Source organism: Hevea brasiliensis, chromosome 5 (assembly GCF_030052815.1).
Source record: "Hevea brasiliensis isolate MT/VB/25A 57/8 chromosome 5, ASM3005281v1, whole genome shotgun sequence".
In the NCBI taxonomy this organism is placed as follows: Eukaryota; Viridiplantae; Streptophyta; class Magnoliopsida; order Malpighiales; family Euphorbiaceae; genus Hevea; species Hevea brasiliensis.
Window position 1 is genome coordinate 11,815,953 of NC_079497.1, and position 72,089 is coordinate 11,888,041.

At 33.0% G+C, this 72,089-nt stretch overlaps 2 protein-coding genes and 1 non-coding gene across 3 annotated transcripts in view; 2 read left to right on the forward strand and 1 right to left on the reverse strand.

Moving 5' to 3' along the window:
• The first annotated feature begins 42,858 nt into the window (after nucleotides 1-42,858).
• On the forward strand, nucleotides 42,859-42,965 carry LOC131180459 (small nucleolar RNA R71). Its single transcript, XR_009149230.1, has one exon. It is a non-coding gene; the product is annotated as a small nucleolar RNA R71 (small nucleolar RNA).
• A 26,147-nt stretch (nucleotides 42,966-69,112) lies between these two features.
• On the forward strand, nucleotides 69,113-69,986 carry LOC131180209 (BES1/BZR1 homolog protein 1-like). The gene is made up of 2 exons (XM_058147848.1): nucleotides 69,113-69,507; nucleotides 69,659-69,986. The coding sequence occupies exons 1-2, from the start codon at nucleotides 69,202-69,204 to the stop codon at nucleotides 69,710-69,712; spliced, it is 360 nt and encodes a 119-aa protein (XP_058003831.1). The 5' UTR covers nucleotides 69,113-69,201; the 3' UTR covers nucleotides 69,713-69,986.
• A 568-nt stretch (nucleotides 69,987-70,554) lies between these two features.
• The window catches only part of LOC110656727 (protein trichome birefringence-like 35), a 3,431-nt gene continuing 1,896 nt past the window's right edge, over nucleotides 70,555-72,089 (reverse strand). Inside the window, exon 6 of the mRNA XM_021813637.2 lies at nucleotides 70,555-71,234. Within this exon, the coding sequence (XP_021669329.2) occupies nucleotides 70,904-71,234 (331 nt within the window). The 3' untranslated portion in view covers nucleotides 70,555-70,903. The remainder of the gene's footprint in view (nucleotides 71,235-72,089) is intronic.

Sequence of the window (72,089 nt, forward strand, 5' to 3'; positions counted from 1 at the left end):
ATAAAATACAACATCATCATAATTTTCATACAATTCACATCATAACAGTAAAAAGGCAATTTGGAGCACTCACACACCCAACATTGTCAAGTAATATATATATGGGAGATGATCCCCCATACAGCCCTCTTAATCCAACCTCTGTCAGCAAGTGTCTCTCAAGTCAAACTTTCGTTTAATAAACCAAGTGCGGGGTCCTAGCGAGTGTCTTCCAAGCCGTGTCTACCCGTTCTGTCCATATCCAATACCATAACACACACACGCCAATGCACACACACTGATCCAAATTACCACAAACAACACCCATAGCACTTCATCAATTATGAATGCAACATAAAACGTGCCTTGTGTTTAACTACATAGATACATATTTATAAGTGATGCATGGGCATGCTTGAATATATAATAATATCAAAATTATAATTAAAATTAATATTTTACTCATTGTACACCGAGGATTATTGTGACTGCTGGATGGGAAAAATAGCTGATATCGATTACCTAAATAATTAAATTATAAATTTATTAGTACTAAGTCAAAATAAAACTCTAAAGAGACAATAAATAGCCTAATTCATGCCGGAAATACGGCAGAGTTTCTCCTATACCTAGGACCTACCCAACCTGTGAAAATGGTTCAAATAACACTTCTAAACTCAATTAATATCTCATCATCATTATATGGCCCCTCCTGGGCCCTCCAAACCAACCAATACTCACAATCTTAAAAATTACGTTTTAATCCCTATAATTGACATTTTGTAAAAATCCACTCAAACAAGTTCTAAAAATTCTAAAATTTTGCTCCGCGGTCCTTAGCAATAAAATAAGGCTATTGCAAAAGGAATCAAAATTTTTTGATCATCCATGAATATTTTATGAATTTTATTCTAACTTAGTACAAGATAAAAATTGAGTAATGTAGAGTTTAGGTTTACCTATGCCAAATCTGACACCTGGAATGCGTCAAGAGTATCTGAAAATGCTAGGATAGACTATAATATTGACCACGTTCTGAGACCGGCTGCCGGGCAGCTGGATTTGACTGAAAATGCAATCCTGACTCAAGTGAGCTATCCTCGATCCGATTGTACCTAAATTAAGTTCAAATTGTGTTAATAATTATCATAAAATTATTTAAAAATTTTTGGGAATCGAAAAAGTGCGAAAATCTCACCAAGCGATTTGGACCGTCCGATTATCGCCTTTTTCAAACGATGTCCGATCGGAGCGGGACCAGTCCTATCTCGAAGATTTCGCCGTCCTGAGTCCATCGGTGGTCTCAGATTTTTGATCCGACGGTCGGATCGCCGGGAAAATGGCCGGAAAGCCACTGCCCAATTTTTCTCTCTCCTCTTTCTCTCTCTTCAAAACTCGTAGGAAACCTCCACGGAACGGAGCACCGCCGGTTAGGATGGGAAGCCTGTGATCCAAGGAGTAGAGCGCCACCCTCCACTGGCCGGAACGCCACCGGGAACCGCCGGATCACGCTTGAAAGGACGCGGCTCCCGCTCTCGTTGGGGCCTCCTCTCGCCGTCGTTTGCTATCTAGGGGGTTGCCGGTGCCGCTAGGGACCACTGGAAGCTCGCCGAACCTTTGCCGACAGTCGCCCGCCACTGGGTCGGCCAGAGACCAGTGAACGGAGAGGGAGAGGGAGAGAGACGGGAGGAAGAGAGAGAGAGACGGGAGGGAGGGGCTATTGCTGCGTTTTAATTTTTTTGGGTCTTTTTTTTTTAATTACATAACTAGTCCCTCAACTTCTTAGAGGTTTACAATTAGGTCCAAAATTATTTTATTATGTTAAAGTTTAATAAAACTCTAGTGATGATAAAAATAAATATAATCTAGGAAAATTTAATTATTTTATTCTCATTTAATAAATTAACTTTAATTAAATTATTTATTATTAATTAATTAATTATTATTATTATCTTCCTTTATTTTAAAATCAATTCAAATAAATCCTATAATATTAAAAACATAATATTTTCTTTTTATTTTATTTATAATTTAAAAATTTTGAGTTGTTACATTCTTCCCCTCTTAAGAAAAATTCGTCCTTGAATTTTCGAATAAACAAGAGATAAGGAAAAGAATATTATTAGAACAAGTGCAATTATTACTTCTCCAGCTATGCAGAGATTAGTAAAACATTTATTCTTCAAACTCTTCATATATTATAGATGACATTCTATTGCTCTCTGATTCTACTATAGTGTCCAAACTGTCATCATCTCTTCCTAAATGGCTCTTATCTTGTAACTATTTATTGACCATTTTTCTGACATTTCAAGTATTCACTATACCTCATTGCTCTAACTTCAATCAACTTGGTGGTTATCTCTCTTATGTTGCGTCCTAACACGCCTCTTAGTGATTTTTGTCTTTTTTCTTCCTTTTTCAATAATACTGTTTCCCAAGAACATGACTTATGTTCCTTATCCTATAATATTCTATAAGATGTTTTCTGTAGCACCTATCATAGGCATCTTTATTCTAAATCTTTACTTGTCCTTTGACCTTAACGGTTAGTACCAATGCATCTTCTCACTTTCATGATACTTTAAATTTTCAATCTATTTATGTTATTACTAAAGTACTTAGACTAACCTCTGTCCATCTTATATAACTAGTCAGGTAGAGTTCCCTCCAATGGCCAAGTGTATCATTTATCAACATTCGAAAGTGAACTGGGTCTCTCCTTCTAGGTAACAAAAGTGTTTGTGTTCCCTGACAATCTAATTAGTGCAACTTTATCGTTTCCCACTCCTTCTCTGGAATGGAAATATCTAGACTTCTTCCTAAAGCTTCTTAGTATGTGGCCTACTTTTGACACATTGGCACTTAGATCGAGGCTCCACTACTCTTTTAGTCTATCATCTCATAATAATTTGTTTCAAATATCTCTTAGTGTGTTTCTAGCATACCTATTCCTTCTTATCCTCATCATTATAATTAGCTCTACCGAGCTTTCTTCCTGTCCTTTGGATCTTATCCACTTCATTTTCCTGTTTCTACTATTGTTGATATCTTTTCAACCTGCTGCACTTATTCCTTAATCTTAGTCCTATTTCACCCTTACACCTTTTTCCTTCAAGGATGTCCATCCCATCATCAACTTTAACTTTCATTTTATTTCTTAGTCTTATCTTGATTACTAGTTCCATTACTTCGAGAATTCTAACCTTACGATTTACTCCTACCAGCACATTATTCACCTTATGTAACAATTGTAATTAACCATAGAAAATTCTTTTTGTATCCCCTTTTCCAACTTAACTATCAGAACATTATTATTCCCTACTAGCCTTAGTAGGAAATTGCTCATCCTGGATGGATAGGAGCCCCAGAAACTATAAGTTCCATCTGAACTAACACGGCTGTGAGAAATGTGTGCCATGCCTTAATTCTAAACAAGATACTTCACATGTTCATTCTCCTTAATATAATCACATATACTGCCCATAGCTTTCCAAACTTTAGCCTTAACTTTTCCCATTAGTAACAATTTCATCTATTGAAACTCATCCACAATTAGTATTTCCTCCAGCTCATAGTTTAAGACAGTTGCAAGCCTTAGTAGCTAACTCAATTTAACTCATTTCATTACTCTGATCGTCCTTTCATACTTAACACTAGGTATGCACTTACTGTCATTCTCATATCAGGAAATTGTGTATGAATTGGTGCCTACCAAACTCTCAAATAACTAGGTCTCCTTGACTCAGTCCCTGTTCCTTATATAACCCTCTGGAATCAAAAGCACGAGTTAAACTTGAAAAGAAAGAAAAATATCCTCTTATATTCAACTACGCCTGATTGTCCATATAATAACGTTTAACCTATGTTTCTTGGTCTTTCTCTTCAAATATCATCATCTCCTAGCACAATTGTGCTCTACCTATAAGGTATCATCTGCATGAACCCTTTACCGTACCATTGTCCTTCCTGACATAATATTTTATAATTATTAACTTTACTTATACTCGACCTATGATTCATATCTATCATCGTTTATATTGTGCCCTTAACTTTTGTTGGATCCTGAAAGATTTCTCTCACTAATAGATTTTTCTAGCACTAATTCCACCCTTATCTATGGTCATTAAATTAATCCTTGAACTTTCTAGTGATTTATAACCACCCATACTTGTCACTTTTCATTCTACCCCTACTGTTGTTCTGTCGTTATTGCTTCACTGCAAAGTGATTCTGTTGATCACACTAAAAATGTTTTCCTGACATTCATAACGAACCTCTAACTACCTTCTCACTATCTCAAAAGTCTAACCTAAAGCCTATGTGTCATTATCTATCATTCTTTTCCTCTCATCATACCTATATGATCCCTTAGATTGACTTTTATTCAACTTACCACTTACTAACTTCTTTTTCTCTGCCTAATTAGATAGTCCGCAATACCATCGTACACCTTCTAGCTTTTGCTCATTATTATTATATTCCTTGCCTAATCTTCTTGATACTGTTAACAAGTTAAAAGAATCTTGCCCCATTACTATCCACTTCACTTTAGGAATAGGGAATAGATAGAGTATGATCCAATCATGTAACTCCAAGCACTATATTTTAGCCCCTGGCACTACCTCAACTACATCATGCTATGAGTATCACATTACGAGATTCCATACCTCCATCACTATTCTCACTAATGTGGTCCCATTTTGGGTTCTCCATCCTTGTCATTCACCTTGCCAAGAATAACACTTAGCCTACCCTATATCTTAACTTTGTTCCTTTTATTATGCGCCCTTTAGGTTGTCTTTTCATTTATTTCCTTTGTCTTACCCAAAATAGAACTTGACTATTTTATCCCTGGTTCCATTATTCTTCCTAACATGACAGCTGTACTTGCTAACTATATCTTTCAGAGTCTCTACCGTGCTATCACATATCTGTGCTACTCAGATTTGGTCCTTTGACCACTCTAGCTAGTACTTCCACTGGCATTTAGATTATATTGCATCTGCAATCAATTGTCCAAACTTTCATTTCGCACTTTCTCCATCCATTGGCCTTCTGTGATTTATCTTCGATAATTTATTACTCTTAACACTATTATAATTAGATTATACTATTGTTTTGAACAATATAAAGTTATAAAGGAACTCAGAAAATTGCAGTCATACTTTTATTGTATGATCTCTATTCTTATCCTTTAGCTTACATAATACTCTTACTACCTCGAGAACTGATTCTGCAGCAATTTTATTTATTTGTTATTATTATTATCATTTTTTTCCATGTTTACTCAATTAGCCAAAACTTAAGATATCGGGCACCCAAACCTGTCATCCAATTCAAAGGATTTACATCCATCATGATCTGATTATATATGATTCTTATAATGGAACTTGCATCCTCTCCAGGATACCCGAGCCAACTACTCTCTACCACACTCTACAGTCCCATATGGGGCACTATTTTGTTGGTCAGCATTATTAGTAATAAACCCCTATCCCTCTTGAAAGAATAAGACCACTTTACATCATAATTGACTGTGAAAAAGGTACTATATCTTCCACCTTGCCAAAACCATGTCAAATTAATGACTCTCTTATCATATCATAGCTCTGTAAATCATCAATTCATAGTTTAGACCTTCTCTAGGTAGTAGGTTTGTATTTTACAACCTTACAAATACACACAAGGTATACTATTCTCACTAAGCTCTAAGCAAAATGCCTGTCATACTACAAAAACCATCCAAAATTCAATATCGAAGACCAGATGGTCTCACTCTATAAATGTCACCCTTACTTTGCAACTAATCCGCAACCTCTGGTCCGATGGCAACTCTTGATGTAACTCTAGCTCATGCTAGGGTAACCGAGTCACTGACTCTAGTTATCACCTAATTGTGACCTTTCAATATTCTAACTCTAGACTCCTAACTAGGAGTTCCCAACTCCTCTGCAGATATAGAACTCTGTTCTGGCATAACTGTACTAAAACAGAGGCTATCCGCAAACACCCTCATTATGGAACACCACGAGGATGCACGTAGCTCTACACAATAATCCCATGTCTGTACTATAATCTGCAGCTTACAGCACAAATATCGAGAATATTGCATAGTTACTATGGTACCTCCTGACAGACTAGGTCTCCTAATTTTTTATCTCTCTCGAATCTACTATTATCATAAAATTATTCTGACTGGGTCATCCACTAATGACTGCCAGCAGTGGTATTCTCATCCTTATCTAGGCCAACTGTACTTTCAAGACTAACCCTTATGTACTCGTGCCTTACATGAAATGGGCACACCACTTAAAACTATACTGACAAAAATATAGTAATTATTGGAGTACATGTTTCCATGGTAGACCTCAATACGTCTGCTAAATCTATTTTACGTCACCATGTCCTTCACAAAATCGAGGTGCTAAACTGAAGCACTCTTATACTAACCAAGAAATAACGTAGAATCTAGAAACAAGGATTTACAGAAGGAAACGAAACAGAATCCTATACTCCGCATGTGAACTCCTAATTGGACTCTTCTTAAAGCTTTAGACATGTACTTCCCATGAATCTGGAGCCTAAGCTCCTCATCACTCTTGTCACGACCCAACCTATGGGCCGAATCGGCACTACGACCTAGGCCGACATAAAGCTCCCAAGGCCCATAGTAAGCCTTACTGTTCTCAAACCCATGACCAGACCCACAATTTAGGCCCAATATGCATATAAAATAATTTAAATTAAACTGTTATAATTTTATTTCGGGCCAACTTAACCCAGTAATTATCAAAAACTAAAATTAGGGGAGCCCAGCTCAACCAGGTTACATCATTTACAAATTATTTAAGTATCATACAAATCTTTATTTATTAACCTCAAGAATTTAAATTGACACAATTCCTAATAGGGTCTATACTACTGCTAACACATGCGGCGTTCTAGATTTCAAATTTAGAAAAAAATAATAAAAAATATTTAAATAACCGACGTTAAACCTGTAAGGAAGAAAGCAGGTTGCTCTGTAAAAGAACTCCTCCTGTAGCCTGGAAAAACAGGTGAACAAGAGTGAGCGTTCAACTCAGAGAGTAAAATACCAATTTTAAGTACAATTTCTATAGCTATCTAAAGCTAATGCACCATGTGGAATGAAATGCAACATCATCATAATTTTCATACAATTCACATCATGACAGCAAAAAGGTAATTTGGAGCACTTACACACCCAACACTGTCAAGCAATACATATATGGGAGTTGATCCCCTATACAGCCCTCTTAATCCAACCTCTATCAGCGAGTGTCTCTCAGGCCGGACTTTCGCTTAATAAACCAAGTGTGGGGTCCCAGCTAGTGTCTCTCAAGCTGTGTCTACCCCGACTTATCCATAAAGGACCGGGTCCTAGCGAGTGTCTCTCAAGCTGTGTCTACCCGTCCTGTCCATATCCAATACCATACCACACACACGCCAACGCACACACACTGTTCCAAATTACTACAAACAACACCCATAGTACTTCATTAATTATGAATGCAATATAAAACGTGCCTAGTATTTAACTACATAGATACATATTTATAAGTGATGCATGGGCATGCTTGAATGTATAATAATATCGAAATTATAATTAAAATTAATATTTTACTCATAGTACACTGAGGACTATTGTGACTGCTGGATGGAGGAAAATAGCTGACACCGATTACCTAAATAATTAAATTATAAATTTATTAGTACTAACTCAAAATAAAACTCTAAAGAGACAACAGACAACTTAATTCATGCTGGAAATCTGGCAGAGTTTCCCCTATACCTAGACCTACCCAACCTGCGAAATTGGTTCAAATAACACTTCTAAACTCAACCAATATCTCATCATCATCATTATATGGCCCCTCCTGGGCCCTCCAAACTAGCCAATACTCACAATCTTAAAAATTATGTTTTAGTCCCTATAATTGACATTTTATAACACTCAAATAAGCTCTAAAAATTCTAAAATCTTGCTCAGCGGTCCTTAGCAATAATATAAGGCTATTGGAAAAGGAATCAAAATTTTTTGATCATCCACGAATATTTTATGAATTTTATTCTAACCCAGTACAAGACAAAAATTGAGTAATGTAAAGTTCAGGTTTATCTCTGACAAATCTGACACTTGGAATGCGTCAAGAACATCTAAAAATGCTAGGATAGACTATAATATTAATCACGTTCTGAGATGGGCTACCAGGCAGCAGGATCTGGCTGAAAATGCGGTCCCGACGCCGGTGAGCATCCTTGATCCGATTGCACCTAAATTAAGTCCAAATTGTGTTAATAATTATCATAAAATTATTTTTAAATTTTTGAGAATCGAAAAAGTGTAAAAATCTCACTAAGCGATCTGGACCGTCTGATTATCGCCTTTTTCAAATGATGTCCGATCGAAGCGGGACTAGTCCTATCTCGAAGATTTTGCCGTCCTGAGTCCATCGGTGGTCTCGAATTTTTGATCCGACTGTCAGATTGCCGAAAAAATAGTCGGAAAGCCACTGCCTAATTTTTCTCTCTCTTCGAAACTCGCCGAAAACCTCCATGGAACGGAGCACCGCCGGTCGGGATGGGGAGCTCGTGGTCCAAGGAGTCGAGTGCCACCCTCTACTGGCCGGAATGCCACCAGGAACTGCCAGAATCACACTTGAAAGGACGCGGCTACGGCGAGCCTTGGGGCCTCCTCTCGTCGTCATTTGCTGTCCAGGGGGTTGCCGGTGCTACTGGGGACCACTGGAAGCTTGCCAAACCTTTGCCGACCGTCACCCACCACTTGTCGGCCGGAGACGCAGTGAACGGAGAGGGAGAGGGAGAGAGACGGGAGGAAGAGAGAGAGAGATGGGAGGGAGGGGCTGTTGCTGCGTTTTATTTTTTTTTGGGTCTTTTTTTTTTAATTACATAGCTAGTCCCTCAACTTCTTAGAGGTTTATAATTAGGTCAAAAATTATTTTATAATGTTAAAGTTTAATAAAACTCTAGTGATGATAAAAATAAATGTAATTTAGGAAAATTTAATTATTTTATTCTCATTTAATAATTTAACTTTAATTAAATTATTTATTATTTATTTATTTATTATTATTATCTTCCTTTATTTTAAAATCAATTCAAATAAATCCTATAATATTAGTAACATAATATTTCCTTTTCATTTTATTTATAATTTAAAAATTTTGGGTTGTTATATAAGACATGAAATATGTTTATGTATGTGTGATGTGTTCAAATGTATTTAAAAATGAAAAATGTTTTAAATTTTTTATTTCCTAAAAATTATTATTTTGGGCAGAAGGAACTTCGGCAGCCGAAATCCTTTTTATGGTTTGGATGCCTATTTAGACAGAATGGACTCTAGTAGCCAAAAGTATGAATTTCGGTAGCCAAAAATCCCCTAACTATCAAAGGTATAAAAGGGATCACAGCTCGCTTTCTGTCCAACACACTTGAATTTTCCTCTTTATTTATTTTTTTTTTTCTCTCAACTACTGGGGCATAAAAGGAGCTCTTTGAAGAGATTTCATTAGATTTTTGAAGATCTAAAGGGGCATTTTTCCATTTAGAAGTGTGAAAGAATAGATTCAATGTAATAACCTGAATTTTTAAAATATAAATTTTTTACTTTTATATAATATTTAAATATTATTTTAATATTATCTAGCTAATTTATAATTTTTGTAAAACTTTCATTTACATATTTTTAATGTCATTTCTAAACATATTATATAAATTATTTAATAGTCCAATTTTAATTAAAATGATTAGTTTTAAATATTAATATTAAATCAATTACCAAAATATATTATTTCATTATTGTTAATGTACACCCCTCACCCGACTACAGTGTAGCCAAGCAAGGCATGTCACACTCGGTGCCGGAGCACCTTATCTTATCTTATTTTATTTTCTTACAATTTACCCTTTCTTAATTTGTTTATTTATTTATTAATCACTAAGTGAAATTTATGCCATTTAATTTATTTATTGAAATTATGAATTAATTTAAGGTTTCGAAAATTTTACAGAAAATCCGACAGAGTGCCGGCTAAAAATGGAGAAAACAGTTCTTCGAAACCTGTGAAAAACACTCCCAAATTTTCATTCATTCCCAAACTCTAAATAATTTCAACACAAAGTTATCACAATTCATCAAATCTCAACACTTCTCAATATTTCAAACTCAAAATTTCAATTTCATTCCATGCATGAATAATTACATACTCATATTTACAAAGAAATGTTCAAATTCATTAACTCATAATATGTACAATAATTACAGAAGTTTATCATTTACATCACAAAATGTAGATCTAATACAAAATATAAAATACAAAATGAAGCCTAGCAATCCTACTAAATGCACTGCTGGTCGAGGTACCACAAAATGCAAAATGTAGATCCAAGTTTGATTCTCAGTCTACGGTCTACTGGGCTCGCGCTCCATATCTCTAGTACCTACGCGATGAAAAATCCAACATGCTAAGCATTTCTGCTTAGTGGTGCCATAATACAAGAAAATATAATATACAAATAAAAGCACGAATTTCCTAGTTATTGTGCTTATAAGAAAACAATAATTATTAAATTATTGTTTAGTCGAAGGCTAATTACATCTTATGATATTAACTCTTCCTATCATTTTATTAATCATTCTCATGATGATTTTGAGCCTCTTTTTATTGAAATCATTCTTATTCTTTATCTTGATATTTAATTTCCTTCCTTTAATAATCAATTCAATTACATTTATACTTTTCCATGCCCAAGTAACCTATACAAATTGACCAGACTGGATAAAGGGGTAAACTAGCACTGGGTACCAAGTATCTCGGGCCGTCATACCATCGGTCACAATGTGTCTCCCGGTGTGCAACAAAACAGCTGATAAGCCATCACAGAAATCGGGCACAAGGCCAAGTATCACAATAGTGTCGGAATGGCTAGAAGCCATAAAATCACAGAATGGCATGATGCCATATGCAGTACTGCTATCAGAACCCTATTGGCATGTCAACTTATCCAAACCAATCACACTAGGCCTACTAGGGCATATTACAATTTTAAATATGAAATTCTTTGTAATTGAAGTTCAATGTTACTATTTATCTCATTAATCAACTAAAATATTGACTTTTTCATAGACAATAGGTATATTAGTCTTAATATCACAAATATACCACATTTTGTATTCTAAAATTGTTGGCATTGGTTGCTAATACCATTTCAAAGCTTATTGTTTGTTATTTAAAATTTTCAGATTTCATGCCTTAAGTTTACTGTTCCATTGGTCATTGCTACAGTTGAAATTTGACAAAATTCTCTTCATGAAAGTTGTTCCTTTATGTGTCTTCTTTAATTCTCTTTTTGAATCACTGCATTTAGAGTTTTTTAGCTCAAGATATGATAATTTTAGCAAGGCTGACCGGATTGGTATCTACCCAGAATTCCTGGGCAGAATCCAATTCTAGCAACTTTGGTGTCCTAAATTTGGTGGGCAATTTCATCAAGTTCTGGTCAGAATTTAGAGTTGTGTTCTTCATGAAAGTTGTCCTAAATTATCTAAGCTTTCCATTGATATAAATTTCAGTTCAATTGGACATTTTTACAGTGAGTTATGACCAAATGAATAAACACTGTTCATTTGGTCAATTTTTCTAGGTCTAGAATTGGTTTCTCAGATTTGGTCAATTTTTAGGTCATTCTAAAGTGTTTTTCTGGGTAAGGTTCTTTCATCAAAGTTGTGCCATTATGTGTCTAGTTTCACCTCCAATTGGCCTTTCACCAATTGGAGTCACACAATTCAACTTATTGTAGCCTAACCACACTGGACTCAAGTCTAGTAATTCTGGCACAATGGGTGCAGCATACCAAGTCAATGTTTAATGCTACAATTCATTCTAATTTAGGATTAATTCACACCAAATGGCCACTAATTGACCATTGGAGCACCAATTTAATATCAATTGAGAAGAATGAATTATGTGAACATATCCCCTAAATTTCTTCTCAAAACCCTAGCTCCCAACTAAATCTTCACATAATACCTACCATTTAAGTACACTAACATATCTAACTTCAAATTCAAGCACAATATCAAATTCATTTGGCATCAAACACTTCAAATCCTACCCTTCCACAAGCTGGCTGAAATTTGTGTCTTTAATTTCATGCATAAATATCAAATTTTCCCTTGTAATTCATGCATACTTAACCTTAATTTCAAGTTTAGAAAAGAAAAGTGGAGTGTAACTAGCACTAACCTTGTGTGAGCAGAATTTTCTTGGCTAATCTTCAATTTTCCTTTACTTTTCTTCTTTCTCTAGGCTGCCAAACACTTGCCCAAGAGGTAAAATCAAGTTTTTGTGAAGGAGGGTAGGGGTTTTATGGTGTGATCAATTGGAAGATGGAGCTTTGGTTGAGTGAAAATGGTGGAAATTCTCTCTCCCTCTCTTTCTCTCTATATTTCGATTGATTGGGGAAGACACGTGCAGATTTATTTTTCATTTTGTCTCATTTTTATTTAGTTTTTATCCTTTTTAAGAGGCTTGTCAATTTCCCATTGGTTAGCAATTTTAATTACCTCATGCATGATGTCATTAATCTACTTATATTTCATTTTTCTTTTTCTTTCTTTTCTAATCATTTTTAATTAAATCTTTATCAATATTTATTCATATTTTATGTCATATAATTCACTTACATAAATCGACAAGTAAGTCAAAAATCGTCTCTGAAGGCGAAATGACCAAAATGCCCTTCGTTCTACTTAACGGACTAAAATTGTCTGTACCGATTTAAAAATTTTTCTAATTATTTTTTTGGCATTCTAATGCCATCGAAACCTCAATGAATCTTCTCTGGAGTCCCAAAAATTATTTCACAGAATTTCCCTCGGATTTAGAGCTACTAGCTGTGATGACAGCAACTTTTCATTAGGTCACCCATCGCTAGGGTAACGACTTATTTAACTTTGTTGTATTTTATTTCTAAAATTTTCCTTAATTTTTCTTACAGTTATTTGAATTATTTATGACTCCTCACTCCAGTCTAAATACAATTTCAGACATTCTAACTGTCCGGACAGACCTTAGTCACCGAAACAGTAGAACGTACGGTCAGGCTAAAGTGATGGTGTTACAGTTAACCTTGGTTCTAAGATTTAATTTAATTGTTATTAATTTGATTATCATTATTATTATTATCATCAATATTATTTTTTGTAATTTCTTTACTATTTAATTATACATATATTTGTATTTTGGAACCCAATTGAAAAGAGTTTTGGACCTATTTGATTATGCCCAAAAAAGTTAAAGGACTAAAAAGGTAATTAAAAGTTAAAAAAAAATCTAAAAACTATCCAGTCAGCGCACAAAACCCTCCCTTGTCTTTCTTCACTGCCCAACCACTCCTCCCCCATTTCTTCTTCTTCGATCAACCAGCAGTGCCAATGAGGTTCCCTAGCTGCCCCAAACACACTGGCCGACCTCTGGCAGCCTTGGAAGCCAGCGGAAAAACACCAATAGCTGTGGAGAGAGAGAGAGAGAGAGAGAGAGAGAGAGAGAGAGTCACGTCCGGCCATTTCGACCAATGCCCGGTAGCACCACCGGTCCCAATTGACTCCCTTCCGCCTGGGGAAGCTTTTTTGACCAGTCTCACTACCGGTAATCATTAGATTCATGCAAAATGAGGAGAGAGAGAATGGATTTTTTAAAGCTTTCTAGTTAGATTTTTAGCAATCCGACCGTCGGATTAGCGATCCGAGACCACTAATGAACTCAGAACGATAAAACCTTCGAGATGGGACTGACCTCACTCCGATTGGACATCGTTTGAAAAAGGTGATCATCAGATGATCTAGATTAATTGGTGACATTTGCCAGCCATTTCGATTCCTATAAATTAAAAATAATTGCATGATAATTATTAACAATTTATAGGTTTCGTTTAAGTGCAATCGGATCGGTGATAGCTCATCGGTACTCGGGACTGAGTTTTCAGCCTGGTTTGGGTGTCTAGTAGATTGTCCCAAAAAAAGTCATGGTTATAGTTATTTCTAGTATTTTTAGACGTTCCGAATGCATTCTAGGAAGCAAAATTTGCAAAGGTAGTCCCTAACTTAAATTGTGTAATTTGTGTTTTGATTAAGTTAGCTAGTTAAATCTGTAGAATATTCTTAGCTTAGTAAGATTAAGTAAAATGACTTTAATTAATATAAGGACAATGTAGAGAACCTCCAGAAATATTTTCATAGTTTTTAAAGTGCTAAAAATAATTATTTGGACTATCTAGGAGTTAGGGATTCGAACTGAAGTTCGAAAGATTGGACCTAGATTAGGTTTCTTATAGGCCCCGGATGGGCATTATAATTATTGTTGTGGGCCTAAGGCCCGGTGTGTTATTGATGTTGCATTTTCTTGCAAGGGGGTTAGGTCCAGTTATAGGGGAGACTCTGCTGAAATTTCTATAAGACTTTAGGAAATTATTCTTATTTCTTTGATTAAATTAATTAATTAATTATGTCAGTAAATTTAATAGAAGTCAATGTGTCTGTTTAGGTAATTAGTGCCGGCTAGCCTTTTTTCTCCTTCCAGCAAAACCAGCTGCAATCGGAGCGACCATTCTATGAGTTGGATATTAATTATTTTTATAATTTCAATATCAATTATATATTGGCTTGCTTATGCATTTTATAAATATTTAATTATGCACATAAATATTTAATATATTAGGGGAATTATGGTTGTTGTATATTTAATTATTGTTATTTGTTCGTGATTATCGCTTTGAGGATAATTTAGAGCTCTGTGTGTGTGTTGAAATGAGTATGGTATGGACATGGATATGGGTAAGATGGATAGTTGCAGTTGGATCTTGATTCACTGGGACCCAATCCTTATATATTGATAAGTCAGGGTGAGGATGTCTTTAAGTTAATTTTGCTGGCCCCCGCACTAGGATTATTAAGCAAAAGTTCGGCTTGAGTTGACCTCGCTGGTAGGTATTGGATTAAGAGAATTGTATAGGGGATCAGCTTCCATATGTATTTATATATTGATGTGATACACTGGGTGTGTGAATATGTAACACCCTAGGCAAATCCCACATCGACAAAACACGAGAGAGATGCTGGGTTTATAAGTTGTTGGTTCGTAACTCCTAGTGACGCGTTTTAAAACCGTGAGGGCTTCTGTCCAGAGCGGACAATATCACTAGTGGGCCGGGCCGTTACATTTGTGGTATCAGAGCCTCTTCGTGTGCAACCTTGAACGATGGTGGGGCAAACCTCGGCGAGGACGCTAAGTCCCATAAGGGGGGTGGATTGTAACACCCTAGGCAAATCCCACATCGACAAAACACGGAAGAGATGCTGGGTTTATAAGTTGTTGGTTCGTAACTCCTAATGACGCGTTTTAAAACCGTGAGGGCTTCGGCTCAGAGCGGACAATATCACTAGTGGGCCGGGCCATTACAGAATAGCTCCAAATTAACTTCTCATGTGAATATTGAATGAATTATTCGTTTTATGTGTTAGATGTACATGTTATGGTAGGATTGCATTAGTTTTAGATAATTATAGAAATTGCATTTATAATCAATATTTAAACTCTCTGAGTCGAATGCTCATTCATGTTCAAATATTTTTTCAGGTTGCACGAGGAGCTAGTTTATTTTTTGAGTTTAACTTAAATTTTCCTCTGCAGGTTGTGTTTCATAGTTTAACAACTTTTATTGTGTCTATTTATTTATTTATTTATTTATCTATATATTTATTTATTAAAACTCTACTGTGACACTAATATATTTATGTATTATATTAATTAATGGAGATTAAGTGGTTTGTACATGATGAGTATTAGGTTTGAGCTGGGCTCCCCTAGTTTTAGTTTTTCTGATAGTTATCTAGTTGGATTAGCTGAAATAAATTTATAATATTTTATTTTACTTTGTTAGCATGTTAGGCCTTGAATGTGGTCCTGGTTGAGGGTTTGGAAATAGTGAGGCTTACTACGAGTCTCGGGGGCTTTATGCCAGCCCAGGTCCTAGTGTTGGTCCAGCCTGTGGGATTGGGTCATGACATTCAAGTTTTGAAGTTTTGATTCTCCTATCTCCAAGCTCCAAGAAAAGAGGTAACTTTTTTTTCTTCTTGATCTAATGGGTAGATCTAAAAAAGTTGATGAGGGATGAGGTTTCTATAACTTCAATTTCATGAAAAGTTATTTTAAGTTAAGTTTTTGGAAAAATTTATACATAATAGGGTTAAGGTTTTGTGATTTTTCAGGAAATCTCATGTTTGGTTGTTAGAATAGTTATGTTTAAGTGTTATGGGCCTTAAATGGCTAGTTTTCCAAGATGGATTTGAAGAAATCCTTGTTTATGCTACGTTGGGTTTGGGGAGAACCTAGGATTTGAGTTTTTAATTAATGTATGTAGCTTTTGAGCATGTTTTCAAACTATTTTAGGCCCCAAAGGTGTGTAAGTGTGATGGGATTGTGTCTTAGAACTTCAAAATGAGTTTGGGTGTTAATGAGAGAAGGAATCTACAGGTTTTCGACTTGGGAATTTTGGAAATTCCCAGGTTTAGCTGTCGAAAGCTAGAGGTTTGGCAGTCGAAATATGTAGTTTCTCAAAAAATCTGAAAAATTTCTAGGTTTGGTAACCAAAGTTAGGACTTTGACAGTCGTAGTCAGCACTAGACAAAAGTGATGTCCGAAGCCTAAGACTTTGACAGCCGAAGTGGGTTTTATCTGACTTTTTGTTTCTTCTTTTCTAAGATTCCAAAACATGGTTTCATGGTTCCTAAGGGCCTAGAATAGGATGTTTATAATATGTATAGATTTTTAGAACCTTGTACAATACTCTAGAGTCCAATTTTATAAGATCGGGCTTAAGGAACTTGGAAGGGTAAGGATTTGATGATAGCTTCCGTTTGAGTAAGGTGGTTGATAGGCTATAAGAGGTGAACAACTCTAACCTTAATAAAATGGAAACTATTTACAAGTAATTAATGAGCATTCTCATGCATCATGTCATATTTATATAGGATGTGTGTATCTAGAATATGTAAATGTTGTATAGTTGCATAATTTGTTGTTGGTGCATTGATGTATATTGGATGACCCACTAACTCCTCCCATATTATGATTATGTAACGTTACGTATATTATAGATCCATAATGTAAATCTCATGGGGAGATCTTTAAGTTGCCCTTTAAGAGAGATTTACAAGTTGCCCTTCAAGAGAGATCTGTAAGTTACCTCAGGGTACATGACACAGGTCATGTTTAAAAGAAAAGTTTGGAGAGTTACTGGTAATAATATCTATCTTACGTGAAATATTTGTGAAGTGAAAACCCATGTGAATGATGCATTGCACATGTATGAATGAATGATATAATTATTGATGGTTAGTTTACTCACTGAGCTAGTGTAACCTTACCCCATTCTCTTGACCCTCAGGTGCAAGGTTGCAAGATTAGAAGAATGCTTTGAAGAGAAAGCATCAAGGGTAACTTTAACCTTTCTCTTTATGTATGATGTACGGGTAGATGAATATGTAATTTATGAATGGATAGTACTGTGCTAGTGATTAAAAGAAATTGAAAAATATGTAATATTTTTAAGTACGATGATGTATATGTTGTGTTAACCCTTGTGAGGGTAGGCATGTTAAACCATTATACCTTAGATCTTATGCATGTTAAGGTTCAAATTATAAACCATTATTATGTTATGAATGTTTATGTATGAATAAAAAGACTAGGGTGTAATGATTTAAAGTATGTTTAAATGGTGAGATACAGGAATATATGTATACTTTTCAGGCTTTAGGCTTGCTATGGGTTCTAGCAGCCTTAAGCTAATCTGATCCCCAGCACCGGTAATGACCCCTAGTTTGGTTCATTACACCATCCTAGCACCATAAATTAATAGAGTATACCTCTTAACTTCCTTAAATAAGGATGCTAATACTCTTTGGCACATGAGCCAATGGGATAACCTTCCTAGCCATGGTGTAAGGGCAAATCTCAGAGATGTAAAAATAGTTGGAGCAATTAAAGCCCCCTCACCACGTACAGCAAACCCAACTTAGTCAAGATGATAGTAGAGACCCGATAATAGGAATAAAGGCATCCTCTAAAGGACCATCCGCCACCTCTCTGTCCAGCACACATAAATCAAACCCAAGACCCAAGTCTATAATAGCTGCCTTCTCACTGAAGAATCAAGCTGCAAGCAAAACCAAACCAAAAACAAAAACCCAACAGCCATATACAACCTAAACCAATAGGGGAGGGTTGTTCCATATGGCCAAGCTAGAGAACCAAAATAACCAGAAGCCTTCCCTTACCCAAAAGCAAAAGAAGGATGAGGCTCAACGAACACGAGAGGACAGGAACAACAGCACTCTAATTGAGAGAAACTTAACAATGGCACTCTAATTGAGAGAAACTTTCTCTCTTATAAAACTATTTATGTTGTTAAATAGACCTCACATATATTTTATTAGTAGATTTATATGTTTATTATTAATTATTATAAATTTATTAGATATAAGTTTTTTTTATAGAGGAAGAAATTATAATTTCTTTTTAATTTTACTATTGAGGATAGTTTAGAAAGTGAGAATAAATGAATTTTAATTATGAAATTATACCAAATATAAACTATATGAGATTCAATTGAATTTTGCATTTTAAGTTGTGTTAGATCAAATAATGGAATTCATTTCAAATGAATTTTAATTATAAGTTTTTTCTAAGTTATAGTTAAATTGAAGTGTTATTATTTATTTTATTCAATTCATACATTTATAATTTATTTTCTACTATTAATCAGGAAAATCAAATCCAATATAACGTGATAAGTTGAAAAATTAATCTCACCAATTATTCAAACTAACTAATAATTTTTACTTGTCATCAAAGGACGGCCTCTGTTGAATTTATAATTCAATTTGCGTATTTGAATATATTTTGTAGGTTTTACATGCAACGTTTATTCCATATCGTCGCTGCCATACATTAAAATATCTCAAAGATTGCTCTCTCAATTTTTCAACTAAACGTTCACAAAAGAACATTTAATTTTTATCATTGAATTAAACGGGTAAAGCCGAATGAGTGAGTTAAGGCAAGAATCTGTGACAAATGAGATGAGTTTACTTGTGCTAAAAAGTTAGAACTAACCAATTAGTTAGTTGGCTCTCAACTCTTGTAAGTCCTTTGAATTTCTTATATTTTTTTCAATGTGAGACTCTTGACACTCCCTCTCAAGTGACAATATTTTTTGTTGACACTTGAAATTTGAAATTCTCCCCATGAAACCGTAAATTGACATAGCCGAGATGACAAGCAGTTGGGTATTCACAAAAATCACCATACCTGAATCCGAACCTGATTAATATTTTCAAAATCTGAATCTGTCCTTGATCCGATTAAAATTTATTTTTAACTATCCGAACTCGTCCCAAGCCTGATTATTATTATTAAAAAAATACCGAAATTTATTTAATTTTATATATTTTAATTAATAATATACATAAAAATTATTTTTGTTAATAATTTGTATTTTAAAATTATTAATTCCATAATATAATTAAATTTTATTTTATTTAAATAAAATATATAGAATTTATAAATATTATTATAAAAAACTATATATTTATATTTAATCAAATATTTATATAGACGTGTTTAAATCACAAATATCCGCAAACCTGAACTTGCTATGAGTATTATTCTTCAAATCTGAACTCGTCCCACACTTATTCTATTAGGATTTGATCGGATCTGATACTCACAAAAATTTAACTGGTTGCGATTTCTAGGCGCAGCAACAATACCGAAAAACTTGACATGTGAATTAAATAAGGCCAAACTCGCTTGAATACCATCAGATTTAATTAAATTGAATGGACAAAAGCATATGAATAACTCAAGATAAGAGTATTTGATAAGTCAGATGAGCTTTCCTCGAAATTGTTATCTTGTTGAAATTCAATTTATTAGGACCGATCATTTTTTATTAAAAAAGGATACATTTCCTTTACTATATAGCTCATCTAGAAAAAAAAATTGATATAATAAAAACAACTTTTTTTCATGTAATATATAAAATTTGAAAAAAAATAAAATATGATATTTCATAAATTAACCAAAGTCTATTTGTAAATCTAAAAGAATTTCACATGATCAACTCGAGTTAGAAAAAGTATATTCCTGTGATTATGATTTTCTTTTATTTAGAAATTAATAAATTTTCACTTCCTTTAAAAAAATAATTTTATTTATATATAATAAAAAATTTTAAATTCAATTTTCTTTAAACTGGTTTTTTTGCCTTTGATCAAGAAATTATTGTCTTTAAAATGACTCAAATACCATTGAGTTAAAGTTAATTAGTAATCCATTAATTTATTGTAGTAATTAAAAAAATTATCTTGAGTAAATTTAAATTTTATATCAATTGATAGAATTCATAATGGATAAAATTTTGTTTTTAACAACTCCTTTTATAAAAAAGGCTAACTCTCGTTATTAATAAATAAAGAGACTGAAATTTGAATTTTTCTTTTTTTTTTTCTTTAATTTTTTTTAATCTTTAAGAGTGGAAGAAAATCACCTCTTATTTAGTTTTATTTAATCCATTCGACCTATAAAAAATAAAAATTAAAACTATATAATAACATTGTAAATTTCACTCATCTTTTCTTAATTTATAATATAAAATCTTATGAACTTCGATTTGAAATCCATGAAATTCATCTTACCTAAAATAGCCAATTTACAAGTCACAAGGTAGGTAAATTTTAGCCAGCCTCCTCAATTTTGACAGTTACAACAAAATTGTCTGTAAACATTGATTTAGTGAGAATGATAAATCTCTTAAAACATATTTTTTTATTAGTTCTATCAAGATCATGTGACAAGCATTAGATAAAATAATTTTTTTTTAAGTGGCTACGGAAAACTCAAACTCATCAACAATTATATTAAATATTTATATATAAATTCGAGCACTCTATATATACATTTTAATTAATTTTATACATATATCAATACAAATATTTAATGTAACGATTATAAAACTCATTTTTATATGATTTCAAACTTATATTTGATGCATTAAAAATTTTTTTTCCTCCCTATTTCTTCTAGCCCCATTCTCTCCACCCCTATGCTACCATTCATTTTGATTCCTCCACCAAATCCTCATTGTCCATCATCAAACCCTCCATTCTCCGTTCAGTTTTAGAAAAAATTATACAATGAAATCAATGTATATACAACGGTTTTATTGTAATCATTGATTGTGGTAAACCTTACGTAGATTCCACTATCATAGATAATTACAATTAAATAGTTGTATGCACAATGATTACACCATATAAAAATTTCAATTCTAATCGTCATCATGGCCAATAAATTAAACAAAACCCATTAGTTAAAAAAAAAAAATTGACAATGGGAGAAAGCTTTTATTTTATTATTTTTTTTTCTGTCTTCAACATAAACCTAGCTCCCAACTTACACTAAACCCAATTTCCTCCTCATCCATGGTTACACACCAAGTCACCATCGCATTGTGACCGTTGGGTTACGCCATTTGCCGCTTCACCCCTTATTTCGATGTCTACATTCGTGACTTGACCTCCTTCTATGAATTGTTCACCATTCGGCATGAATGGATCGAGTTGTTCCATGCACAATGGATTATACAGGTTATGAAGGCTCACTTGATATGGAAGCTGGCCGGGCTTGGTTGCTTAGGGGAAGGTGAGAGAGCGCGCGCGCACGCGCACACAGACTGGGAGAGAGCAAAGTATTTTTTTCCCGAATGCCTGCCACATCAAATTGGTTAATGAAAAAGGGCAAAAATGAACTATAAAGCTTTATTGTTCACTAAATTGATGTTGATGAAATTTTACATTATTAATTAAAGTTTATGAATAATATCGTTAAAGATCAAAGTTGAAATACATTGAGTAAAGTTTATCCGCTTTGTGATTTGTAAACTAGCTATAGCTCTCTCAAGGAAGGGGATTTTTATCTGCATCAAATCGAATTTCTAATAGGTTTTATATTACAATTTAGAGATAAAAATGTGGATGAAATTCATGGTAGCAATATGAAGGGCGGATCTACCTATGACAAGTGAAGCCAATTGACTCATTTAAAAAAAAAAAAAAATCATACGTACATAATATTTAATTTTTTATATGACCTCACTCCATTAAAATAAATTTTTTACTCCATCAACATTTTTAAAATATTATTATATTTAATAAATTTAGATTTATTATTTTGATAATTATTGTATTTATCGTACAATAATTGGTATTTAGCTTAATAATTATTATACATATTGTACTTATAATTTTTGACATTAAAATGTAATATGTGAAAAATCTAATGCGTCCACTAGTTCATTTATTTGTGAAATTGATGTTGATATTACCTATAACAATTATTAAGTATTGAAAGTGTATTTTATGTGATAAAGATTGTGAGTTTGTTTATTTATGAAATTGACATTTGATATTACTTATAACAATTATTAAGTATTGAAAGTTTATTTTATTTGATAAAAATTGTGAACATTATATTGAAAAATTAAATGAGAGATCATTTGTTCAATGATTTTTTCATTACAATTATTGAAAGATATTTTTGATAGTATTAATAAGGAGGCAATGAAGTAACGGTTTTAGGACATTAAAACTATTAAAAGCAATTGTAAAGTTAAGTTATATTGAGAGTTTATAAATTTATGAAATTATTTTTTTATAAAATAAATTATTTATTATTTGTAAAATAAATTTAATAATACAAGCAATACAATGGCACTAATACAATTATAAAACTAATTTCATCATATAAAAAAATAATATTAGAACATAATTTATAAATTTTTATAAAATAACTTCTATTACTTATCATACTTCTTATTAATAAAATAAATTTAAAAAATTACATATTCATTATCAGGGTGGAGCCAAGAAATTGAATCATTGGGATAAAAAAATTTTTATTTTGCTCAATTTAAAGAAAAAATATTATATACAATAATAAATTATATATCTACTTTGAAAAAAAGCAATATAATAATGCATATAAATTTTTAATGTATAACAAAAATTGAGTAGAATAATTTAAAAAAAGATTGAGTAGAATAATTATTAATCTATTAAATATAAAATCAAAATACTTAAACAAAATAAGATTAAATTAAATTGTTTTGTTTATTTTTAGTCTTCCTTCTTATAGAAAAATTGACAAATACCAATTTGCCCATTGATTGTCAAAATTAAATAAATAAAATTTATTTATAATTAAAATAAACTTAATAATTAATTCTTGATTATTCAACAGAAAAATAGAATGTGAGTAATAAAATAAAAAAAAATAAAATTTACATTATGAAATTAAGTTTTTAGACTTAATTTGACACATAAATCAAAAGAAAAAAAACATATATATATATATATATATATATATATATATATATATATATATATATATATATATATATATATATATAAAGCCAATTAGTGAAAAATAAAAAAAAATATATATATATAAATAAAGATGAGAAAGAAAAAAAGATCGTGTTTATGTGAATATGAGAAGAATGATAGATAAGTTATAAAAAAAGAGTTAATCGAAAAAAAAAAAATTGTTGTGTTAAAATTTTAGTAGATAAATTTTTATTTTTTAGATTTTATTATTTATTTTAAAATATATAAGTAATCGGTGTGTAAAATAAAGTATTCAATAAATCTAAATTTATTAAATAATTTTTTAAACTTTATATGGGTAATTTAATATAATATATATAGAAAATTTTTATTTTTTAAAATTATGTGAGTCAACAAAAGGCAGATCTGCCCTTGTTCAGCGCAACAATTAGCTTTTATAAACTAAAGCAGTATCTATATTTATTTGTTTCATGGAATACAATTTGTTTTGAATATATACTATTCGTAATCATTTACAATAAATTTAAATAAAAATGAAAGAAAACCAACTAATTAAAGATAATATAATATAATAAATTAATAAATTATAATTTAATAATATTAAAATTATTTTCAAAAGTATGAGATTTCGCATTCGAATCCTAACTAAAGTGGAATGTAAAAATAAAATTGTTTGACGGCAATACCCAACTCAGTCGGTAAAGGGTTGGTGGGGAGAGATTATCAAGCATTCTTCTGTATCATGCAAGTGCTTTGTTAACAAACTTCAACATTAGTCAAAGCAGAATATATATATATATATATATATATATATATATATATATATATAAATCTCTCGCATAACTTTAATGACTCTTTATCTTATCTTTCCTTCTCACATTAAATTTCTCATATATAATTTAATCTAATTTTACCTGGATAAGTGAGCTAATTATTAGATATATCGGAGTACTAAAAAATAATACTTTCTCTCTCACAAAAAAATGAATTCATGATATGGAGAGTGAGTCCTACATGATTGTGAGAGATAGTGCATGTATACCAAGTGCACCTAATAATTAAGTGTTGATAAAATTAATTTGTTGTATTTCATTAAAGATTATTAATTTATGTAATACAAGTTGAAATCTCTCCTTAATATATATGATGCCATATTAATTATTTAATAACTAATAAAAAATTTCATTTATTTAGACTTCATTTATTTTGTATATGGAAATTGTTTTCTAAAAAGATATTTTTTATGAAATGATTTTTTTATTACAATGTTAAAGTAATAGTATATGTTCATATCATACATGTATAAATATTTTCATATTTTAATAAGACTATTAAAATCTGAAAAATAACTTGTTCTTTTGAAAATGAAAATTATTTTTATTTTTTTTAATTAAGAATATATTTTCTGTTAACTAATTTTGTGCTTCAAAAGCTATAAAATATAAAAAAAAATATATTTTATATAAAAATATTGCTCGTAGAATAGATGAAGCCTTAATCATTTTATAATACTCCTATAGTATCACAACTTCCTTCTCGTATTATTTTGTTGTATTCTGTTTTATAATTCCATCTCATGCTGTACTTACATCAATCTCTCCATTTTACTTAATTTAATTTGAAGTTACTAGATATCTCTAATCAACTCACATCAAAGTCCTCCATTAATGAATCTCTTATATATCTATCTGCATGAAGTTCCACACACCAAAAGCTTGTGATAATGATAACCAAGAAATGCTAGGGGCTCGTAGATATATGTAGAAAGATGCTAATCTTATACGAACCAACCAAGGGTTGTTAAAATCTGGGGATAGCTGGCTGATGGGATTTGTGAAAAAGATGTAAACTTTCTTCTTTTCCTTCTAGTTACTTAATTAAGATGGTTGAATGAAACTATTTACATGATAATCAGCTGAGACTGTATTAAGATACGAGGCCATCACTTTTTAGAGAATAATATAAGATTTGATATGGATGGACGAGCTAATTTTCCTAAGATTGGCTATGATAAAGTGGAGCATAGTTGATCATCTTATGTTGGATGACACCCTTACATGTACAGCCAATTCATAAAATTCTCAACTTCGCATTATGATTTAGTAGAATAAATTGTTAGATGAAGAGTTTTCCTAGAATAAATTGTTGGCTGAGCCGAAAAAGAAGAGACAGACTCTAGTAGATGGTCACTGTACCTACTATAATATTGCGTTTGGACGTGGATTTTAAATATTAAATTTGAAATTTAGAATTTAAAATTTATAATTTTAAAAATACATTAGGTCGACTTTGAATACCAATTCAGAGACTAAGTATAATAATTAAATTAATATATCGATTTGTAAATAAAACAGTTGTTAAATAAAAAAAATGAAAGTATAGCAACTACTTAACAAAGTTAACAACAGAATGATGTGTTTTCCCATAAAATCTTTCCACATCCTTAGGTATATCCCTTTGTTTGGAGCATAGAATTATATAAGAATACAATTTAATTATTTTTTTTTATTAATTCTCATATTTGAAATAAAAAGAATTTAATTTATTTTAATTTATAAAATTTATTGTATTAAAAGAAATAAAAATTAAGTATGATCATATGACAATTTAATTAATTTTTTTTTATAAATAATTTATTTAAAAGGAAGCCAATACAATTTATGTTTTAAGAATCAAACAGCATGAGTCAATTTTTTTTTTTTTTTTATGTGCAATGTGTGCTTAGATTTTTAGGGATTTAATCCTATGGATTTGGATTTGAGCTAAATAGATTATTTGGAAAATTTGAATAAAAATAAATTTAAATTTGGTACAAATTCAAATGTACTCTTCACAAATTTAAAGCTAAATATTTAAAATATTATTATTTCAAATTCATCCTACTACAATCAAATATTTCAGCTTTACGTAATATTATAACTTTTAAGCACTTCAATAAAATTCTTTTTATTTACTAAAAAAAATATTTTTAAATTTATAAATTTAAATTCTAAATTTTAAATTAAATTAATATTTGAAAATTTAAATTTTAAAACTAAATCCTAAAATTCAAACACAACCTTAACTAATTAGTTCTTTTGAGATACTATCTTAATAATTAATCCTTTTGAGATACTATCTTAATTAATTATATATGAATGACAAAAGATAGTGGGAATGTGAAAAGATAACTCTTCAATAATTCTTCAAGTGTGGTCTAGAGCTAGCAATGCCAACTTTTTCTTAAATTTAATTTGCAAACATGCAAAGATGGGTTGGGTGGAATTGGAAGGAACTTGTAAGTTATAAGTGCGCAATATTATTCACCGCATTTCTACAAGTATCCCACAAGAAATAGGCTAATTGAAAAAAAAAAAAAAAGAATTATTTTCTAATATTGTTTTCTAATTCTTATATTTTAACTAAATTGATTATCTATGTTTTAAAAAATATAATATTTAATTTTCTTATCTTTAGTGTGTTAAACTGTTTAATTTTTTTGTTAGTCAATGCTAATCGAACTATTATTTAATATTTTTATTTTAGTGAAATTAATTAATTAATTTCTATATTTTCAAAAATATATTAGTTAATTCTCTCTGATTTTGTTAACTCTTTAATTATTTTAGTTATTTTTTTAATATCCAAATTATCATGACCCTCTCCCTTTTATTTCTCTCTTTCATATTTCTTTCCCTTTGTATTCACCCATTTCTTGCCCTCGTTCTCTCACTATTTTTCATCTTTTCAAAGAAAATGATATAAACTATCTTCAAAAAAGGTTAACCAATTCTCACAAAAATAATTAAGGTAATAATCTATAAAAATTATTTTTCAATAGAGAAACCAGAAAAATGATACTTAGAGTATTAAATAAAAAATATTTGAACAATTTAAAATGCAAATTCAAAATTAGTCTTTATGCAACAAAATTTCAATTTTCATCTAGAGTAGGTTTCTCAAAATATTATATTTTTTAAAATATAAAAATAAATAAATTAATTTCACTAAAATAGAATGACTAAATAATAATTTGGCTGATGTTAAAATTCACTGACTAATAAAAAAATTTAATAAATGAATTCAAAAGTTTAACAAAAAAAAAAAGAGCTAAATAAAATATTTTCCAAAATACAAAAACAAAATACTTAGTTCATTAAAATATAATGTAAGATCTAAATAGTAATTTTTATTTAAAAAAAGTAAACATTTACGTGGATTATTAATTTTATTCACATATTTTACTTTTGGTTTAATTATTTTTAAAAAATTTAATTTTAAAAAAATAGCTAAAATTAAAAATCTATCAACAAATTAACAACATCACCTTTAAATTATGTATTTATAAATCCTCAACATTACATTCTTGAATCTTATTTTACAAAATCTTCATGAGCAATCAATTTCTATCTCAATTAAATTTTAATTTTAACTATTTTTTCAAAATTAAAAATTTTAGATAATTAATTTAAAATTGAAACATTTTAATAAAGTAATAATTTAATGTAAATGTTTATTTTTTTTATTGAAAATACCCAAGAAAAAAAGGAAGAATTTTCACATTCTCACCTTTCCAGTTTTGACCAATCGAATAAAATCTCGTAGACAACACAATCACATATTTATTGATTTTATAATTTCGAAGAAGCTTTTTTTTTTTTTTCCCTCTCTGAAGAAGCTTATTTATATACAATATAATAATAGAGTTTGGTGGGATTTGATACAATAGAATCATTCTGCCCCCCTTACGCCCATGCTTTCCTATGCCACGTGTGTTACATCTCTCAATCTAAATATAACAGCGAATTATCAGATGAATTGAAAATATTAAAAAATAATATTTTTCAGCTTTAAAAAAAATATGTATTTTTATATTATAAAGTATAAATATTATATAATTATGAGAAATAATATATATATATATATATATATATATATATTAAGTATATTTTATAATTTTTTAAATATGATAATATAAAAAAATATTTTATATAAATTTAAATTTATATAAAATAAATTTAATAATTATTAAATTAAATATTTACTTAAAATTTTATTAATATCAAAACAATTTTACTTGACAAGAATATTAGATGTATTTGATTAATATTTATTTTAATTATTAAACTTCTATAAATATCCTTTTTAATGTTTTTTTTAGTAGAGTAAATGTATAGTCAAACAGTGATTTCATATGAATAAGTTTCATGAAAAGAAATGGCAAGTCATTATAAAATTAATACATGAAAAGATATAATTATTAAAATTAATTAAAACAATTTGCATAGTGATTATTATTTTTATCCAATGAAGGTTTAATGACTCGATAATGATTGACAGATTACCCTTTCTTATTAGGAAGGTAAATTACCATAAAATAGTAAATGAGAAATTTAAATTAAAGATCTTTCTATTCCCTATACTTAAAGGTGAAAAGGCCAATCAGACGACCTGATTAGCTGTGATTATTACATGACGGAAAGTCAAAATAGGGAATCGTTATTAAAATAACTGAGATCATGATCAAGTTGAAGGGCCAGGGCTCACACCATCCCGACATATCTTACATTTTTATTTGGATCATGTCTCCTTACCACTTATGCACCCTACTCCACAACCGGATCAGCTGCCCTTGTCTTCATCTTTTTTCTGGAGGGATGCCCAATGCATGCCCACGCCCCCACCACCCACTACCATTTATTTTTGTTGCACCACCTTTCATCACAATCACTATAGCCAGGTTTTTTTTAAAAGACATTTTTAGATATTAATTTTTTAAGATTTCAACCATTAATTAATTTCATGCACATAGTTGGTTCTGATTCAATTGAGCTCCAAGTCAATCATCAAGTTGAGTATGTTGAAGCTTATGTAATAATATTCAAGGATTATATATTTAGTTAACTCGAGCTTTATAAGTATAATTCAATCAAAATCAAGATGAGTTACAATTTTTAAATTGAATTGAGTTCAAGTAATGAGTAGTTATTTCTTTGAGGAAAAAAATGAGATAGATATTTAATTATTAAATAATTAATTTAATTAATGGTTGTATTTTAAATTTATTAATTATTTGAACTTATTTATATAAATAATTAATTAAATATAGAATATATTTTGATAAAAATATTATAAAATTTTTTAAATATTATATTTAAAGTAAATAGAATTTAAATTTTTTATATAATTATTAAGTTTTTAAATAATATATATATATAATTACTAATTAAAAAATAAAATTAAATAAAATCAGAATATTTAAATAATGATTAAATATGAGTAATTTAAAATAAAATTTAATTGAATTTATAGCATTAAAATTCTTAATTAAATTTAAAAATAATAATATTTATAATTACCTTATTCGTCGTCCATAATTCTTGTGTTTCTTTCCGTTGAACTTGTTTTTAATGTAGATTTTTCTGGGTCATAGGGTCACATGCTTGATTACTTTGGGTGGGAGAAGCTTTTGGGCTTTGGCTCTAATCCCTAAATGTTAGTTAGTAGAGCATGATACTTGTGAAAAAAAATGAAATAATAATGAGGATTACCAAGGGAAAAAAAATTATGGATGCAAGAGCCGAATTTGGCTGGACATGCCCCCAGACAATTCTGGATATCTGCAAAGTATGTCCGATAATGCATATACTTTGCCTTCAAGCTACGTAATCTCGCATCCCTATATCCTCGATTTTAATGGGTGGACTTATAACAGTGGGCGTCACTCTTTTCCAGCTTCAGCTCCCATCAAACCAACCAGATGCGCAATCTTTTTTTTTTTTTTTTAATAAATAATTATTCGTTGGAGGTTAAAATCAGTATAAGGCTCAAGGTCAGAATACAGGGGATAAATTCAACCCATTAACCTAGCCATTCAGAGCTCAAAAAAAGACAAACCCAAAGCCCACACGGCTTGCAACCATAGAGCTACATCTAAACCACCAAGCGAGTATGTACAAGGCAGACCCCTTTCTCTTGGAAGCCATGCATGGCTTAGTGAGCCTATCTAAGGCCAAGAAGAAAGCCCCCATTAGTGACTCGAATAAAAGCATAGCAAAACTCACAGTTTTCTCAATCTTTTGTAGCCATAATGGGATTGACAACCACCATTTAATGCCGACACCAAGGCCCTCGAGTTACCATACTTTGGCTGCTACTTAATAGTCGAACTTGCACAAACACACAACCAAACACTCAATGTAGATTACAAACCTTGATCCTTTAACATTAGTTCCAAGGATTTATGAAAACAAAAATGTGGAGACTCTTTAGGAAGAGCTTTCCTCATCTGAGAGGTAGAGAAAGCCTAAGTTTTAATTAGGGAGCACAAAGTAGAAAAATCAAGAGAAAATATCTTTCTCTAAAAATTAGAGAGCAGTTTTTTACTTGTCATCTTCCCTTCCTCATTGTTCCTAATAAATTAGCTTAGTTCTAGCCCTCAGCATTTTAAGTTATTGATGAAAACTACTTATAAACAATTAAGGATGATAAATTTTATTTTTGTAACGATTATCAATTCCAACAATAAATTTATTTTTAGAATATTTTCTTAAAAAATCATTTAAAGACAAAGATTTACTTATATTTATTGTAAAATTTTAAGGACTAAATAATAATTTATATAAAAACAATAATATAATTTGTCATTCAAAATTTTTTACTTCGTGTGCTTGTAGTGTGTCCTTGATAGTTTTGGACAAACTGATCAATTTTAGGCCTGTTTGACATTACTGTTAAAATTGCTGTTGAGAAAATTACTTTCTTAAATATACTATTTAGAGAGTATTAAAAAATAATTAAAAATTAATTTTGATCAATTTTAGTCATAAGAATACTAAAATAACAAAACGGCTTTTTCCAAATTGCTTTCTTCAACAGCATCTAAAATGATGTTTTTATTCAGAAAAATAGTTTCAGCCTTCTAAATTCAATGCCAAATAGATTGTTTATCGATTCTAAAATTTTATTGAACAAATTTTTTAAATTTTATTGTAATTAAAATTTTATCCGTTTTTAGAAGAATAATTTCAAGTCTCTACCGTTAGCAATGTGAGTGAAGTGGTTAAATGTCATAACATTTGAACAATTTACGTATCAATTTAATAAAAATTAAAATGTCACGTGAAATTAAAAAAAAATTGGTAAACCATGTATCTTATATATATATATATATAAATTTGTGTAATATTTGTCTAAAATATAGAAGTAAATATGGGTACTGCCACAGCTCGATGCGTATGATAAGAATAATAACGGAAAGAAACATCGTCAAGAACAGATGTTTTGGTTTAATTCATTCGCATAAAGCTAAGACTTGAGAGCCTAACTATCTATCCTCACTAGAAATAGATTAAGAGAAAGCACATCTAATCTTTGCAAGATGATGGGCTGCTGTTTGGAAGGCCGTGGCTTTGGGCTTGAGGCACCGCTTTATCTGAACCCAAACTCTTCCATTTTCGGCTGGTCTGGTCAGAGCCAAGGCATTATTTGGCTTGGAAAACAATAATGATGTCTGCAGATTTCAAGGCTTTCAACATCCATGGAAATCATCTGATGACATTGAAGAACATGATTGGCGAAGTTCATCACATTTGAGGATGAAAGAGGGTAGGAAAAATAGTGCATTGCAGTCAGTTCCAAGGCCATCTTTAATTTCTAAGACTAACCTGAACTACATAATTCCACACCCCAAACCAGCACCCATCAAATTCCGTACAGCAAGTAGAAGATCCTTATCTGTTTCCAGGGATGCATTGGAACGTGCACAGAGTCGAACAAAATAAAGACTAAACCAAACCAATGTTGAATTAACTCCAACGAAACTGATATGGTAGAGGATAATTCTTTGGCAATTTTTATTGCATTCAAGGATTAATCCAAATGCAAGGTCATCTCGAGGGCCATTGGTTGACATTTCCAATATCGTTGGTACAGCTTACACAAATCATAGACACACTAATAGTGAAAAGAGGAGATTTGGAAGAGGAACTTCCACATCTCCATTCAAGAGGCGTCGTAGATCCAAATTTATCACCCCTTTGAACAGGAAAGTCTCATATGCTCCTAGAGGTAAATGCATGAAGGCTTCTGAACTACCTTTTTTTGGCCATAAACAATTTATTCTCATCATTCAAGCATTGTTGTTGAGCAGGTTAAATTCTAGCTGCAGAAGAATGGTTTCCAGCAGATATTTTCAGGTTCCAAGAATATATATCAAGGAATATTTGAGGTGCCTTCCTCAACTGATATTTGCCTTCCTGGTGTGTGTTGCTCTCACCACTGAATTTTCTTTTTTGTTGGTTGAAGCACTTTACAGACAAAGTAAGATGGATCAAACCAGATATTGCAGAGAAGTAAATATTTTGCGATGAATATATGGCCAGAACTGTTAGAGCTGTAAGAGTTTCCTTAGAGACTCAAAAGTCAAAGATATTTTGTATGTTAACTTTAGTTAGTATAATGTTTGGTGTAAAGGAGTGATAATGCATAATTTATGGAGTAAATTCTGAAAAGTAATTCTGCAGTAGGTATGGCTCATGTACTGCTTTTGTAATGTGTCTCCTATACAAGGAGCTTTATGTTAATGAAAGTGTGTGAGTGCATATGTTCTATTCCAGAAAAACTTATGTTTAGTTCTCTCATTTTTATGCTATGAAATTCAACAAATGGTATCAGAGCTTGAATCTTAAGGGCTGTGAGGTTTGGAAAAAAAAAAAATCTTGTGAGTTTGAGTGTTAAACACTAAGTGTGAGTGAAAATGTCTGGTTTTTCTTCCATAGCACCTCCTTCTTTCAATGGAGACAACTATCCAGTTAGGGTAGTGAAGATGAGATCTTTTCTGAAAGCAATGAATTTGTGGGAATCTGTAGAATCAGATGCAGATCCAACTCCTCTTGGAAGTGATCCCACTTTGGCACAGATCAACAAGTATGAGGAAGATAAAGCAAAGAAACATAAGGCTCTCACCTGTATCCATTCAGCAATGACATATGCTACCTTTTCTAGAATTATGGCCTGTGAAACAGCAAAGGAAGCTTGGGATAAGTTGAAAGAAGAGTTTGAAGGGAGTGATAGAGTAAATCAGTCAAGCTCCTCACTTTAAAAAGAGAATTTGAGATGCTTAAAATGAAGGAGTCTGAATCTATTAAAGATTACGCAACAAATTTGATGGATTTAGTTAATCAGATGAGACTTTATGATGAAGAGCTCACTGATCAAAAGGTAGTTGAGAAAATTATGATCAGTGTTCCAGATAAATTTGAAGCTAAAATAGCAGCTATTGAGGAGTCTTGTGACTTGAAAAAGCTCACCATAGCTGAATTGATTAGCAAGCTTCAGGCACAAGAGCAGAGAGTTTCAATAAGAGTTGAAGGTGTCACTGAGGGTGCTTTTCAAGCAAAAACTAATGGAAAGTAGCCCAATGTTGGATCTAAGGACAAGAAGAAAGCTTTTAATGATAAAGATGGGAAAAGAAAAGCTCCAGAGGGTTCCAGCTCTAAAGACACAAATAAGAGAGGGAAATTTCCACCATGTCCAGTATGCAAAAGGACAAACCACCTTGAAAGGGATTGTTGGTTCAAGGATAAAGGAAAAATACAGTGTAGATTTTGTAAGAAGCATGGTCATATAGAGAAATTCTGTAGGCTTAAGCAGAATCAGTCACAACAACTAGCTTTCCAATAAGCAAACTTTACTGAAGAGACTCAACAACATCATGATCACTTATTTGTGGCTTCACATGCTGCAAATGCATCTTCAAAGTAGCTATGGTTGGTAGATAGTGGATGTACAAGTCATATGGCCAAAGATGCAGATCTTTTTACTGTTCTTGATAGATCAATTAAAACAAAAGTGAAACTTGGAAATGGAGCAATTGTGGAGGCTCAAGGCAAGGGTACTGTGGCTATTCAAACCAGGAAAGGTACAAAGCAAATTTTAGATGTTCTTTTTATTCCTGTTTTGGATCAGAACTTGTTGAGTGTGGCTCAAATGTTAAACAAAGGCTATTCATTATCTTTTAGAGATAATTTCTGCATTATATATGATGCTAATGATGTTGAGATAGTAAGGATTAAAAAGGTGAATAATAATTTTCTTCTAAATTGTGCCTTTGTTAATGATCATGCTTATGTTTCAAAAATTGATGAATCAGTGCTTTGGCATAAAAGATATGGACATTTCAATATGAGATCTTTAAGGTTTATGCAGTCACATGGTATGGTAAGGGAAATGTCAGAAATACATGTTATTGATGATCTTTGTGAAAGTTGTGAGTTGGGGAAGCAACACAGAAAGGCATTTCCTGTTAATCAAGCTTGGAGAGCCAAAAATAAATTAGAATTGGTTCACATTGATTTATATGGACCAATGAGGACTGCACCCTTAAGCTAGAATCTGTATTTCTTGCTCTTCATAGATGATTTTACAAGAATGACTTAGGTCTATTTCTTAACCAATAAGTCCCAAGTGTTCTCAATCTTCAAGAAATTCAAAAATCTGATTGAAAACCAAAGTGGATGCAAGATCAAGACACTAAGATCTGATAAAGGGAAGGAGTACACTTCACATGAGTTTAATAAATTATGTGAAGAGGCTGGAATCCATCATCAATTGACTATAAGTTATACTCTTGAGCAAAATGGTTTTTTTGAGAGGAAGAACAGCACGGTTATGGAAATGACAAGGTGTATGTTGATTGAAAACAGGCTTCCTTTGATGTTTTGGGCTGAAGCAGTGTATACAGCTGTGTATTTGTTAAATAGGCTGTCTACCAAATCAATTTCAGGCATGACTCCTATTGAAGCTTGGTTGGGTATCAAACCTTCTGCAAAGCATCTAAGAATATTTGGTTCTCTATGTTATGTTCATGTACCATCTGTAAATAGAGGGAAGTTGGATGATAAAGCAACAAAGGGCATTTTTCTTGGTTATGCTACACAAAGTAAAGGCTACAGGGTTTATAATCTTGAAACTAAGAAAATCATTGTGAGCAGAGATGTAGAAGTGGATGAATCCATCTACTGGAGTTGGGATAAAAGGGAGCCTCAGAAGAAATTTAATATGGTACAACTTGTGATAGATTTGAATGGGAATTCAGGTGTTGGTTCTAGTTCAAATGCCCAAAATTCAATTGAAGACTCTACACTTGATGTTGACTCCATAATAGATTCTTCAATTTTGAAAACTAAGTCTCTTGTTGAAGTATATGAGAGATGTAATCTTGTAGTTGTTGATCCAACAAGTTATGAAGAAGCTTCCCAGCATGAAGAGTGGAACAAGCAATGCAAGAAGAAATAGAAATGATTGATAAAAATGACACATGGGAATTAACAAGTAAGTTAAAGATAAAGATGTTATTGGAGTAAAGTGGGTGTATAGGACCAAGTTAAATCCTGATGGTTCTATTTACAAACACAAAGCTAGATTAGTGGTAAAAGGGTATGCACAGATTGCAGGAGTAGATTATGGAGATACCTTCTCACTTGTGGCTAGGCATGACACTATCAAGCTTCTCGTTGTTATGGCAGCTTGGTGTGCTTCCACAAGTGCACAGGTCACATTAGTATAGTTTTAAAAATAATATCGTTCCCACAGGGAATTGTGCTTAAATTGAAAATAAAAGGATAAGCTAATTAGAATGGTAAAATTTAAAGTTATTAAAAATGAAAATTAAAATTAAAATTGGTATTTGAGGAATTTAAACTAAATCAAACAATTAAGTAAATTAACTAGATTACCAAAATTTAAATTGAAATTGTTAATTATGAAATTAGGAGGAATTAAATCTAAATTCAATAAAAATTAAAGTGATTCTAGAGATAGGATTTTCAATATTATTTGCATGTGGTTTATCCCTAATTTAGCCAAATACATGAGAATTACAATTTTGAGGGAAATCAATTCTTAGTTCTTTGAAACCATTTTCAAGCATTTCAAAGTTGGTATTCATTAAATTAAACCATGTTTTCACGGTATTTCAAACCTAACAAAAACCCAATTAAAGCTCTAATTAATTTTTAGAAAGTCCCCTTAATCCTCTTAGTTTATCTCTAATACCAAGAAAACTAAGTTTATTGCAAGATTATCTATCTCAAACATTTACTTTTCAGTCCATCTGTCAAGGATTAAAACTTAACTTAATGAGGGCCCATTCATCAAGCAAAGCAACAAGCTCACAAGCAATAAATCAAAATGCAACAAATCTCATTTAAATGACTAAATCAGTTCAAAACCACAATACAAAGCAATATTTACAAACCCATCTCTAGAATATCAAATAACTACTCACAAATCATAGTTTCAAGACAAACCCAAGTGTAGAAATGAAGAAATAATGAAAATCTAAGCTAAGGAATAGAAAAACCCAGAAAAATGATGATGAATCTGCTGCTAGAGAGTGCAGAAACGTCCTCTGCTGCTGCAAAATAAACAGACGAGCTCCTCTCCCTCTCCTTCTTTCTTGCCAGAAATCTCTCCCTCTTTCTCCTTATGGAAAGAAATAGATAAAGGAGGTTTTATATGGGTCAGAGATCTGCCCTAGAATGAGTAAAAAGGTAGAAGATTCCAGAGAAAGTGAGGTATTAAATCAGAGGAACGAAAATGCCACGTCAGCCATTTTCAGTAAAAACGACACAAGCTGAATCGGTTGTGTCACGGGTTGTGTCGCAGGTTGTGAAACCTGCTGCCTGAGAAAAACTGCATATCTGACAATCGACACAACCTGTGACACAAGCTGTGTTGTAGGTTGTGTCACTCTCGGCCTCTTTAATCTCAACTTCAAAATTTTGCCATTCAACTTTAATTTCTTCCAAATGGCTGCTCTGATCAAAATACACCAAATTTCTCCAAATTTAACCTACAAAACAAATAAATTCCATAAATTAAACTAAGAAGTGTAAAATTGCAAAATTGACTAAATATATGCTAATATCTATAGTAATAGCTATGAACAAGGGTAAATTATGTTAAAAAATTATACCTAAATGATGATATAAAATGCATGCATCAAATTCCCCCATACTCAAACTCTAGCTTGTCCCCAAGCAAAATTTCATTAAAACTCATTTGGAAGGGAATAGAATTAGTCTTTGAAAACACAAAAATCACTAATTCAAACCACTAACTTACCTCTAGCCACCAACATTCTAAATTTCCATCAACAAAGCACATAGAATGAAGCAATCACTCTCAACAATTATAAAATAGCTAAGAATTAACCAATCAACCTAAGCAACAAATACCAACTAGCTACAAGAGTCAATTATGCCAAAACAAACCTAAATGAAATAGATAGCCAATGTGTCTCAATTAGATGGTGAGTAATGTATGGAAGATTATATTGCCAAACCCATATGCAAGCATAAAAGATCTAACTCCACTAATGTAACAAGCATTTTTCAAAGAATCATTAGGTCTTTTTAAGGGTTGTAATGGGGTCCAATAGGGTAAAATTATGGTTAACAAAGAAAAGGATTAAGGAAAACAAAATATGAGAATAATATTAATCACGAAACTCAAAGTGCATCCAATATATATATATATATTTTTATTTTTTTTATTTCAAGAGGAAAGAAATTGACAATGAATCTCAAGTGCTATCTCAATGATTATATAAAGGGACTACTTTTTATACCCTTTTTATTTATTTATTTATTTTTTGATTTTGTATGTCCCTATTTCATGTGACACCCAAAATTACCTTTGGGATATTTTGGTGACCCCGTTTTCTTTTTTTTTTTTTATCAGCTTTTCATAATTACTTTAGTATTTTTCAAGATGTTTCAATCCTTCAAGTTTTTTTTTAAATCATTATTTTTTATGCACTTAATTACTAAAATATTATTCTCATAAACAGGTGGTAGTGTTTAGGTTTTATGACTAGGTAAATGATTTGGGTTCCAAAGAAATTAGGGAATTAAGGTTCAAGGGGGTTTGCAAGGGTTAAAATGAAATTAAGGTAGGTTAAGGCTAAATATGAGGTTTAAAAATATGAAGGAATGTCTAAATCATATTCTTATCAAATGCAAGTTAAAAATTTAGCTTTGAAAGATCTAAGATGCTTGTTCTAGGAATGGTGAGACGACAATGACCATTTTCTTCCTTAAAGGCTTATTCAGACACTCAAAACTCAAAATAACTAATCAGAATCTGCATACCTAGATAAATATATTAATTTTCAGCTATTAAGTAAGAGAAAGAATAATGCTTAAGACTTTGTGCCCATCTGGAACTTTCATTCCACTAACCATCTAAAGGCAAGTTGGATTGCTTGAATAAGCAACTTCTGGAATTCAAAGGCTGGTTTAAAAATCCAAAAAAAAATTTAAATGAATGAATGAAATGCATGAATGTATAAATGTATAATCAACCTATATGCAACTAAGTACGCATAATTAAGTGTATGAAGCTATATGCAGTGTATATATGTGAATATGTACAAGTATGAAATAATGAATGAGTATGTCACTATATGCAAGTGAAAAGGAAAAATAATTTTTGCAAAAAAAATTACCTTCTCCCCCATACTCAGAATGAACATTGTCCTCAATGTTAAAAGATTGCAAGGAATGGGATAATTTGGCTATATGTGCAAAAAATGGGTGGCTCATATGTGCATAAAGAATTATTACCCTGTTTCATAAGTGATAGCACAACTTGTGCTGAAAATAACACAAGTTGAGATAAGAATTGTTACCTCATTGAAGGTGCAGCCAATTTAATTAAATAAAATTTAGACAGCTACTGCACTCATTGTAAAAGAAATAGTGGAATGGAATCCATTAAAGCAATTAAACTCAAAAAGTTGAAATAGGGAAGTTAAGCTCAAAAATATAACCATCAAGTGAAATTCCGAAGTAGCATACCAAAGCAAGTGAGCAAAGTACTAAAGATTCAAAAGAAAAATGTACCTATGTAAAAAAAATACTGAATAAGTAATGTTTCAAGTAAAAGAAAAGCAACACAAGCAAAATATTAATTAAACAAGCTAGTAAAAACACTAATTAATGAAGCAACTAAAATAAAGACATGAGATGTTATATATATATATATATATATATATATATCAAAATGGGTTAGTGGGCTTTTTGGGCTTTGGTTAGTTGTGGGCCCATTCTAGTGAAGTGGGTTGTTAACCTACAAAACCAATTAAACGACACAAGTTAGAACACAAGGATGGAGGTTGTGCCAGAAGTTGTGAAATATTCTGCCCAAAATGCGCCCAGTGAACATAAGCTACAACACAACTAAAGCCCAAATTTGACAAAATTACATAGTACCTGAAAAATTGAAACAAATTAGATTTCAAATGATTAGACCTTCATAACATGAATTCTAATTGCTCAACCTATTATGTTCATCAAATACTCATAAAAATTTTTTTTCAAAGCACCAATTCACACATCCACATTCAAATAATTTTCTTTTTAAACCAAGATGTCAAAGTTTGGAAAAACTTTCTCTTAAAATTAACCAAAAGGGCAATGAGTCCTGAAAAATCCACCAACAAATAATCAACAATAGAAAGATGAAAATTATAAGTGAATAAATTTAAAACTAAAATTTAAAGCTAGAACTAAAAAAAAAAAATTTTTTTTAATGCTCATTTGCTTGCAATGAATTGTATTCCATCTGCACAAAAAAATTAGAACAATGTCAAACTCTGAATAAAGAGAATAGAAAAACTTAAAACAAATATATGTGAAAGAAATAAAGAATCAATGAAAAATTGTGGGTTGTGCCCAAAAAATGCTAAGTTTAGGTCTTTAGCTTGACTTTACTCAATCAAAATTTTATGGAGAATGTGAGAGAGAGCAGGTTGCTATCTTCTCAATTGGCTCACCAACTAAATAATGCCTCAACCTTTGCCCATTTACCTTGAAATTACCAGATTTTTCATCAAAAATTTCCACAGCACCATGAGGGAAAACTTTTACAACTTTAAAAGGACCTGACCACCTTGATTTTAATTTTCCTGGAAAAAATTTCAACCTTGAATTGAATAAGAGAACCAAATCTCCTTCTTTAAAGTCATTTTTCTTGATATGCTTATCATGCCATTTTTTAGTTCTTTCTTTATAGATCCTAGTATTTTCATAAGCATCAAGTCTCAATTCTTCTAACTCATCAAGTTACAAAAATCTTTTGTGTCTAGCAATTTGTAATTTCAGGATTTCCTTTTTCACAACATCCTTCATTGTAGGATTCAATCTTCTTTGGTGTTCAATAGAAGGTCTACTATTTGGCTCTAGGAAAATCCTATGCATACAGACTATTGGACTAATTCCCTTTATATCATTAATTGCATAACCCAAAACTCTTCGATATTTTCTCAAAACTCTCAACAATTTTTCATTCTCAATATCAGTCAAAGATGCATTAATTATAACAGGATATGTTCCATTTGGTCCAAGAAAAGCATACCTGAGGTTGGAAGGAAGAGGTTTAAGATCTACCTTTGGGGCATCCTCTACCTTTAATGATGGTGGTTTAATCTCCAAAGTTTGCACTTCTTCAAGTTGAAAAATTGTGGCTTCAGGATGTGGTGGAGAGCTCTCCAAGTGTTGTGCAAAAGCAGCTATATTGTGATTGTCATCATTAATGCTCCCACCATGGACTAAGCAATTTTCAAGAGGGTCTTGTGGATAGCTTTTTCTGAAATGCTCTTGAACAATCTCATCAATAATGTCTACCCGCAAACAAGACTCAACTTCTTCATGTTTCCTTTTCATGGCTGGATTGATGTTGAATATTATTTGATCATCTCCCACTCTAAGTGTCAATTTCTCACCCTTTACATCAATTAATGCACCAGCTGTTGTCAAAAAGGGTCTTCCCAATAAGATAGGAATTTTTGTGTCTTCTTCCATATGTAAAATGACAAAGTCCACCGGAATGTAGAATTTCCCAACATTGATAGGCACATTTTCTAGAATGCCTTCTGGATACTTAATTGAACGGTCAGCCAATGAAAGATACATGTTTGTGGGCTTCAACTCTCCCATATTCAACTTCTTATATATTGAAAGTGGCATTAGGCTGACACTAGCTCCAAGATCACATAAGGCATTTGCCACACAATTATCACCTATATGACAAGGGAAGGAAAACACAACCGGATCTTTGAGTTTGGGAGGTAACTTCTTCTGAATTATAGCACTGCATTGCTCTCCCAAGTTGATGGTGTCATAATCTTCTAGCCTTCTCTTGTTGGTAAGAATCTCCTTCAAAAACTTGTCATAACTTGGCATTTGGGATAGTGCCTCAGTGAATGGCACATTGATATACAACTTCTTTAGCACTTCAAGGAATTTGCCAAATTATTTGTCTAGCTTATGCTTGATGAATCTTTGAGGGTAGGGAAGGGTGGGCTTGTAAGGCTCAGGTGGGATGTATGGTTTCTCTCCTTCATCTTGCTCACTTTTGCTTTCTTCCTCTTTTTCATTTTTCTTGCTGTCAACTAAATTTTCTTCTTTTGTGCTCTCTTTTTCTTCTCTCTTGTTTTCACTCTCTTGACCAACTTTCTTACCACTTCTCAAGGTCACAACCTTCCATTGTTCATGAGGGTTTTGTGGTTGGCTAGGTAGTTTGCCATAGGATTTGCTTCCCGATGAGCTTGCTTGTTGAGCCAATTGAGTCTCCAACATACGGTTATGGACTTGTAATTGATCCATGGTTTGTCTCATATGTTGCATTTCTTCTTCCAATTTGCTATTCATCTTGCTTTGTTCAGCAACAAATTTCTCCACATGCTTTCCAAGGTTGGCTTCGGTTCATGAGGTGGAAGGGATTGTTGTGCTCTTGCTTGATATCCAGGTTGTGGTTGCCTTGTGGGCCAAAATTAAGGCTGAAATTGAGGCCTATTCTGCTGCATATACTGCTGGTTATGAGCATAATTTGAGCTTTGACCTTGTTGAGCAAAAGTTGCTTGTGGTCTCCATGTTGAGTTGTTCACATTAGAGTAAGAATTTTCTATAGGTTTCTGTTGATAACCTCCTGCATAAGCACCTTGTTCTTGCAAATAATTATCACCATAAGAAGAGTAATCAACTCCACAACTTTGGGTTCCATCTGTGTAGGCAACTTGTTGCATAGTTGTAGGAGTTGAGGTTGTTGCCTTTGTGCAAAAATCACTAAGAAGCTGATTCAACTGATCAAATCTTGCATTCATGTAGCTAACTGAGTCAAGTTCATAAATTTCAGCCTTCTTTGGCTCAAGTGCTCTTGGATTTCCCCACAAATGGGTATTATGAGCTATCTTCTCTAATAGATCATAGCATTCTTCACTTGTCATTCTCATGAAATCTCCTCCTGCTTGTGAATCAATTATGTTTCTTATGGCTGGAGTAACTTTGGTGTAGAAATTCTAAACAATCATCCATTTCGGTATTTCATGATGAGGACATTGCCTTTCAAGCTCCTTAAATCTCATCCAAGATTCATACAAAGTTTCATCATCCCTTGGCTTAAAAGCTACCATCAAATTCCTCAAATGAGTGGTCTTCCCAGGTGGGAAAAACTGAGATAGAAAAGCTTGAGATAGCTGCTCCCAAGTAGCTATAGTAACTTGTGGAAGTGAGTCATACCACTCTAATGCTGAATCCCGAAGAGAGAATAGAAATAAGGTGAGCCGAATCACTTCATCTGAAACTCCAGGCTGTCTTTGTGTGCCACATATCATCAAAAATTTCTTCAAATGAGAATGAGGATTTTCAAGTGGACTACCTCCAAATTGTGAATTCTGAACCATTTGAATGAGACCAGTCTTTAACTCAAATTGATTAGCTCCAATGATAGGTCTGTTATCTCTCACATCTGCACATCTAGGAAAAGCATAATCTAACATGGACCTTCTCTGAGGATCATTTTGATTAACAACTTCATTCTGCCTATTTTGCTCATTTCCTCCATTGTCTCCATTAATAGCTCTATTTTGATTCTCCATATTTTCAATTGTCTCCTCTTGGTCAAATCTTTGTTGTTCTTCTTTTTCTACTTCCTTTCTTCTCTTGTATTCCTTTTTGTTGGCTCGATAGAATTTTTCAATTTCAGGGTTGAACAACAATTCAGTATCACTTGTGCTTTTCGATCGTCTTATAAACAAGAAAAGTACCTGAAAAAACACAAGGAACAGCAGTGAAAATAAAAGAAAACAAAAATTCTAATTAGCTTAAAACAATTAAAATCCAACTTAAAAACAAACAATTCCCCGGCAACGGCGCCAAAAACTTGGTGTGCTTCCGCAAGTGCACGGGTCACAGTAGTATAGTTTTAAAAATAATATCGTTCCCACAGGGAATTGTGCTTAAATTGGAAATAAAAGGATAAGCTAATTAGAATGGTAAAATTTAAAGATATTAAAAATGAAATTTAAAATTAAAATTGGTATTTGAGGAATTTAAACTAAATCAAACAATTAACTAAATTAACTAGATTACCAAAATTTAAATTGAAATTGTTAATTATGAAATTAGGAGGAATTAAATCTAAATTCAATAAAAATTAAAGTGATTCTAGAGATAGGATTTTCTATATTGTTTGCATGTGGTTTATCCCTAATTTAGCCAAACACATAAGAATTGCAATTTTGAGGGAAATCAATTCTTAGTTCTTTGAAACCTTTTTTAAGCATTTCAAAGTTGGTATTCATTAAATCAAACCCTGTTTTCACAGTATTTCAAACCTAACAAAAACCCAATTAAAGCTCTAATTGATTTTTGGAAAGTCCCCTTAATCCTCTTAGCTTATCTCTAACACCAAGAAAACTAAGTTTTTTGCAAGATTATCTATCCCAAACATTCACTTTTCAGTCCATCCGTCAAGGATTAAAGCTTAACTTAATGAGGGCCCATTCATCAAGCAAAGCAACAAGCTCACAAGCAATAAATCAAAATGCAATAAATCTCATTTAAATGACTAAATCAGTTCAAAACCACAATACAAAGCAATATTTACAAATCCATCTCTAGAATATCAAATAACTACTCACAAATCATAGTTTCAAGACAAACTCAAGTATAAAAATGAAGAAATAATGAAAATCTAAGCTAAGGAATAGAAAAACCCAGAAGAATAATGATGAATTTGCTGCTGGAGAGTGCAGAAATGTCCTCTGCTACTGCTGCAAAATAAACAGACAAGCTCCTCTCGCTCTCCTTCTTTCTTGCCAAAAATCTCTCCCTCTTTCTCCTTATGGAAAGAAATAGATAAAGGAGGTTTTATATGGGTTAGAGATCTGCCCTAGAATGAGTAAAAAGGTAGAAGATTCCAGATAAAGTGAGGTATTAAATCAGAGGAATAAAAATGCCACGTCAGCCATTTTCAGTACAAACGACACAAGCTGAATCGGTTCTGTCGTGGGTTGTGTCACAGGTTGTGAAACCTGCTGCCTGAGAAAAACTGCATATCTGACAATCGACACAACCTGTGACACAAGCTGTGTTGTAGGTTGTGTCACTCTCGGCCTCTTTAATCTCAACTTCAAAATTTTGCAATTCAACTTTAATTTCTTCCAAATGGCTGCTCTGATCAAAATACACTAAATTTCTCTAAATTTAACCTACAAAACAAATAAATTCCATAAATTAAACTAAGAAGTGTAAAATTGCAAAATTGATTAAATATATGCTAATATCTATAGTAATAGCTATGAACAAGGGTAAATTATGTGCAAAAATTATACCTAAATGATGATATAAAATGCATGCATCACAGCTCAATTGGGTTGGAAAGTGTATCATCTTGATATAAAATCTGCATTTCTGAATGGTTTATTGCAGGAGGAGATTTGTGTTCAACAACCAGAGGGCTTTGAAGTTTCTGGCAGTGAAGGCAAGGTCTACAGACTTAAGAGAGCACTTTATGGGTTGAAACAAGCCCCAAGGGCTTGGTACAACAGAATTGATTCACATTTAATCAAACAGGGCTTTCAAAAAAGTCTCAATGAAGCCACACTATATGTCAAATGGTGTGAAAATGGAAAGCAACTGCTAGTTTCTTTGTATGTTGATGATCTGTTAGTGACTGGCAATGATTCAGATATGTTGCAGCAATTTAAAAAAGAAATGGAGCAGCAATTTGAAATGTCAGACTTGGGGTTGATGAAATACTTTCTCAAAATGGAAATATACCAATGCTCTACTGGTATTTTCATTTCTCAAAGAAGGTATGCTTTGGATGTCCTTAAGAAATTTAAAATGGACCAAAGCAAATCTGTGGCTACTCCTCTAGTGCAAAATGTGAAATTAATAAGGAATGATGGTGAAAAAAAAATGTGTTGCATCAGTTTACAGAAGTTTAGTGGGGAGTTTGTTGTATTTAACAACCACAAGGCCAGATTTGATGTTCTCAGCAAGTCTCTTGTCCAGATTCATGAATACTCCAAGCCAATCTCACCTTGGGGCAGCTAAGAGAGTCTTGAGATACTTAAAAGGCACAGTAGATTATGGATTATGGTTTAAAAAAAAAAGAAGCAAAGTTGGAAGGGTATTCTGATAGTGATTGGGCAGGTTGTGTAGATGATTCTAAAAGCACTTCAGGATATGTTTTCTCATTTGGATCAGGAGTGTTTTGCTGGAATTCAAGGAAGCAAGAGGTTGTGGCCCAATCCACTGCTGAAGCTAAATACATTTAAGCTGCTTCTGCTACAAATCAAGCCATTTGGCTTCGAAAAATACTGAAGGATTTGGGACAAGAACAAAGTGATCCTACTGTGTTATGGTGTGATAACAAATCAGCTATTGCAATTGCATGTAATCCAGTGCAACATGGTAGGACAAAGCATATTAATGTGAAGTTTCACTCCATCAAAGAAGCTGAAAAGAACAATGAAATTAAGATGATGCATTGCAGGTCTGAAGAACAGCTAGCAGACATTATGACCAAGCCTCTACAAAGAGCAAGATTTGAAATTCTCAGAGAAATACTTGGAGTCTCAAAGAAAACTCTTAAGGAGGAGTGTTAGAGCTGTAAGAGTTTCCTTAGAGACTCAAAAGTCAAAGATATTTTGTATGTTAACTTTAGTTAGTATAATGTTTGGTGTAAAGGAGTGATAATGCATAATTTATGGAGTAAATTCTGAAAAGTAATTCTGCAGTAGGTATGGCTCATGTATTGCTTTTGTAATGTGTCTCGTATACAAGGAGCTTTATGTTAATGAAAGTGTGCGAGTGCATATGTTCTATTCCAGAAAAACTTATGTTTAGTTCTCTCATTTTTATGCTATGAAATTCAACAAGAACTGCATTGGAGGATAAGCTTTCTATCACATTATGGTTCAATCAGGAGCTTCAGTAGTACAATATGCTTCTAAATAGTAATTTTCTATCAGGGAATTTCTTCTCATATAATTACTTGATGTACTGGGTCACGTAACTTTCTAGTCTTCCAAGTTGCTATGTTAATAGCATGAAGGTGGCAGTTCTTCACAACGTGGATATTGGAATAAAGATGAATAATTGATGAATTGTTGGAAAGATTGATTGCATGTTACAATCTGGAACTTCAATTCCATTTCAAGTTTCATATTTTTATTAATAAATATTAAAATGAAGTATAGGTATCTGAATTACATTAAGGTACATGCTTATATTGAATTTACAAGAAAATGATGATTACAATATATGATTCATTCCATAGACATGAAAGAAAAATGAATCACGGCCACCGTTCTGCAATTAAGAGAATTCTGGAACAAGGTGCACCTCCTTCTTCAACATTGGTTCTATGAATTTCAGCTATGTGCATCAGTTGCGAAACAAAGGTTGAGAATATGGCATTAAATAGAGGTGAAGGTAGTAATGCTGCAAAAGTGAAACTAAAAGATGGGTGGTAACGCATCTTTGGCTTAATTTCTCCCCTTGAGGTTCTTGTAAGCTTGAGATTCTGGTTTAAGTTAAATCTTGTGGTTCTTTACTTTCTTAATTTCATGACTGAGCTTTCTCTGGTTTTGGCTTAAATGTCAGGCACCAAGGAAAGTTTTTGTTGCTGCATATCAATGGAACCTACGGAGCTCATTGAGCTGATCGACTAGGATTTTGTAAGCATTGTTTGGATTATATAATTTACATTTTCACTCAAAATTTATGGCAGTGTCAGTGTTTCATATTTGTATTTTATCTCCACGGTTTTCATTTACTTTCTACGTGTTGGTCCTCCTTTCCTTTGGCATTTATGTGCATCACAAATAATGGTGGGGGTCCTGTCCTCAGACATTAGTTGCAGTCACACGAATAAAGGACTGTGTACTTGATCGTAGATATTGAAAGAAATGCGGCAGTCGTACATGACATGCGCATCCGTTCAAGTGCAACACCAGAGTTGGGCATATTTATTATTGGTATGAAACTGGCTTGTGACCAAGTTATCAGCTTATTGCACTTTTATGAAAATATTATAAAGGGTTAACTGTCAAAAAAAAAATTGTGAGGTTTGTTGATTTTTATAATTAAATTTTAAAATTTATATAATTATTAATTAAATTTTCATATTTAATTGATGTTTTAAATTGATCTTATCATCAATAAACTATTAATTTATTTAACAAGAGTTTCACATTAGCTGTTATATTATCACAGGAGAAGTCATATCATAAACTCTAAATTTACCCTAAATTAACCTCAACTTCTTCACTATAAAAGGTCATCACATATTCTAATTTTGCAAATAAAATCGCTGAGATTGCAAATTTGAAAATTAGAATCTCCCCGTACAAACAAAATCAGTGTTAGTAGTATGCCCTAGAGCATATCATTTAGTATGTATCTTGTATATATTTTTATTAATAAATGACATTTCCACTTTTCTGTTTATATAATATATTTATGTGTAATAGAAAAGGTCCATTGATATTTTGTTAGAAATATTATTCTTAAGTTGTTAAGAATATGAGTGACAATATTTCTAGCACAAAGTATCATAAATAGGTTCACAATCGAGGATACTTCATAATGAGGACATGACTTATCTAGAAAGATTGTATTCATGTTTGTTCCCAAGTTATTTATATGAGATATAAATAAGATAGAATAGTGAGTCTCATGCCATATAACAAACATGATAGGCACTTATAAATGATAAGTAGGCCGAACCAGTGACACTTATGACAAGCACATGGAGTTTACTCTTGTCAATGTTTTGTCATAAATCATATCAGTGCATATAATCTTTAGACACAGATATACAGATTATCTTGTATATAGGTAGTTTGAGTTTGATACTGCTTTCATACTTGTACTGTGTATGGGTATATGGGCATGTGTTGCTCCTACTAGTTATATATGGAGGTAGGTGTTGATCAAGATGGAATCTGTTCCTCTAAGTAAATAGAGATAAAATCCTATGTTCATTTAATTGTTCTTGATGTTTCAAGTTCCTGGCCAGAACAGATAGATTTATTTTTAAAAGAGTTTACGATGAGAAAATCTTTTAATCAAGAAGGAATTAAAAGAGAACATAATATTCATAGCAAATGGAGTTTGACATAAACCATGACTCCAGCTTGGGTTGGGATTTTGTAACAGAGAGATTCTAGTGCATGGTAACATATGATTATAGGTTCATTTAAGGTAAACCTTATTACTAATTGGGTGGCCATGGCATGCTATGCTAGGTGTTAACCATGGTCTATGAGGTTCATAAAATGATTTAGAGAAATCATTTATGGTAAGAAAGAGTTCTGATGATATTAAGAGTTGATATCATGTCTCATTGCCAATTAGTGATGAGCCTAGTAAGTCACACACATACACAAGTAATTACCTATTTAAATATGATTTAATTAATTAATTAAAGAGTTTAATTGATTAATTAAATAGGTTTGGTTTGCAATTAAATTGCAAAGTCCCTAGCATGACTTGAAACCAAATCTAGATTATTGGATGTATAATATAAGTTAAATTTATATTTAAAGTGTTTAAATATGAATTTAATTAATGAGAAATTAATTAATAGAGATTAATTAATTAATTTATATTTGATATAAATTAATTAGAAGAAGAAAATAATTATTTTGGGTTAAGAACTCAAAATTAAGACACAGGGGCATTTTGGTCATTTTGCAGTGTGACACGTGGCACCATGAGATGGTGACACATGGGATTACACATAAGCTTGCCAAATGTTTTTTAATCATGTAAATCAAGATTAAATATAGGTTTGACACTTGGCACAATGTGATTGGGTCACTTAAACCTAGAGCTAATCAAAGGGTGACATGTGGCAAGGGTTTAATGTGTTAACCTAGCTATATAAGTGTTGTTATGAGAAAAATAAAACACAACCAGCAGCCACACTCCTTTGTCACACCACTTTGAGGGGTTTTATCTCTTCTTCTTCATCTCTTATCAATTCAAAGAGATTAGTCATCAATCTCTTGAATTAAGAACACTAGGAATTGTTTCTAGTGTCCTGTTTACATCTCTAGTCTCTTAAAAGGCAGAACTTGAATTTCTAATTAATAGAAAAGGCTTTAGAAGCTGTTCAAGGGCTGCCATAGGTGTTCTTGGTGTGGACAAGCTAGAGGGACAACATCTGGTGTCCTGAAGACGAATCTCAAAGGCGCAGACACGCTGCAGCGCATCAAGAGGTTAGTGTAATCGTTCTTGATTTAATCTAGGGTTCTAAAATTAATCTGATTAGTTTTAAAAATCTTAAATGGCAAATACAGATCCAAAAACATATTAAAAGAGTTTTAATATATTGTTTATCATTGAAATCAAATAGATAAAAATAAATCTTGCATGATGCATGTGACCCTAGGTGAAAATTTTTGAATTCAATGGTATAAACTTGTGTTTTTCATGCTTCCGTTCCTTCAATCAGAACAATAATAAAACACATTTTTAGATTAAACATTATGACATTAAGACCATCAACTCCAAAAATTTGAATTCCAATCAAATTCTAGCTACACAGAAAAGGAAAATCCAAAAATTAAAATTTTGGTACAAATCCTAAATCAGTAAAAATCCTCAATCATAAGTTTTTTTTCTTTTTTTTTTTTTTACATTTGCACATATTCAAAAACCAAAAAGAAATTTTTAAAAAAATTAAAAGTTAAAGAAATTAAAAATCAATAGCAATTAACCTAAAAGAGAAGTCTTAAAATCTTGATTTAGAGCAATATCTTCCTGTTCTTGACTATTTAATTCATCACCACACTCATGCACAAATCCAACAAGCCTTAACTGATCTTCTAAATACATCTGCAAAAGTCCAACTTTTCTTCACATCGTCACAATTGTTCCTATAACACCCCTATATGCATAAGTGTGTGTATTTCACTGTTTCGGTGACCAGTGTCGGTCCGGACAATTAAGAGGATTAGAATCATATTTAAGTTATCTAGAAAAGCCCTGAATGAAAATTAATAGTGATGACCAGAAGGTAAAGTACAAATAAGAAAAACGGAATATAAAAGATTAAATGAGTCGGGGGTCACAACGATGGGTGACCGTACCGGGAAGTGACTGCGAAGTCAGTTTTAACCCTAATTCTATACGGGTCATTGTGACACCGCAGTCCTAAGAATTTTTGCGAAGCTAGTAGAAATGAGAAAATCTCAGAAAAGAGTTGAAAATCAGGTCAAATAATTAGTCAGGGTTCCGAAAGAAATACAGAATTATGGGTAAACCGGATCAGACTGGTGAGGGGCAAATTAGTCAATTCACCCTTAGAGATGACTCATGACCAAACTATCCAATAAAATATGAGAAACTAAAATTTTGAAGTATAGATTTAAATCGAAGAAGTATGAAAAAAACAAAGGAAAAAGAAAAGAAATGAAAATAAGATTAATGACATCACCTTTATGACATGAGAATGAGATCATAAATAAATTTCCATTTAATTATTTATTTGACTAAGTCAAATAAGGGATAAAAACCAAAAAAATAAAAAATGAAATTGGTCTTCTTCTCTTCCATTTTACCATGGCCCTCTCTCACTCTTCCTTCTCTCACTAAAATCCACCATAGCCAAAGAATTTCAAGCTTTTAAAGCTTGAATTTCCCTCATCAATCCCATAAATTCCCTCCTTAAACCTTATTTTTAACTCTTGGCAAGCATATTGAGAATCAAAAGGAAGAAGAAATTGAAGAAATTGGAGTTTGAGATATTGGAGAAAGAGGTTAGTAACACACTTCAATTTCTCTCTTTAAATTCATGCTCATATACATGAGTTAATTTAGAAATTGTGTAAAAATCAAACAAAATCAAACATATGGGACAATTAGGGAATTTCGGCCAACATTAGAAATTTTAAGGTTTGATGGATTTGGAGGGAATTAAAAGTGTAATTAAGTTTAATTAAGTGTGTAGATAATGTTTATACACTTTAATTACATCAATTGAACCAAGTAGAGAACTTAGGATTCTTGACTCAGGGAAATGGGAGAAAATTTAGGGGTTTTTGAAATTGAGGCAAATTAACCTAATTGAGACTCAATTTGGTCAATTGGGGCTAATTGGAATGTGTTGGAGTGATGAAAAGTGAAATGAAATTCGGATTGGTAGGGGTCCAATTCTGGACAATCAGACCAAGGTCTACTTCAAGGACCAAAACTGTAATTTTGTCACTCCAATTGGTGTGAGGCCAATTGGAGATGAAATTAGACACATAATGCCATAATTTTCATGCAGAAACCCTGCCCTGAAAATGACTTAAGTTAGTGAACAATTAGGTTAAACTTGGAATTGGCACACTGCCACCGTATAAAAATGACCAAATGAATAGTATTTGTTCATTTAGCCATAAGTTGGTCTAGGAAGGCCCAAATGACCTCAATTTTATACCGATGGAAAGCTGAGACATAGCACTACAACTTTCATGAAGAACACAAACTCAAATTCTGACCACAACCCACCCAAAAAGTGAGTCGTAATCTGCACCAAAACTGCCAAAACAAAATTGGTACCTAGAATTTTGGATTAAAACCAATCCGGCCAACTACCTTGAAATTAACGTAACTTGAGCTACAAAACTCCAAATGGAGTGATTCAAAAAGGGAATTAAAGCTAAGACCATAAGGAACAACTTTGAGGAAATTTGACCAAATTCCCACTATAAACAGACCAATGGAACAATACAATCTAGTGACCCAAAACTAAAATTTTAGGATTTAACTTTAATAGACTTTGAATGGCAATTGGCAATCAATGCCAACATATTTGTGACCCAAAATGTGGTATGTGAGCGCATTTAAGACTAACATACCTATTAAGCATGAAAAAATCAAAATTTTGACTTGAATAGTATAATGAATAGTAACCCCAAATTACCAACTTCAAAGAATTCTATTTTAAGCAAGTTTAGGTGTATATTCAAGTATGCATGAAATTAACTGTTGGATTAATTATGAAACCTGATACTGAAACACTATAAATTGTGTGTTTCAGTTGAAAAAGAGACTGAGAAGAACGATAAGGAAAAGTGAGTCAAGGCCTAGAGGCGACTCATTCCAGGTTTGTGCACAATAAATTTTACTTTACTATTTTCAAATTGAAAATTTGGTTTAAATATGCATTGTAAACTATTTGTATTAATTATTAGATTCGAGAAATACTGTGTTATCCTTTTGTGTATGGAAATTTGAAATAAAAATTGAGTAGTGTTTTGCATGAAATATTTGAATAACTAGATTTAAATTAGTTTCGGATTCACACTTAGCATGACTGTACCATTATATTCCTTCTCCATTTGTGGGGTTGAGATAGATTATTTTCCTCTCTCTCTGGCTTACCAGTTGAGATCAAGATTGGATGAGTACTCATATAGCTAGCTAGCCACCTCCCTCGTTGATTTCGATTAGTAGGGTTGAGATTGCTTTATCATGGTGTACAACACGGTATTGATCAGAAATTTTGTGTCATGACCTAAGTTGTGTATGGTTTGGCAACAATGTGATTTATAAATTATTTTGACAAAATGGTATTACAAAAGTTGACTTGAACTTTATGAATTATCTTGTGCAATGGTTTAAATTTGTATTTATAGATGTATGTTTTGATATTCAATATCTTTAACTTTTTATTGTGCACCACTGAGTAAAAATTACTCAGCGATAGCTTTATTTGCTGTCGCAGATAAGAGAAAAGAAAAAGTAGCAGAGTGAGCTGCTAAGTTGATAAGGGAACTCCATTGAAGTTTTTGTAGTATTTATTTATACTCTTGTAAATTAGTTTGATGTAATATTTATTCATATGTATCGTTTGTATTAGTTGAGCAGTTGTACAGTAAAAATCTATAATAATATTATTTTTTTTTTCTTGTTATAAATTGAAACCTGTTTCTGTAAATTAAGTTAAATACAATATTGATGAGTTTATTGAACTGTTTTGATAATGTTTTGAGTTGTGTATTTTGAATTGAGATTTGGTTGAATTATGTTGAATTGAGAAATGTTGGCGGTTGGGATTTGAAAACTATATATATTGGAAGTGTTTTTACAGGTGTTTGAAGAACTGATTTTTCCCAATTATAGACAGTACTCTGTCGAAATTTTTATAAAATTTATGGAAACTTTAAATTAATTGAAAATTTGATATGTGGTTTAACTTAAATTAAAAAATTTTAATACCTGTCAAAATTGCTCACTACCTTTAAAAGGAAATAGAATTGTTTTAAAATCCCTTGTAGTATAGTTAATGGGTTATCAGTAGGCAAAGTTCGATAATTCATTAAGTATAGTACGGGATCATGTTATGCCTTACGGATGAGTAAGGTGTGACATGTTTTAGTGGTATCAGAACCTGGTTTTTAAATGAGTTTTGAATATGAATTTGAATATTTCTTTTAATAAGTACAACTGCTCAAGTGTCCTTAATTGATACATATGAGATATTTACATCATGAATGTAAACTAACGGAGGTAAACCTCCTTGTGTTTGTTGTCAGGAAATAGATATTCTCTTTGAATTGAAATGGAAGAAGGGGATCATTCGGTTGACAGTCTATTAAGGCTAAGGCACAGGAAGAAGCCCCAGCTCTCTAAAATATTAGTGGGTCAGCCACTCTAGCTCCTCCAATGCTGTAGTTTCCTACTCAATTTGCTTAGTAGATGACTGCGTTATTCCAATAAATGGTTGGCAATGTACCTACTCAGGCACCTGCAGCACAACCATAGTCCCCAGCCAAACAATATGAAAAATTAATGAAATTTGGGGCTACAGAATTCAAAGAAACTATGGATCCACTAGAAGCCGAGCAGTGGTTGGAAAGGATGGAACGGATATTTAGGAAGCTGCAGTGTACAGAAGAACTTAAATTTGAATATTCAGTTTCCTTGCTGCAAGGGGATGCCTATGAATGGTGGAAGACCATCCCCCATAGTTTGGTTGAATCTCTAGTCCTTACCTAATCAGATTTCTTAAGGGAGTTTTGACAGAAATAGGTCCCTGATGCATATGTCAACATGAAACTGCAAGAGTTTTTAAGTCTAAAGCAAGAGGACAGAACAATAGAAAAATATGAGAGAGACTTCTTTCGGCTGAGCCATTATGCTGGAAGCTTGACTGCCATCCCTAGAGATCGATGTAAGCAGTTTGAGGCTGGGTTAAGGCCTAATTTGAGAATGCAAGTTGTAGGGTTTCGACATCAGAACTTCTCAGAGTTGTTCTCACAGGCTCTAGAACTAGAAAGGATGGAAAAGGAAGGATCAGTTAAAAAGAGTACAGAAGAGAAAGAGAAAACTGGGAAGTCTACTGGTCAAGCACTTGATAGTGGTTCAGGGAAGAGGAAATATTTTAGGGGATCCAGTTCACGCAAGTCGGGGAGAGGCAGATCTTCCGGACAGAGATCACCCTGATCTGGTCAGCAGACCTAGCAGACACCCAGAGAGGCATTATTGGTCCGTGTATGTGAGACCTATGGCAGAACACACGGTGAAGTATGCTATAGAGCCACAGGCGCATGCTTTAACTGTGGAGGGACCGGTCATTTTGCAAAGGATTGTATGAGTGCATGCCTTTCTGGACCATCTGCTACATCAGAGGGATCAGCCCAAGCTTCTACACCAAGGAGTTCACCAGTAGTTAGCAGAGGCAAAGGCAGAGGCAGAGGTAGGGGTAGTACACTTGGAAGTTAGAGTACTGTGAATCAGCCAGAACAAGGTGGTACTTCAGCCAGAATGTACACAATGAAATAGAGAAAAGAGGCTGAGACTTCTGACATTATTGCTGGTACTTTCTGAATCTTTAATCAAGATATATATGTCTTATTTGACCCGAGGTCTACACATTCATATGTTAGTGCCAACATTGCTTATCTTACTGTTGTTCCGTGCATGAAAATGGATTTTGAGGTGCTAGTAACTAGTCCGTTAGGACAAGAGGTTAGGGTTAACAGAATGTACAAGGATTGTCTTTTAGTGATCCAAGGACATATTTTTCTGTCTAATTTGATAGAAATGCCATTCAGAGAGTATGATATTATCTTGGGCATAGATTAGTTAGCCAGGCATCACGCCATGATTGACTATAGACTGAAGACAGTCACTTTTGGTCTCCCTCAGTATGATGATGTGGTAATACATAGGGAGAGGCAGTTGTTACCATCAAACCTTATTTCTACTGCATTTGCTAGAAAAATGATCAGAAAGGGGTGTGAAGCTTACCTAGCTAATGTGATAAACACCCAAGTAGAGAGTCCTGCAATGAGGGATATTCCTACAGTATGTGACTTTTTAGATATGTTTTCTGAAGAATTGCTAGGGTTACCTTCAAAAAGGGAAGTACAGTTTGAAATAAATGTTATGCCTCTTGTGGACCCAATCTCCATTACTCCATACAGAATGGCACCTATTGAACTAAAGTAGTTGAAGGTGTAGTTGCAAGAGTTGCTTGATAAGGGCTTCATTCACCCTAGTGTGTCACCTTGGGGCGCATCAGTGTTGTTTGTTAAAAAGAAAGATGGTACTCTCCATCTGTGTATTGACTACAGATAGCTAAATAAGGTGACAATAAAGAACAGATATCTGTTGCCCTGCATTAATGATTTGTTTGATCAATTAAAGGGTGCAGCTGTGTTCTCTAAAATTAATTTAAGATCAGGCTATTATCAGTTGAAGGTGCAAGAGCAAAGCATTCCAAAAACTACTTTTAGAACTCGATATGGCCATTATGAGTTTCTGGTTATGCCATTCGGGTTAAGTAATGCTCCAGCTGCTTTTATGGACCTGATGAACACTATCTTCAGGCTATATTCAGATCAGTTTGTGGTGGTATTCATTGATGACATTTTGGTGTATTTGAGGAATGTAGAGGAGTATGATAGGCACCTGAGGATTGTGCTACATACCCTAAAAGAGAAACAACTATCTGTCAAACTATCGAAGTGTGAATTTTGGCAAAAGGAAATTTCCTTCTTGGGGCATATTGTATCAGTAGAGGGTATTAAGGTAGGTCCTAGCAAGGTTGAAGCTATCCTTAATTGGAAGCCGCCCAGGAATGTCACAGAAATTCATAGTTTTCTGAGTTTAGCTGGATAATACCGCCGTTTTGTTAAGCGATTTTCTATGTTAGTATCTCTACTGACCAAGCTACTTCAAAAAGATGTAAAATTTCAGTGGACTGATAAATGTCAGCAGAGTTTTAATGAATTGAAGAGATGTTTGACTGAAGCTTCAGTTCTAACTTTACCTACTTTAGGTAAAGAATACACTGTTTATAGTGATACTTCTCATAATGGGTTAGGCTGTGTACTGATGCAAGATCGAAATGTCATTGCTTATGCATCACGCCAGCTGAAACCACATGAGAGAAATTACCCCACACAAGACTTGGAGCTTGCAGCTATTGTATTTGCTCTGAAGATCTGGAGACATTATTTGTATGAGGAGAAGTGTTATATCTACACAGATCATAAGGGCTTAAAGTATTTAGGCACCCAGAAGGAGCTGAATTTGAGGCAGAGGAGGTGGTTAGAATTGATTAAAGATTATGACTGCTTAATAGACTATCAGCTAGGGAAAGCTAACGTGGTAGCAGATGCCTTAAGTCATAAGACTATGGCAAGTCTAAGAGTTTCTCCTTTGTCTATGGTGCATGAGTTGAAAGCACTACATGCTAGTTTGGAGGATGATGATGAGGGACAGACGGTAGTTGCATAGCATGTACAGCCAGTGTTAATTGATCAGACAAAAATGGCTGCACAGAATGATGAGAAGTATCAGAAATTGATGAAGGAAGTTTAGGATGGTAAGAAACCTAAATTTTCTGTGCATGATGATGGTTTCCTACTACACCAGGGCAGAATGTGCGTTCCTAATGATGTTGAATTGAGACAAATCATTACGAAGGAGGCACATGAGCTTTCTTTTGCTATGCACCCTGGTGGCACTAAGATGTACAGAGGGCTAAAAGAACACTATTGGTAGAATGGGATGAAAAAGGATATAGCTGAGTACGTATCTAAATGCCTAACTTGTTAGTAAGTGAAGGCAGAGCATCAAGTACTAGCTGGTTTGCTACATCCATTGCCAGTGCCTGAATAGAAATGGGAAAAAATAACAATGGATTTTATAATGGGACTTCCGAGAACACAGAAGAGCCATTATGCAGTATGGGTCATCATGGACAGATTGACCAAGTCTGCTCACTTTCTGCTAGTTCGGATGGATTATAGCCTGGAGAGATTGGTTAAACTATACATTGATGAGATTGTGAGACTACATGGAGTGCCAGTATCTATTGTGTCTGACAGAGATCCTAGGTTCACTTCTAGATTCTGGGGTAGTTTTCAGAGAGCCCTAAGAACTAGATAGAACTTCAATACGACATTCCACCCACAGACAGATGGCCAGTCTGAGAGGGTAATTCAGATAATGGAGGATATGCGACGGGCTTGTGTAATTGAGTTTGAAGATAGTTGGGACACACACCTGCCTTTGATTGAGTTCGCTTACAACAACAACAATTATCAATCAAGCATAGGCATTCCTCCATATGAAACTCTGTATGGCAGAAAGTGCAAAACTCCTCTATGTTGGGATGAAATGGGTGAAAGAAAAATGATTGGCTCAGAAATTGTTCAACAGATAGAGGAAAAGATCAGACTTATCAGAAATCGACTGAAGGCTGCATCAGACCGTTAGAAGTCCTATATTGATCTAAAAAGGAGGGATATTGAGTACACAGTGGGTGATAAGGTATTTCTCAAGGTTTTCCCTTCGAAGAAAATAATGAGATTTAGTAGAAAGGGGAAATTGAGTCCTCATTTCATCAGACCATATGAGGTTCTGGAAAGAGTGGGTCCTTTGGCATACCGACTAGCACTACTTCCAAAGCTGAAAAAGATACATAATGTCTTCCATGTATCTATATTAAGGAGGTATCGATTAGACCCCTCTCATGTGCTACCAGTAGAAGAGGTTGAGGTGAATCCAGACCTCACATATGAGGAAGAACCTATAGAAATTCTGGCATATTAGGTGAAGTAGCTAAGGAACAAGCAGATACCCCTGGTTAAGGTGCTGTGGAACCATCATTCAAGCTAGGAAACTACTTGGAAACGAGAGGAAGATATGAGGAGGTAGCACTCACAATTGTTCAGAGACTAAAACCATGTAAAATTTCGAGACGAAATTTATTTTAAGGGGGGAGAATTATAACACTCCTATATGCATAAGTCTGTGTATTTTAATGTTCCAATAACCGGTGTTGGTCCGGACAATTAAGAAGATTAGAATCATATTTAGGTTACGTAAAAAAGCCCTGAATGAAAAATAATAGTGATGACCAAAAGGTAAAGTACAAATTAAAAAAACAGAACATAAAAGATTAAATGAGTCGGGGGTCACAGCGATGGGTAACCGTACCGGGAAGTGACTGCAAGGTCAGTTGTAACTCTAATTCTGTATGGGGCAGTGTGACACCGCAGTCCTAAGAATTTTTGCGAAGCTAATAGAAATGAGAAAACCTCATAAAAGAGTTGAAAATCAGGTCAAATAATTAGATCAGGATTTCGAAAGAAATACAGAATTATGGGTAAACCGGATTAAGCCGGCAATGAGCAAATTGGTCAATTCACCCTCAGAGGTGACTCATGACCTAACTGTCCAATAAAATATGAGAAATTAAAATATTGAAGTATAGATTTAATTGAAGAAGTATGAAGAAAACAAAGGAAAAAGAAATGAAATGAAAATAAGATTAATGACATCACCTCCATGACATGAGCATGAGATCATAAATAAATTTCTATTTAATTATTTATCTGACTAAGTCAAATAAGGGATAAAAACCAAAAAAAATAAAAATGAAATTGGTCTTCTTCTCTTCCATTTTACCGTGGCCCTCTCTCACTCTTCCTTCTCTTACTAAAATCCACCATAACCAAAGAATTTCAAGCTTTTAAAGCTTGAATTTCCCTCATCAATCCCATAAATTCCCTCCTTAAACCTTATTTTCGACTCTTGGCAAGCATATTGAGAATCAAAAGGAAGAAGAAATTGAAGAAATTGGAGCGTGAGATATTAGAGAAAGAGGTTAGTAATAAACTTTAATTTCTCTCTTTAAATTCATGCTCATATACATGAGTTAACTTAGAAATTGTGTAAAAATTAAACAAAATCAAACATATGGGACAGTTAGGGAATTTCGGCCAACATTAGAAATGTTAGGGTTTGATGGATTTGGAGGGAATTAAAAGTGTAATTAAGTTTAATTAATTGTGTAGATAATATTTATACACTTTAATTACATCAATTGAACCAAGTAGAGAACTTAGGGTTCTTGACTTAGGGTTCTTGACTTAGGGAAATTGACAGAAATTTTAGGAGTTTTTGAAATTGAGGCAAATTGACCTAATTGAGACTCAATTTGGTCAATTGGGGCCAATTGGAGTGTGTTGGAGTGATGAGAAGTGAAATGAAATTCGGATTAGTAGGGGTCTAATTTTGGACAGTCAGACCAAGGTCCACTTCAAGGATCAAAACTATAATTATGCCACTCCAATTGGTGTGAAGTCAATTGGAGATGAAATTAGATACATAATGCCACAATTTTCATGAGAAACCCTGCCCTGAAAATGACTTTAAGTTAGTAAACAATTAGGTTAAACCTTAAACCCGGAATTGACACACTACCACAGAACAAAAATAACCAAATGAACAGTATTTATTCATTTAGTCATAAGTTGGTCTAGGAAGGTCCAAATGACCTGAATTTTATACCGATTGAAAGCTGAGACATAGCACTACAACTTTCATGAAGAACACAAACACAAATTCTGACCATAACCCATCCGAAAAGTGAGCTACAGTCGATATACCAAAACTGCCATAACAAAATTGGTATCCAGAATTCTGGGTTAAAACCAATCTGGCCAGCCACCTTGAAATTAATATAACTTGAGCTAAAAAACTCTAAATAGAGTGATTTAAAAAGAGAATTAAAGCTAAGACCATAAGGAATAACTTTGATTTTCTGTGCATGATGATGGTTTACTACTACACCAGGGCAGAATGTGCGTTCCTAATGATGTTGAATTGAGACAAATCATTATGAAGGAGGCACATGAGCCTTCTTTTGCTATGCACCCTGGTGGCACTAAGATGTACAGAGGGTTAAAAGTACACTATTGGTAGAATGGGATGAAAAAGGATATAGCTGAGTACATATCTGAATGCCTAACTTGTCAGCAAGTGAAGGCAGAGCATCAAGTACTAGCTGGTTTGCTACATCCATTGCCAGTGCCTGAATGAAAATGGGAAAAAATAACAATGGATTTTATAATGGGACTTCCGAGAACACAGAAGAGCCATGATGCAGTATGGGTCATCATGGACAGATTGACCAAGTCTGCTCACTTTCTGCTAGTTCGGATGGATTATAGCCTAGAGAGATTGGTTAAACTATACATTGATGAGATTGTGAGACTACATGGAGTGCCAGTATCTATTGTGTCTAACAGAGATCCTAGGTTCACTTCTAGATTCTGGGATAGTCTTCAGAGAGCCCTAAGAACTAGATAGAACTTCAGTACGACATTCCACCCATAGACAGATGGCTAGTCTGAGAGGGTAATTTAGATAATGGAGGATATGCTACGGGCTTGTGTAATTGAGTTTGAAGATAGTTGGGACACACACCTGCCTTTGATTGAGTTCGCTTACAACAACAACAATTATCAATCAAGCATAGGCATGCCTCCATATGAAGCTCTGTATGGCAGAAAGTGCAAAACTCCTCTATGTTGGGATGAAGTGGGTGAAAGAAAAATGATTGGCTCAGAAATTGTTCAACAGATAGAGGAAAAGATCAAACTTATTAGAGATCGACTGAAGGCTGCATCAGACCATTAGAAGTCCTATATCGATCTAAAAAGGAGGGATATTGAGTACACAGTGGGTGATAAGGTATTTCTCAAGGTTTTCCCTTCGAAGAAAATTATGAGATTTAGTAGAAAGGAGAAATTGAGTCCTCATTTCATCGAACCATATGAGGTTCTGGAAAGAGTGGGTCCTTTGGCATACCTACTAGCACTACCTCCAAAGCTGAAAAAGATACACAATGTCTTCCATGTATCTATATTAAGGAGGTATCGATCAGACCCCTCTCATGTGCTACCAGTAGAAGAGGTTGAGGTGAATCCAAACCTCACATATGAGGAAGAACCTATAGAAATTCTGGCATATGAGGTGAAGTAGCTAAGGAACAAGTAGATACCCCTGGTTATGGTGCTGTGGAACCATCATTTAGGCAAGGAAGCTACTTGGAAACGAGAGGAAGATATAAGGAGGTAGCACCCATAGTTGTTCAGAGACTAAAACCATGTAAAATTTCGAGACGAAATTCATTTTAAGAGGGGAGAATTATAACACTCCTATATGCATAAGTCTGTGTATTTTAATGTTCCAATAACCGGTGTCGGTCCAGACAATTAAGAAAATTAGAATCATATTTAAGTTACGTAAAAAAGCCCTGAATGAAAAATAATAGTGATGACCAAAAGGTAAAGTACAAATAAGAAAAACAGAACATAAAAGATTAAATGAGTCGGGGGTCACAGCTATGGGTGACCGTACCGGGAAGTGACTGCGAGGTCAGTTGTAACTCTAATTTGTATGGGGCAGTGTGACACCGCAGTCCTAAGAATTTTTGCAAAGCTAGTAGAAATGAGAAAATCTCATAAAAGAGTTGAAAATCAGGTCAAATAATTATATCAGGATTTCGAAAGAAATACAGAATTATGGATAAACCGGATTAAGCCGGCAAGGGGAAAATTGGTCAATTCACCCTCAGAGGTGACTCATGACCTAACTGTCCAATAAAATATAAGAAATTAAAATATTGAAGTATAGATTTAATTGAAGAAGTATGAAGAAAAACAAAGGAAAAAGAAATGAAATGAAAATAAGATTAATGACATCACCTCCATGACATGAGCATGAGATCATAAATAAATTTCTATTTAATTATTTATTTGACTAAGTCAAGTAAGGGATAAAAACCAAAAAAAATAAAAATGAAATTGGTCTTCTTCTCTTCCATTTTACCGTGGCCCTCTCTCAGTCTTCCTTCTCTTACTAAAATCCACCATAACCAAAGAATTTCAAGCTTTTAAAGCTTGAATTTCCCTCATCAATCCCATAAATTCCCTCCTTAAACCTTATTTTTTACTCTTGGCAAGCATATTGAGAATCAAAAGGAAGAAGAAATTGAAGAAATTGGAGCTTGAGATATTGGAGAAAGAGGTTAGTAATAAACTTTAATTTCTCTCTTTAAATTCATGCTCATATACATGAGTTAACTTAGAAATTATGTAAAAATTAAACAAAATCAAACATATGGGACAGTTAGGGAATTTCGGCCAACATTAGAAATGTTAGGGTTTGATGGATTTGGAGGGAATTAAAAGTGTAATTAAGTTTAATTAATTGTGTAGATAATATTTATACACTTTAATTACATCAATTGAACCAAGTAGAGAACTTAGGGTTCTTGACTTAGGGAAATTGACAGAAAATTTAGGAGTTTTTGAAATTGAGGCAAATTGACCTAATTGAGACTCAATTTGGTCAATTGGGGCCAATTGGAGTGTGTTGGAGTGATGAGAAGTGAAATGAAATTTGGATTGGTAGGGGTCCAATTTTGGACAGTCAGACCAAGGTCCACTTCAAGGATCAAAACTATAATTCTGCCACTCCAATTGGTGTGAAGCCAATTGGAGATGAAATTAGACACATAATGACACAATATTCATGTAGAAACCCTGCCCTGAAAATGACTTTAAGTTAGTGAACAATTAGGTTAAACCCGGAATTGACACACTACCACAGAACAAAAATAACCAAATAAATAGTATTTATTCATTTAGTCATAAGTTGGTCTAGGATAGTCCAAATGACCTAAATTTTATACTGATAGAAAGCTGAGATATAACACTACAACTTTCATGAAGAACATAAACCTAAATTCTGACCATAACCCATCCGAAAAGTGAGCTGCAGTCGGTATGCCAAAACTGCCAGAACAAAATTGGTACCTAGAATTTTGGGTTAAAACCAATCTGGCCAGCCACATTGAAATTAACATAACTTGAGCTAAAAAACTCTAAATATAGTGATTTAAAAAGAGAATTAAAGCTAAGACCATAAGGAACAACTTTGATAAAGGAAAGTTGGCCAAATTTCCACTATAAATAGACCAATGAAACAGTATAAACTAGTGACCCAAAACTGAAATTTTAGGATTTAACTTTAATAGACTTCGAATGGCAATTGGCAATCAATGCCAACATATTTGTGACCCAAAATGTGGTATGTGAGTGCATTTAAGACTAACATAACTATTAAGCATGAAAAAGTCAATATTTTGACTTGAATAGTGCAATAAATAGTAACCCCAAATTACCAAATTCAAAGAATTCCATTTTAAGCAAGTTTAGGTGTACATTCAAGTATGCATGAAATTAACTGTTGGATTAATTATGAAACCTGATACTGAAAGGTCCCTTAGGTAAATCCCACATCGGCAAAGCACGGAGATAGTCTTGGGTTCAAAAGTAATGATATATAAAATGAGAGAACTAATCACTAGAGGCGCCTTTTGGTGGAATGGCCTGGAGAGTTGGAAGAACTCTAAGGTTAAGCTTGCTCGCTTAAGAGAAATCCTAGGATGGGTGACCACCTGGAAAGTTTTCCATTCCACCTATGGGACAAGACCGTGAGGCTTATGGCCAAAGCAGACAATTCCTCTAGTGGTTATAGCCTGATCGTTACAATTGGTATCAAAGCCGCTCACGTGTCCTCTTGGCCGATAGTGGAGCAAACCTCAGCGAGGACGCTGAGTCCCGAAAGGGGGGGAGAAAGGTCTCTTAGGCAAATCCCACATCGGCAAAGCTCGGAGATGGTCTTGGGTTCAAAAGTAATGATATATAAAATGAGGGAACTAATCATTAAAGGCGCCTTTTGGTGGAATGGCCTGGAGAGTTGGAAGAACTCCAAGGTTAAGCGTGCTCGCTTAAGAGAAATCCTAGGATGGGTGACCTCCTAAGAAATTTTTCATTCCACCTATGGGACAAAACCGTGAGGCTTATGGCCAAAGTGGACAATTTCTCTAGTGGTTGTAGCCCGATCGTTACATGAAAAACTGTAAATTGTGTGTTTCAATTGAAAAAGAGACTGAGAAGGGCGATAAGGAAAAGTGAGTCAAGGCCTAGAGGCGACTCATTCCAGGTTTGTGCACAATAAATTTTACTTTACTATTTTCAAATTGAAAATTTGGTTTAGATATGCATTATAAACTATTTGTATTAATTATTAGATTCGAGAAATACTGTGTTGCCCTTTTGTGTATGGAAATTTAAAATAAAAATTGATTTGTGTTTTGCATGAAATATTTGAATAACTCGATTTAAATTGGTTTCGGATTCACACTTAGCATGATAGTACCATTATATTCCTCCTCCATTTATGGGGTTGAGATAGATTATTTTCCTCCCTCTCTGACTTGCCAGTTGAGGTCGAGATCGGATGAGTACTCATATAGGTAGCTAGCCACCTCCCTCATTGATTTCGATTAGTGGGGCTGAGATTGCTTTGTAGTGGTGTACAACACGGTATTAATCGGAAATTTTATATCATGACCTAAGTTGTGTATGGTTTGACAATACTGTAATTTATAAATTATTTTGACAAAATAGTATTACAAAAGTTGACTTGAACTTTATGAATTATCTTGTGCAATGGTTTTAATTTGTGTTTATGGATGTATGTTTTGATATTCAATATCTTTAAATTTTTATTGTGCACAACTAAGTAAAAATTACTCAGTGATAGCTTTATTTGCTGTTGCAGATAAGGGAAAAGAAAAAGCAGCAGAATGAGCTGCTAAGTTGATAAGGGAGCTCCATTGAAGTTTTTGTACAGGTATTTATTTATACCCTTATAAATTAGTTTGATGTAATATTTGTTCATATATATCGTTTGTATTAGTTGAGCAGTTATACAGTAAAAATTTATAATAATATTATTTTTGTTTTTCTTGTTGTAAATTGAGACCAGTTTCTGTAAATTAAGTTAAATACAAGATTGATGAGTTTATTGAACTGTTTTGAGAATGTTTTGAGTTGTGTATTTTGAATTGAGATGTGGTTGAATTATGTTGAATTGAGAAATATTGGCAGTTGGCATTTGAAAACTATTTATATTGGAAGTGTTTTTACAGGTGTTTGAAGAACTGATTTTTCCCAATTATAGACGGCACTCTGCCGAAATTTTTATAAAATTTGTGAAAACTTTAAATTAATTGAAAATTTGATATGTGGTTTAACTTAAATTAAAAGTTTTTAATACCTGTCAAAATTGCTCACCACCTTTAAAAGGAAATAGAATTGTTGTAAAATCTCTTGTAGTGTAGTTAATGGGTTATTAGTGGGCGAAGTTCAGTAATTCATTAAGTATACTACGGGATCACATTATGCCTTGCGGAGAAGTAAGGTGTGGCATTCCTTATCATTTACCACCTTTTTCCTCCGGCTCTAGCAATAAGTGTGGATGCAGAACTCGATTGCACATAGAAGAGGAAAGAAAGCATAGAGGAAACGAGGAAGAATAGGGGGACAAAGGAGGAGAAAGATCTTGGATTCGTGACACTGAACCTTCACTTTCAAACATAGTAATCGGTGAATGAAGGATTGAATCATTGGATTAGAAGAAGAAGCAACTTGTATACATGTTAGGATTGAATCAGTGCAAGGAGAGAGTGAGAATCGATTTTGAAGAAAGGTTTACTTATGGATTTCTTACGGTGGAATATTAGGGTTAATTTGGAGTTTCTGATGTGACTTCTCCAGTGATGATATAACAACTGACATGAAACTACTGTTAAGTATACTAACAGTTTATTAACAGTCGGGTCAATTTGAGATATCAATCAAACATAATGATTTAATTGATAATTATGCAAATTTCAGGGTTTAATTACAAAAATTAATAAATTTCAAGATTTTTTTTTCCAATCAACCCTATTATAAACACGATATATGAAAAAGGAATACTAAAAAGATGCAAGAGTTACTTTTTTTTTCTTACATGTGTTAAAGTTATTTAATAGGTTTTAACCCACTAACATGAATTATCGGAAATTCATAAGTTATATATTTTTTAAGCTACTTTTAATATAAACTCGAGTTCATAGAAAATCATTAAATTAAATATTTGTATCGAGATATGTGCAGAATTAATTAAAGTGTGTATATAAAATATATAAATCTACATGCAAATATTTAATTAAACAGTTGATGATTTTATTCTCATATGAACTCAAGTTCTTTGTAGGTGCACTTTATTTTTATCATGATGAGTGCATCTTTCATTCAAATGTAATGAATGAACTAATTTAATTTTATTGTAGTTACAAAATAACTTTTAATGTATTAAGATTATGTTTAGTAGAGTGTAATATAATGTAATGTAATTAATTATGTAATACAATCAAAGTTGTAACGTAATATAATTATCATTACATTCCTATATTTAGTTGTAAAATAAAAAATGTAAGTAGTATAACGTCATGATAATTTTTATTTTAATATTTAATTTATTTATAATATTAATAATAAATGATAATGGTTCCAATGATTAGTAGTTGAGTGATAGTGATGATTAAGTAGTGGTGGCGGTGGCAGCGACAATGATAGTTAGATGATGGTGGTGACTGCAAAATGAGGCAGTGGTGGTGGTAGTGGCCAGGTGGTAGTAGAGGTGACAATAACTAAGTAGTGATAGCAGTAGTCAAGTGTTGGTGATGTGGTGGTAGTGATAGTAGTGTTGGTGATGTGGTGGTAGTGTAGGAGTAGTTTTAGTAGCAGTGTGGTGGCAAGATAATGATAATTGTAGTGATAATATTGACAATAAATTAAAAAAAAAATCAAAATAAGTAATCATGATTACATCCATTGTAAATAATGAATATTATGTTACTTTAAATATAATTGATTATATTATGTAGTTGTTATTCCATACAAATTTTTTTGTATTACTAAATAATGTAATCAGATATGCAATGTAATCACAATTATATTAAATTATTAAAATATTTAAATATTTTTATTTTTATTGTAATGAATATATTTTTAATTCATTTATGTAATGAAAGAAATAATTTAATTTTATTATAGTTACAAAATAATTTTTAAAATTCAAGGGTTATTTTATAGACGAGCTTTGCATATAGATTGAATATTTTTTATACATATAAATTTAATTTCAATTGCGCAAGGCGCGGCTTGCAACTCGTTCTTATAATTCATCTGTAAATGTAATTATGACATTCTCCTTGCTAATATTTGCTCCACTACCGTGGTTTGGCAACTGAAATTCTCAGGTCGCAGCGTGTAGGTAAAGCAGTTTGCATAGGAAAAGTGTCATAAAGGTATTTTCATCATTTCGAACCATCGAAGCACTTCACTATCTCATTGGTATATTCCAATTTAGGAAATCAAACCATCCAAATGCTGCAACGTAATGTATCATCTCTGTAATTGTAGATATTTGGCATCTAAACCATTAATTCTCCATGCGATTATTGCTTGCAATTGTTAGAAACAAGGCATTATTCCCATAAAGTTTTTTGATTTCTACCTTCCATTATAGGACTAGCTAGATTAAACCCTCCTCCATTTGTCACAAGGAGCACTTTAACCTTTGGCTATGATCTCTAGGTATCGATGAATAATGATCTTTTGGGTCAAACTGAAACAAGCATGAGCAACTTGTTCAGTAATAATGCCAACACTTGTAATTTCTGTCTCTTCTCTTCTCACCTTCGGGTTTGCAATTTGGCGTGGCAAGAAAATAATGACTTCTTTCCAGCCCTCCTTCTAAACATGTCTTCTTCCAAGGAGCACAGCATGGAATTTCTCTGCGCAAACAAGTACAACTTTTGCATGGAATCTAAGCTCTCAATATGCTTCTACATGGTACGGCTTTAAGACCATGCTGACTGCTGCAGTCGCAAAAGACAAGCATTTGACAAAACTATCCCTGAAACTGCATGAAAAATTTAAAGGAGAAGGCAATCACTGCAACCCATTTTGGTAAACATGGTCACACACCATGGCAATCTCAGTTCAATCACGTTACACCAGCCAGAGAACACTATGTTGGGAAACTGATATTCCTTTCTGATTTGCCTACGCTACTTTCCTTTTGGTCCCTTTGGATTCCTCTTTTTATATTAAGCATATAAACCTTATTCAGAAACAAGGGAAGAGGATTAAGAGAGAGCAAGAGATGGCAGATGAGAAGACGAGTACAATAAGAGGTTGTATCAAGAGTAGTAGAGGGCCTTGGATAGTTCACAGAACTACCAAAGATGGTATTGTTACCAAATATCGGTTTCCTTCGGATAGAGAGCGCCAAAACAACAAGCAAAGGGAGCGCAGACGGCGAGCAGTGGCTCGGAAGATCTTTGCAGGGCTTAGACAGCAAGGAAACTACAAGCTTCCTAAACATGCTGACACCAATGACCTGCTCAAGGCTCTTTGTGAGGAAGCAGGTTGGCATGTTGAAGAAGATGGCACCATTTATAGGAATAAGGTGTAGTCTTGCATCTGCATGTAATCCCACTACCATCTTTTCATTGATTCTAATCCATTTATTGTTTGTTTAAGAATCCATCTTTCTTGTATCATGATGTTTTTGATATCTGTTAGTATATTTTATTTTTCTCAAACTAATTTTGTAACAGGAGCTCAAATCCAGCTTGATCAAAGCGAGTTCCTACGATGCTCAAAAGGCTTAGTTCTGCCACTAAATAAATGTTGGTGCAGTCGACTACACGCAGATAAAGCTACTTGGAAATGCTAAGCTGCTGCACCATTTCAGTTTTTTTCTGTTCATCCTTGGGGACATGGATAATCTTCATGGGGAGCGTATTTTTAGGAACTTGTAGTGACTTAATTGGGAAGATGTAATCTCTCATAGATTCTAGCATTTGAGCTGAGGGAGACGTATAACAATAATTCTGTATCAGGAGAGATGTGAGCAATTTACAAATTTAATAGCTATTCTCTCAACTCTGATTCTTTCCCCTGATCTCTTTCTCCCTCCTTTTCCCCTTCTTCTCCTTCTCTGCTATTTCTTCTCTTTACTCTCCTTACTTTCTCACTTACCCTCATTTTCCCTTTCTTTCTCACTGCACAAGCACCTTGATTAAGCCACCAGAATCCTGGGCCTTAACAGTTACACTTTCCAACTAGGAAAAAGAATACAGATGGCAAGGAAAACTGGATGGATTAATTTGTCTTTGGGTTTGGAGCGGAAAATTAAGTGCATTGGGTTCAGGTGCTCTGCCATACAAACAAACATCAATATAATTAATAAACCCTGACTAGAAAGAAAATATAACAAACTGCTTATTAGGGGAAAGAAATGATAGTTCAACTTAAACTGTTTGATGAAAGGAAAGATTGAAAAACAAAAAAGAGATTAATTCATCATTATCACACTCGTTGATACGACCATTCTTGTATATGAAATTTGTGTTTCCCTGCATGACAAGCAGCTTTATACTCTTTGCCATGCATATTGTTCTTTGAGCACTAATCATTATCTTCTTTGGTGATGTCGATAGATAGGACCATATTGCAAAATGAAGCTCGCTAAATTAAATATTATTTTATCTGAATTTCAATAACAATCCACAAGACTATGCTCCCACTAAATCAGGGCTGAATCAAATCAAAATTTTTCTTTTTGTTCGTGTGAGCCACTCAATATATATTCACAGTCAGCACTTGTGACAGCACTGAAGCTTTTGCTTTGGCTAATCGCTAGCCCACAAGAATCACTTGTTCTTCCCAATCGTTTCTTCTGAAGTATCAGGCGTTTAAGCAGCAGTTTAGCCATTCCCTTCCAGGGACACATGAGCTTCACTAGAATTCTTTTACTATTGCTATTTGAAACTGCTAAGACCAGGAAGGATATACGTGCATTACAAAAAATGGAATAGTAATTCATTCCATCCATCAGGCACACCAGGTAAGCACCAATGAATGCAATCAGAGTAGGTCTTCGGGTCTGACAACTGTTTGGTGCTCAGTGTTTCCCAAAATTTTCGATAGATGGAAGGGTGGCCATCTTTTCGGTACTCAGATAACTGAGTGATATTAAGAACAGAAACCTTCGAACCCAATCTGCTGAGGATTTTTTCTACCATGTGCATTGTGGGCAAGTCAGAGCCACTTCCCCAATAGCCCTCCCTAGCAATAGGGGACTTCTCGCTATAGCAATTTCCTTCACTTCCAGGCTCCCACTCCCGGCTCCTGAATTATGAAAATAGTTTAATAAAAACATAAGAGGCAGTCCTCAATGGATTCACAACGTGGTGCCTACAAGTTATAAGAGAATTGACCTACGGAAGCTTCCTCATGTAATGGCAATTGGCACACTAGATGCTTGGCAATCATGAATTACGATAGGATAAAACACATTTCTATTGTTTATATCAGTTTTTTTGGTGATGTCAGACAGGAATTCAGATAGAGAGCCTCTATATATGCCTGTGTGGATACTTGTGAAACTGATTGCAAAGGTAGGTTACAACCTTCACATTTGCATCTCATGTTACTATGTTCCAATGGAATAAAACAAACCAATGAGTATCTAAATGCTTATGATACAAGACAGCATGATTGCAGAAGGAGAAAAATTCCCCACCAATTGGTTGTTTAAAGCTGGCAATTAATAATTGGAAGAAGAGACATTGGGAGAACTCCTTTTATAAAAAGAGAGATTATTAGGTGCACCCAGTGCACATGCACCCTCTCTCTGTAAACATAGGTTTCACCTTTCTATAATGGTAGAATAGATACAAGAGAATAGATAACAATTCGAGGAAATTCCAGCAGGTCCTGAACTACCAAGAACATACAATGCAAAATCTGAATCAGCATATCACAATTCATTTTCATTCATCAACTTGCATGTTAAAACTAAACTGAAAAATTATGATAAGTCTTCTATTTAAATCTATAACAGGAAATAATGGCAGAATAGAACCAACTCCATATCTATAAGTTTTATAATATGCATGCAAGTAACAAGAGATGGTAAAAATTATGTTATTCAGCTAACAATCACCTGTTCTAATTGGTCCTCTGTTTAAATTGCATGCTTAT

What these genes read in the sequence shown, in the direction of transcription:
- LOC131180209 (XM_058147848.1), top strand. Translation starts at nt 69,202, where the DNA reads ATGGCAGATGAGAAGACGAGTACAATAAGAGGTTGTATCAAGAGTAGT. An exon ending in GCACCATTTATAGGAATAAG is followed by an intron (nt 69,508 to 69,658) that starts GTGTAGTCTTGC and finishes ATTTTGTAACAG; the next exon opens with GAGCTCAAATCCAGCTTGAT.